At 35.3% G+C, this 72089-nt stretch overlaps 2 protein-coding genes and 2 long non-coding RNA genes across 4 annotated transcripts; 2 read left to right on the top strand and 2 right to left on the bottom strand.

Annotated features, from left to right (window-relative positions):
* Positions 1-4543: 4543 nt before the first annotated feature.
* LOC18587309 (cysteine-rich receptor-like protein kinase 29) lies at positions 4544-7559 on the top strand. The gene is made up of 7 exons (XM_018128670.2): positions 4544-5421; positions 5507-5632; positions 5829-5953; positions 6060-6270; positions 6435-6672; positions 6829-6979; positions 7077-7559. The coding sequence occupies exons 1-7, from the start codon at positions 4650-4652 to the stop codon at positions 7419-7421; spliced, it is 1968 nt and encodes a 655-aa protein (XP_017984159.2). The 5' UTR covers positions 4544-4649; the 3' UTR covers positions 7422-7559.
* Positions 7560-29832: 22273 nt separating this feature from the next.
* Positions 29833-30610, bottom strand: LOC148760546 (uncharacterized). Its single transcript, XR_016023249.1, has 3 exons — positions 30510-30610; positions 29988-30092; positions 29833-29881 (listed from the first exon to the last, which is right to left on the bottom strand). It is a non-coding gene; the product is annotated as an uncharacterized LOC148760546 (long non-coding RNA).
* Positions 30611-33061: 2451 nt separating this feature from the next.
* LOC148760545 (uncharacterized) lies at positions 33062-34281 on the bottom strand. The gene is made up of 2 exons (XR_016023206.1): positions 34211-34281; positions 33062-33674 (listed from the first exon to the last, which is right to left on the bottom strand). It is a non-coding gene; the product is annotated as an uncharacterized LOC148760545 (long non-coding RNA).
* A 4493-nt stretch (positions 34282-38774) lies between these two features.
* Positions 38775-39893, top strand: LOC18587307 (acidic endochitinase-like). Its single transcript, XM_018129622.2, has one exon. It carries the CDS (start codon positions 38850-38852, stop codon positions 39765-39767), a length of 918 nt encoding a protein of 305 aa, XP_017985111.2. The 5' UTR covers positions 38775-38849; the 3' UTR covers positions 39768-39893.
* Positions 39894-72089: the final 32196 nt, after the last annotated feature.

The raw sequence follows: 72089 nt of genomic DNA, 5'->3' as shown, positions 1-72089 counted from the left end.
TTTATTATCTCTTGGTAAAATTTAAAATAGAGGGAGTGGAAAAAATTCCTTCAAGTGTACCTATTTATAAGGTATACTCTCACGGGTAAGGCCCTACCTAGGAATAAGCTGTTCTCGGTATTCTATATGCTAAGCTGGGGTTATAAACTGAGCTAGAGGTTCCCAAATCGTTCCTCACTGTAGTCCACGCGGACTAGTAAGGCACCCCGATCCTCAGCCATTAAAGTTTCAAACGGACTAGGTTCGATTTGAGTAGGAGTCTTCACTAGCCCGTGCAGAGGTTATCACCTCACGAGAACGTAACTACTAAACTCCCTCCTAAAGATGGACATAGCTCGGGTCGAGGGCTTATGCATGAATGCAAAATGTACTGTGTGTGTGAAGGAAAACATCGATTTTGGACCAACAATCTCACATCCTTCTATCCTAAATCCCCACAATTATTGAAAGTAATAAAGTAATAAATATGAGATAAACAAATGCATCAAACAAAATATGCAGAGCAAATCATTAATACTAAGGAAACATTGAATTATTTAAAGCCTTGGATAATCTATTATTATTTAATGGTTTGACTCTCGGTAGTCCCCAGTGGAGTTGCCACCTATAGTAACATGCGCGTCCGGGAACCTGACCATCAGACGCGATGGAAAACTCTATAATTAGGAGTCACCACCTATTGATTCGATTCTAATCGACAAAGTCTTAAATTAATTTAAGCTCGTCGAGAGAATCTTAAACTAGTTTACGTTTTTCTAAATCTAAGTTTTGGAGTACAGTTACGCCCGAGGAAGGATTAGCACCCCCGGGACGCCTGTTCCATGAACGGTACCATTTTTAAATTATCTTATTGGGCTTTAATCTTTAAATTCATTATATTTCCTTAGCTATAATTTGATTATTGTATCTCCAATTTTATTAAATTATTTTATTTGATTCTAAAATGAAATGCAAGTGTGAAGCAAGATGAAATGCATGGCGTGAGATAAAAAATGTTGGACGAATAACCTTTTATCGAGAACATTCTCTCGAATCCGTCCATCATACTGGTGGGATCCGGGGTGTTCTCTCACCTAGGGAATTATCCGAGAAACTCACATCCGTAAATTCAACGAATGAATCCCATCATCGGGGTTATCGTACGTTTTTTTTCAAAAGTAATATTTTCGTGAATATGAACCTATTACGAGCAAAAGCCTTTTATTAAAGATATTTTCGGAGCCTTCCCATCATACTGGTGGGATCCGGGGACATCTTTTCACTTAGGGAACTTTTCGAGAAATACCCGCCTTCGCAAGATCCTCGGAAGATCCAATCATCGGGGCTTAACTCGTAAACAAAAATACCTATATGCAATGATATGCATGATGCAATATATATATGCTATGCTACTGCAATTAACTTTTTTTATCATTATTATTTTTTAATTATTATTTTATTTTATTTTTTATTATCATATCTTTTATTTATTCTTTTCTATTTTATTTTTATTCTAAGTTTCTCCTATATTTTCCTTGATATTTCTTATCTTATTTCTTTTACATAATATTTATTAATCTATACCTTGTACCACTAGATATTTAATGCTTAATTTTAAATTATTTATTGTTTTGGATTTTCCTTATTAATAGTTTTTATTATTTGTCTATTTATTTAATGTCATGGATATTACCTTTTCACAAATTTATTATATACATATTTGAATTATTATTATTTTTATTATTATTATTATTTTCTTCTTTTTTATCTATTATTTATTTATTTATTATTTTTTTGAATGATTTTGTGTTGTTAAATTTTTATTTATAAAAATTTCGAGATCTCAAAATCGAGGCCCTCCCATCGTACTGGTGGAGCCTTAATTCGGATTTCAAACCTAGGAAAAATTAGCTCAGGATTGTGACTTCTCGCGTCCCGACCGATCATCCCATCATCGGTATTGATTACTTATTTTTGGTATTCTTCCCTTAACTAAATATATCCTAACAATAATATTTTAATGATATTTTATTTATAAATTCTTTTTCTATTTATGTGCATACTCTATTTAGCAAAAACTCTTACTTATAAACTAAATAATCACTTAAGCTCATATATATATTTTATGCATCCATACATACTTTTTCTTACTTGAATCTAATTTTACTATAAAACATTTAGTAGATTTATATGACTAATTAAACACATTCCTATTATCTCCTAACCATTTACTACATTTATTATTTATTTCATATACGCATATTTTTTAGCTTCCTAAAGTCTACTATCTATCATGTTAAAGATTTTCACATTTTTTGCTTCCATATATTTCATTTTTCCAATGTATATAGGTAAAAAAATAATAACACTATCATGACTAATAAATAAAAAAAAATTATCATATCCCAACATCAACAGTCCAAACCCAAATCACTATTTAGTGAGCAGATTCATTACTTACTGGGTTGAAGCTGACCCACTGCTCCAGGTGGATTTAAGCTCTGTTGGGCTTTGGCCACCTCCGATCCGGCCTAGGTCCGAATGGCCTGCTCCAACCGCACCACTTGGGGACAAGGGGAAGGTCTTTCCTTCTTTATCCCCAACAGCACCGTTTAGAGACCTTCTTTCCAAATGCACCAACCGGCTTCTTTACCTCCTTCCCCTCCTTCTTTCTTTAATTTCTCTCTCTAGTGGCATCGATTATTTCCCATCTCTCTAGAAACATCTGCTTTTAGACACCTCCCAAATCGGACCTTTACTGTTGCCAGATCTGGTGCAGCGGCACCACCTTTCCCTTTCTTTTCTCCTTCTTATCACCGGCGCCACTCAAGTCTCCTTTTCTTCCTCTAACGCCGACAACTACAACCTTTCCTTTCCTAACTCAAAACCTCCATATCTCTCCCAAAAACCCGTCGATCAGCTCTAGATCTTTCCCAAAACAGCCTCCAATCGGCTCTTCTTTCACCGCCTCCTTCCTTGCGCCGACGCCGCGCCCTAACTGAACCCTTCTCTCTCTATTCAACGGCGGTACAAAACCTAAAGACTCTCTTTTCACCCAAAAACAAAAATCCCTCCACTCACTCACTTAACCGGAGGCATTTTTAGATTTTTTTTGTTTGTTTTTCTCTTTTTTTTTATTGTGGCTGTTTCTGGTTGTTAGAAAGTTAGGATTTTTTATTTTGTTGCGGCTAGGTATTCTTTGGTTGCTGGTATTCTAGTGGTGCCTGGTACTGGCTTTGGCAGGGTGCGTCTGCGCCCTGCCAGTACACTCTTTTTTTTTCATTTTTTTATTTATTTTTCATTTTTTGTTATTAGTTATTTAATTAATTTTTTTTTATTAAGCCTTTTTGTTTACCTAAAATTGAAGTGTCTACATTCCTTAATATGAGCTTAAGAGACAAAAGAAAGCTCTCTACCCTTTCACTAAAGACCTGTGCTGGACAGAGAAAAACAGAGACTCAAGATTTCATCAAGCAAATCTTTTTCTAACCCAAAATCCCTTCCCTAATTTTGCATGGCTATCTTTAAAAACAAAAGAAACAGCCCCTTAATCAACCAAACAAGCCCTCGACACAACCAACCCTAAAACACAGCCAATGTAAAAACCAAATAAAAAACCACGTACAAATCAAAAGGATTTCTTCGAGAGAAAAACACTACGACTTTTCTTCTGTTGTTTTGACGGTATGGGATCGATGGCTTTTTCTAATTAACAAATCAAATTTGGGGGCTGGACATTGTAGGTTGGGACTCTCCGTATGCCTTATCATGGCTGACTTTTCCTTAAGTAACAAAATTTGGTGGCTGCTATATTAAAGTTCAAAATCCAAATGATTGCTCTTTCCATCTCACTTTTTCCGTCTACGTGTGACTTTTGAAGATAAAATTTACCTCGGTATTATAAACTAATATTAAATTTTATTAATTGTACTTCAATATCATTGAATTTTGTTACGGAAACTTTTAATTTTGTTAGTTTTTGTACATATATGAACGTATTTGATGAAAATTTACTATTTGTATGTATTTTGTGAAATATTTCAAATTTATTATTTTTTATCGAAAAATCAATAAAAATAAAAGTACAGTGATAAAATATATTACATTAACAAAATATTTCGTATGATATTTCAACTCTGTTAGATTTTGTCTGAAAATCAATGAAATTGAAATTATAGTGGTAAAATTAAACAAACTTTAAGTACCCATAGTACGGTGACAAATTTAACCTTTATCTCTTGATTTTTTTTTATCAAACTTAATTTTGATCATTATATTTTAAATAATTATGTGTAAAATTAAGGTTTTAAACATTTACGAATTTTATAATTTTATGTATTTTGTTAACAATGATCAAAGTTGAGATCATTTGATTGAAAAAAGTCAATAAAAGCAGATATAATAAGATCGAAGGAGTATTAATCTTTCTTTTTCTCTTTTTTTTTTTTTAAATTACAAAAAGTTTGGTCGATGAATGATGTGTTTAACGCGTAAAGAAGAATATTTCAACATATATCATGGAGAGTCACCGTCAACAAAAGATATGGACCGACTCCAATAACCCGAACGGTGAAACCATTTTCCAATAACAACCGAATCGCACATCACGTTATATAATCCTTGACGCCAAGGTTTTATTGATTTCAAGATTTCGTGAGTAGGTGGAGACGATGACAATAGTTACCTCAACCTTCTTTTCTGCCATTTTTGTTCACCTTCTTACCCTTTCAATCGCTCAGAAAGAGCTGCGCTATGTCAACTGTGAAAACGGAAGGGGTAACTTTTCCACCGGCAGTCCTTACCAGGACAATCTCAACAGTGTTCTTTCTTCCCTCTCTTCCGACACAGGAAACGACCATGGATTCTACAACGCATCCTTTGGTGAAAACCCTGACCAAGTTTTTGCACGGGCGCTTTGTCGAGGAGACGTTGAGCCAGATATTTGCCGTTCTTGCATATCAGACGCTCGCAACGCGCGAGCTAGTGTTTGTCCCAACCAGAAGGAGGCACTTTTGGGGTATGATGAGTGTATGGTATTTTACACAAATCACTCTATCTTTGGCGTTTTACAAACTTCGCCTGGTATGGTGCTGTGGAATAGAGCCAACGCCTCAGATCCTGAAGGCTTCAGTGCCACACTGAGAACATTGTTGGAGACGTCGCGGAAGCAAGCTGCAGCTGGAGACACTCTTCAAAAGTTTGCAGTAAACGATACAATGACTACAGATTTCTCAAGAGTGTATGTACTCACGGAGTGCACTCCTGATTTATCTGAGCAACAATGCTTGGATTGTCTGGACCTAGTTATCCGAAACCAGCCAGATTGTTGCACTGGAACGATGATCGGAGGCAGGCTTATAGTCCCAAGTTGTAATTTCAGGTTTGAGAACTATCGCTTCTACAACATAACGCATGTGTCATCATCTCCACCACCGCCTGGAGGTATATGTAAGCCATATTTCTTGAATTACAAAATTCAAAACTCAAGAGTTTTGATATGTGAGGTCACGATATCTGTTTCTCGCAGGAAAGAAGAATAACACATCTCGAACTGTCATCATCATCGTTATTCCAATTGCTAGTGTGGTGATACTAATCATCTGTGTCTACATCTTCTTGAAAATGAGGAAGACAAGGGAGCAGGATGTTGAGTGTGAGATAAACTTTATGCTGTTTCAACAATTTCTGAGATACAATGCTTTTATAGTTTTAGGATTCTAACTCGATTGAATTTTAATCACCGGAAAAGGGTCCTGATTTCATCATAATACAATGCTTTTATATTCTTTAGTATTTGACTAGTGCTTAGCTCAGCCTCTGCTAATCACTAGCTTGCTCCTCTTCTGCAGCCGATGACGAGAATATTATCACTGCAGAGTCTTTGCAATATGATTTCGACACCATTAAAGCTGCAACAAATAACTTTGCTGATGAAAATAGGCTTGGACAAGGTGGCTTTGGGGCTGTTTACAAGGTAGAGAACCGTGTCAAAATTGTGTTAGGCATAAACATTTCTACTTCTTGGAATATTATGATGCGTTTGACATATGTGGACTTTTCTCCAACGCCTATGCTTCCAGGGTAGGCTTTCCACCGGGCAAGATATAGCTGTAAAAAGGCTATCGAAGGATTCTGGACAAGGAGACCTAGAATTCAAGAATGAAGTCCTCTTGTTGGCCAAGCTTCAACACCGGAATTTAGTTAGACTTCTTGGTTTCAGCCTGGAAAGAACTGAAAGACTTCTTATCTATGAGTTCGTGCCTAATTCAAGCCTTGATCGCTTCATATTTGGTATGGCTGCATTCTGTCTATGATTTCAGATTTCTATTTAATTGCAATTGAATTAGCTTCTTCAGTTTTGACAGATCAAAATGTTTTTTATTGGTTATTAGAAATTAAGCACTCTTGATTGAGATCTTACTTGCATTGAAACCCATTATTGTATGAACGTATAGATCCAAAAAGGAGGGAACAATTGGATTGGGAACAACGCTACAAAATCATAGGAGGCATTGCTCGTGGACTCCTTTACCTCCATGAAGATTCTCGACTTCGAATAATTCATCGTGATCTTAAAGCAAGTAATATTTTATTAGACACCGATATGAATCCCAAAATTGCAGATTTTGGCATGGCCAGATTATTTGCAGTGGACCAAACACAAGGCAATACAAGTAGAATCGTGGGAACCTAGTAAGTTTTGAACATGATAAACTTCTAAATCGTACTCTTTAACTTGTACAAATTAATAATGCTAAGGAAAGTAACTTTCCCTAACCCCATGCATGTCTAAGAAGAAAGCAACTAGCTATATATGATTATAATTATTTTTTTCTTCTTGATTTGTAGTGGTTATATGGCTCCAGAGTATGCAATGCATGGACAATTTTCAGTAAAATCTGATATATTTAGCTTTGGTGTACTGATTCTGGAGATCGTAAATGGTCAAAGAAATATTTGTTTCCACGACAGAGATAACGTGGAAGATCTTTTAAGCTATGTAAGTATAACATCTACAAAGTATGAACTTTAAACTTACAAAATGTGAATACTGAGTATAGTACTGATTTCATGTTTCTATTGGTAAATTCTTACAGGCATGGAAGAATTGGAGGGAAGGGACGACGCTGAATCTCATAGATCCTTCCTTGAAGGTATCTTCAAAAGCTGAAATAACACGATGCATCCACATTGCCTTGCTATGCGTTCAAGAAAATGTAGTCGATAGACCAACCATGGCTTCTGTTGCTATCATGCTTAATAGCTACTCCGTCACTCTGCCGGTGCCCTCTCATCCAGCATTTTTCATGCATAGCACCATTGAATCAAACCTCTCTTCCTCATCAGTATATACTTCAAGGGTCACGGATCATTCCCTTAATGATGAAATTCTCCCCTTGTCGAAAAACGAGACATCTATTACAGAGTTATATCCTCGCTAGTGCGAAGGAATTGATATTGCTTTCAATTATAACCAATTTTGTTTGTAATAGTTTTAATTTGCGACATGTGTATTGCACGTAGATGATATATAACACATTCATATCACAACTTTTACATAAAAATTTTTGCAAGGAAAATGAGCATTTTGATCTTTGCTCAATTTAATTAATTAAGTCATGTATAGTTTTCTGAAGAATGAGAAAGTTCAAGCTCACCTAAGAACTCAGCCAATAAAACCCAGAAAAAAAATAGAGGAAAGCTAAAAGCATCTAAAGAAAATATTTGGGAAAAAACCATCAAATTATATCTCTATATTCATATATATAAGCAACGAGGTAACCGTGCCTTAAGATTCGGCATTGGAGAAAGAACCTCGCTGTACCACATAGCTGTGCACAGAATTCCGGACATAAGATCCGTTGCACTGCAACATCTAAGCCCAACAGCTATAAGAAAGAGAAACAAAAAATAACGTGACTGAAAGCCTTAACAGACTAGACAAAAATGACACAAGGACTGGCGTTTAAGCCATTACAAAAAATGAAGAACCAAAACGACATAACAACAAAACATTTCATTCAGTTATTAAATAAAGGACCAAAACGACATAGTATCCCTCCTGCCTTCTTTCCTTCAGCCAGTAGCTGCTTCACGCCCAAATTCATTCTTCTTCAATCTTTACTAGCTAGAATCACTAAGTCTTCAACACACCTTCTTGATTCCAACTGAGTAAACTCCCAATTTCTTCCTCAGAAACTCAAAACGATCTACACTTAATCCCTTGGTGGAGACATCAGCCAGTTGCTCCTTGGTAGGACAGTATTCAAGTTCTATTCCAACTTCCTTCACTACATCTCTGAGCCAATGATACTTCACCCTGATATGCTTAGTACGACTATGTTGTACTGGATTCTTAGTTATAGCCATAGCCGATTGATTGTCAACATAAAGTAATGTTCCTCTGTTTTGAGAAAAACCTAATTCATTCAAAATCTTCCTTAACCACAATGCTTGATTTGCTGCTGAAGCAGTTGCAATGCACTCAGCTTCTGCAGATGATTGAGCTACCACCTCCTGCTTCTTTGAGCTCCAAGAGAATACCCCACTTTCAAAAGAAAAACAATAGCCACTTGTACTCTTTGAGTCATCACAAGAACCTGCCCAATCACTATCTGAGAAACCCTGAAGTTCACTGCTTTCAGTCTTCAAATACTTCACACCAAAATCTGCAGTCCCTCTTACATATCTAAGGATTTGTTTAGCAGCAATAAGATGAGTTGTTTTTGGATCTTGCATATACCTGGACAAGAAACTCGTTGCATACATCAAATCTGGTCTAGTTGCGACAAGATACAATAAAGATCCAATGATACTCCTGTACAGCTTTTCATCAGCCTCTGATGACTCATCTTGATTATAAAACTTGCTTCCTGCATCCAATGGAGTTCTAACAGCCTTACACTGATCCATCTGAAATTTCTTTAGCAAATCATGAGCATACTTTGTTTGATGAATCATGATGCAGCTTGAAAACTGAATAAATTCCATCCCAAGAAAATAGGACATTAGTCCTAAGTCAATCATTTCAAAGATTCTCAACATTTGAGACTTGAATTCAACCAAACATTCATACTCAAGACCAGTTACAAGCAAGTCATCAACATAGAAGGCAACTATAAGCTCAGCAGACTCATTTACCCTTTTTATATAAAGAGTTGCTTCAGTACTGCTCCTGTTAAACCCTTGATCTAGTAAATGAGCATCCATCCTTTCATACCAAGCCTTTGGTGGTTGCTTAAGACCATACAGGGCTTTCAACAGTTTGCAGACTTTGTTTTCAAACCCTTTTTCCACATAACCTTCAGGTTGTTCTACATAAATGTCTTCCTTCAAGTAGCCATTTAAGAAAACAGACTTTATGTCTAGTTGATAAATTTTCCATCCTTCTCTTGCAGACAAGGCTACTAGTAATCTGATTGTATCATGTCTGGCCACTAGAGCAAATGTCTCCAGATAGTCTATCCCATAAATCTATGCAAAGCCCTTCACTACTAGTCTGGCTTTGTATTTGTTAACAGATCCATCTGTGTTTCATTTTGTTCTAAAGATCCATTTTAGACCAATAACATTATGATCTTTAGGTCTATCTACTAGCATCCAAGTGTTTGCTCTATTAGTTTTTGATGATAATAAAACATTCTCATTTATTTGTGTCTAATGCCTTTACTTAAGTGTGCCGAAAATTAATATATGAAATTAATTAATTTAACTCTTCAAAGAGTATATCAAAAGAAAAAGAGGGATAAAAATAATAAGATGCAACTGTCCAACAAGGGGGAAGCTTATTGGTGAAATAAGGAAGAATGTTGGTTGATTAAATTTCAAATTGAAGAAATGGCGGACTGAAGAGTTTGAGAAACAGAATCAACTTAGTTGACCAAGACAATCGATTAAGTGCTCTCTGCTAGAATCTGCAACCAGAAACAGAACTAACTTAGTCAACCAAGCCAGTCGACTAAGAGCTCTCTGTCTGCAATTTGAACCAGAGCACTACAAGACAGATTAACGACTAGAACTCATCCTCAACTATTTCCAATAGACATAAACTGTCAAACTAGCATCAAAGTTGCATCTCTAAGTATAAAAAGGGTCTTCCAAAAATTAGAAACAAATTTTTAGAAGCCTTGAATGAGATTTGAGCTATAGAAAGTTGCTAAACTAGAAAAGTTTCACTGCACTTATTTGCACTTAAACGCTTACTCTTTGCATTTGTATTTAGCACTCAATCTTGTATCACTCAAATCAACCAGTGATCATAGGTACTTTCTTTTACTACTTTTCCTGTATTCTTAGAGTAGGGGAGTCACTCTAAGGGGTTATTCAAGCTTGGGATAGCTTGATTGTTGTAGGTTGTGGTTGAACATTGGAAAACCACTTTGGGTTTTGGTTGAGCCCGTGAAAAACCATTGTGAAAGGTTGTGGTTAAGCCTTTGGAAAACCACCTTGGGTTTTAGTTGAGCCCGTGAAAAACTAGTGTAAAAGGTTTTGGCTGAGTCTTGAAAAGCCATTGTAAAGCTTGGTGAAAGCTTGTGAATTTCACCGGATTCTTAGTGGATTGTTCAGAAAATCCTTGGTTGGATAATCAAGGTAGTGGATGTAGGTATTGGACCGAACCACTCTAAATTGTTGTGCATCTTATACTCTGTTTTTATTTTCTTAAGTTTTGGAAATTAGTTTCCAATATTATTAAGAGCCAAATTGTGCTATTCACCCCCCATCTAGCATATATTATCGAGACCAATAATTAGTATCACAGCTAGTTCCCTATTTTTAAGGCTTAATATCCTTAGGGAGGATCCAAATGGCTCTAAAAAATTTTGTTGACGTTGAGGGTCAATGCATAAATATGCCTCCTCTATTTGATGGCTTTAACTATCCTTACTGAAGCACTAGGATGTCAATATTTATTAGAGCTATAGATTATGAGATGCGGGATGTCATTACCGATGGTCATTTCATTCCAATGGTTACAAATTCGGTAAATGGTCAGAAAACTCCCAAACATATGAAGTAAGTGGACAGAATCTAAAATAAGGAGAGTACAAATCAACTCTAAGGCCATGCATACTCTCATTTGTACACTTAATTATAGAGAATATGATAAAGTTTTCATGTGTAAAAATGCCAAAGAAATTTGTCAAAAATTAGAAAAGTTATATGGAGAAACAAATATGGAAAAGGAATTGGAAGACAACTCTTATAGGAATCAATGCTCAACAAGCAACATGACAAATGGAGACAAAGAATCAAATGAATATGTACCCTCAAATTGAATTGAATTATGCATCATGGCTCTTGAAGAGTTAAAGGTAACTTCTTCATCATGTGAACTTAATTCATGTGCTTTCAATGAATTACATGATGCTTTTGAGGATTTAGCTTTTGAGTTTGAGAAAATGAATATAAAGAACAAGAAAATCATTTTCACACTCAATGTTGAAAATGAATTTTTGATGAAAACAAAAATGATTTAGAAAAAGAAAATGAAAATTTGGAAAAGGATTTTAAAGCTTACCAAGAGCAAATTGATTTTTTGGAAAAAGGAAATTTTGATGTGAAATTAAAATTTGAAGATTTATTAAATGAGAAAGTGGAAGAAAGAGCAAAATTGTGCTTGATGGCCAGAGATGATGATTCTAAGGTGTCTTCTACTTCTTGTGATATTTCAATTGATAAGCTACAAGATGAATATGAATGTCTCTATGATGAGTTTGAAAAGCTTGCTTTAAAATATAAAACTTTGAAAAGAAAAGCTACATCTCTTAAAAATGATTTGGAAAAGATAAGACATGATTTCAACTTTGTTTTTGAGCAAAGAAATTTTTTGCAAATTGAATTAGAACATTCAAAGACAGATTTTGAAAATCTATAATTGGAGTTGAAAAATAGAATAGACGCTTTACAAGTTGCAGTTGCTGAAAATACTGATCTTAAGAATCATCAAGAAAGAGCACAAATTTCAAAAGAGATGCTAATGATTTCTCCCCTAAATGATTTGAATGTGATAGAATTGGTCATTTATCCTATGATTGCTATAGAAAAAGAAGTATGCAGAAAATAAGAAAAATTTGGGTTTTAAAAGGATCCTATGTTGCAACTAACCTTCAAGCACCCATCAAGGTATTGGTATCTATCAAGAAAATCTGAAAATTTGTTTTGAAGGTTGAGTGGACTTAAAGGAGATATGTTCAAGAGTTCAACTCAAGAAGAAACAGCCTTGGTACTTGGACAGTGGCTGTTCACGGCACATGACAAGACATGAAATGTTGTTTGCTCAGTTGGATAAAAGAAAGGGAGGAACCGTATCCTTTAGAGATGATTCAAAAGGCAAGATCCATGGTATAAGTACGGTTGGTAAGAATTCCTAAACTTAAATCAGTCATGTGTTGCTAGTTAAAGGATTAAAGCATAATTTATTAAGTATTAGTCAATTATGTGATAAAGGATTTAAAGTATGTTTTGATTCAACTAAGTGTGAAGTGATAGATATGAGCACAAATAAAATCTCATTCATAGAAAGAAGATTGAAGAACATGTGTGTAGTTTTTCTTGAAGATCTTGAAGTAAACAGTGAAGTTTGTCTTGTTGCAAATGCTTAAAATGATAGTTGGTTATGGCATAGGAGATTAGGATATGTGAGCATGCATACTATGTCAAAATTAATAAAAAAAATCTTATTGCTGGACTACCGGAGTTAAAATTTGAAAATGATAGGATATGTGATGTTTGCCAACTAGGAAAACAAGTTAGAACATCCTTTAAGACTAAGAAGATAGTGTCAACATCTAGACCTCTTGAATTGTTGCACATTGATCTATTTAGTCCAATAAGCACAACTAGCTTATGAGGTAAATCTTATGGCTTTGTAATAGTTGATGACTATTCTAGATATACTTGGGTGTATTTTCTTGCTCATAAGAATGATGCTCTACAATTATTTTTAAGTCATTGTAAGAAAGTAGAAAATGAAAAAGGACTAGCCATAGTTAGCATAAGGAGTGATCATGGAGGAGAATTTGAAAATGATGAGTTTGAAAAGTTTTACAATGAAAAGGGGTTGAATCACAATTTTTCTGCACCTAGAACACCCCAGCAAAATGGAGTCTTAGAGAGGACTATGCTATGTGAATACAACTTACCTAAATATCTTTAAGCTAAGGCAATAAATACAGTAGCTTATATTCTTAGTAGAGTCTTAATAAGACCCTTGATTTCAAAGACTCCTTATGAACTTTATAAAGGTAGGAAGCCAAATATTTCTCACCTTAGGAGTTTTGGCTATAAATGCTTTGTATTGAACAATGGAAAACAGTACCTAGGGAAGTTTGATGCTAAGAGTGATGAAGCAATATTTTTAGGATATGCATTAAACTCAAAGGCCTATAGAGTTTTTAACAAAAGAACCTTAACTGTTGAAGAATCAGTCCATGTAGTTTTTGATGAGTCAAATGTTTTACAAAAAGAAGTTCATGATGATGATGATGATGATGTAGAAATCATAGAAAAACAAATGGAGGAAATGAGCTTAGAGAACAATAAAAATAATGAAGAAAGCTCACCTGGAAGAGAAAATAAAACTCCACATCTAGAAAATCTGCAAAGAGCAGAAAACCAGCATGATGATCTACCAAGGAGTTGGAGATTTGTAAAAGATCACCCACAAAACCAAATAATAGGTGACATTTCTTAAGGAGTTAGAACTAGGAAAGCAACTAGAGAAACTTGTGAGTTTTTAGCTTTTATATCTCAAATTGAACCTAAAAACTTTGAAGAAGCTGAAAAAGAGGAAAGTTGGATAATGGCCCTGCAAGAAGAACTTGATCAATTCACAAGGAATTGTGTATGGTCATTGTTACCAAGACCTTCAAATCATCCTATTGTTGGTACAAAATGGGTATTTAGAAATATGGTAGATGAGCAAGGAAATGTAGTTAGAAATAAAGCTAGGCTGGTAGCAAAAGGATATAACCAAGAGGAAGGAATAGATTATGATGAAACCTTTGCTCCCGTTGCTAGGATTGAAGCCATAAGGTTGTTGCTAGCTTTTGCATGTTTCGTGAATTTTAAACTGTTCAAATGGATGTAAAAAGTGCATTCTTAAATGGATTAATTCAAGAGGAAGTATATGTAGAACAACCACATAGTTTTGAAGACTTTGAAAAATTTGATCATGTTTTCAAACTTCATAAAGCCTTGTATGGATTGAAACAAGCTCCTAGAGCTTGGTATGAGAGGCTTTCAAAATTTCTAGTTGAAAAAGGGTATGATAGAGGCAGCATCGATACTACATTGTTCATAAAAAGATATCAAAATGATTTAATTGTTGTGCAAATATATGTGGATAATATTGTATTTAGTGCAACTAATGAGGCTTTATGCAAGAACTTTACTAAGGAAATGCAGGGTGAATTTGAGATGAGTATGATGGGAGAGTTGAAGTACTTCCTTAGTCTTCAAATTAAACAAAGTGATGAAGGAATTTTCATTAACCAAGAAAGATACACTCATGATATGCTCAAGAAATTCGATATGCTCAAGCTGAAATTAATTTCCACACTAATGAGTCCATCCACCAAACTCGACTTAGATGAAAAAGGTAAGGATGTAGATCAAAAACACTATAAAGGTATGATCGACTCTCTTCTTTACTTAACAGCAAGTAGACCAGATATTTAGTTTAGTGTGTGCTTGTGTGCTAGATTTCAGTCACAGCCTAAAAAATCACACCGAACAACTGTTAAGAGAATTTTTAAATACCTCATAGACACTCAAGAACTAGGAATATGGTATCCTAGAGACTCAACTCTTAACTTAGTTGGATATTCAGATGCTGACTTTGCTGCAGTAGAATTGATAGGAAAAGCACTAATGGAACATGCCAATTTTTAAGAAAGATGCTTGTGTCTTGGTTCAGCAAAAAGCAAAACTCAGTGGCACTATCTACAGTAGAGGCTGAATATGTATCATTAGGTAGTTGCTGTGCACAAATCTTTTGGATCAAGCAACAATTAAAAGACTATGGAATAATTATGCATAATGTACCAATATACTGTGATAACACAAGTGCAATCAATATATCAAAAAAACCCTGTGTAACACTTTAGGACAAAGCATATTGAAATTTGACACCATTTTATTAGAGACCATGTAGTGAAAAATGATATTAAGATAGAATCTGTGAATACTTTACATCAATTAGCAGATATTTTTACCAAACCACTGAGTGAAGATAGATTATGTGATATTATAAGAAATTTAGGGATGATTAATGTGAAGGAATTATGAGAAAACCTTTAGCTCTCACATAAAAAACAGAATGCATTCAGTCGACTAAGGAATTCTTAGTCAACTAAGAGTGGTCTGACAGCATTAAATAATAAGACTCAGTCAGTTTAGAGAAAGAAGAGTTAAATGAGGTAAAAATTGAGTTTACCGGGTGCAAAAAGAATGAAGAAAAACTGCCAAAGGTAAATAACCAAAATTTTAGAGGGAAACTTAAAATTATAAAAGTAGGGCAGTACTTAAGGGAAAGTGAGTAGTTTTTTTGAGTAATAGCTGCTGACTACCTCTTATTTCCTCTCCCCTGAAACTTGTTGCTCTAAAAACAAAAACCTAAATCTTTCTGTTTGCCTATGAAATTGACTCAAACCCTTAGAAATTTCTGGAACCAAAATGGCTAGAACATCTCAGAGTAAAGAGATATCACAGAAGAAGAAAGGGAAAAGGCTAATGGAGGAAGGAATAGGAACAGAAAGTCTGAAGAAGAAATAGAAAATCATGCCTGCTTCAATGAAAGAAATATCCAAGAAACTAAGAGAAAAGAAGCAGAAAACTAAGAAGAAGAAAGATTCAGAACCCTCACTCCACAAAGATACTAGTTTTTCTTCTCCAAAGTTCAGGAATAAGTTGCATGAAAATAGGTTCAAAAATATTGAGAATGCACCAATCTCCTATGACAAGCTTATTGATTGGAAGAGTTTTGAGGAAAATGTAGAAATCCATACTAGTTTATCTAAATACTTTGATGAACTGAAACTAAAAGGTTACAGCACCTTCAAGAATAGGTCTTATAGTCCAAGTCTGGTTAAAGAATTCTATTCTGGTATTGCTTTGAAAGGAAAGGAATTAATAGATTCTGATGATTATGATGAAGATGGTTTGAATATTCATCTGAATGTAAAAGAATTTGTTATGAGTGTTGAAGATTTAGGGAACCTGCAGAAAATAGAATGTAAAGAAAGTGAATTTGAGCTTCTTGAAAAATATGATCCGTCCTCAATGTGGGAGATCATCATTGGAAGGAAAGAAACCTTCATAAGCTCCTAGAGTAAAAGCAAAAGCAGGGAAAGCCAAAGCCACTGCAGCACCACCAACCAAAGGTAGGAAGACTATGGCCACCAAGACAGCTTTTCTTAGGAGAAGAAAGTCTTCCAGATTGGCAACGAGATCCAAACCAATTTCAACCTCTTCTCTTCAAAGTCCAGTCCATGTTTCAGATAAATCCTCACTAGAACCTTCCCCTAGAAAATCATCACATCTCCGATAACCCTCTTCTTTTCCTCTCAACACTCGCTTTGACACTGAATCCTCATCCTTTAACACCTCAGATTACTAGAACGCCCCTTCCTTTGATGGTGACAAAAAGGGGAGTAGAATGGCAGAATCATGGGTGCATGAACCAGGGATGCAGAAACCAGAGAATAAATCAAAAAAAATGTTTGGGTAGAGGAACCAGGAAGGAACCTAGGAAAGGAAAGAAAACAGAACTAGGGGTGCATGAACTTAGAAAAATAGGAGATAGGAAGCAAAAATAGTCTAAGGGCAATTTCAGAATGCTTTTTGATTAACTGTTATTTGTGCCATGGTGGCACTTAAACACTCAGTTTTAATTTTGTTGTTTACATGGTTGTATGTGAAACATGAATGCTGATATGCCTATGTTGCTTAACTATTACAAATTGAAGTCTACTGATATTTTACTATTTTGGTATTTTTATTGTCATGAACAAAATCTGCTGATGCTATGCTGATATTTATTTACATGCTAATAAATTATTTTTGTTATGGCATTATGAATAATTTCTGTTTGTAAATAGATATAGATGGTGTGTATAGTATATCAATTGAAACATGAATGATGCAGACATAATCTGAAATCAATAAACTGTTGACAGCTGCTGGAACATTGATGAAAATCTGTCAACACTTACAGCTGAAAGTTTCTTGCTGCAAATCACTCTATATTGCTGCACATGTGTATACACATGTAATCTAAGTATACACTATCATTCTCTCTATATAATAAGAATAAAATTTGCTAGAATAAAGTAAGCAAAATATACACACACTAAGGGGGAGCTTATACTTAGGGGGAGCAATCCTCATTTTCTGCAGAAAACTAAAAAGAGTTAAAAATACATTATGCTGTTAATCAAGGAATGTTTTGTCATCATCAAAAAAGGGGAGATTGTTGGCTCCATTAGTTTTTTATGATAATAAAACATTCCCATTTATTTGTGTCTAATGTCTTTACTTGAGTGTGCAGGAAATTAATATATGAAATTAATTAATTTAACTTTTCAAAGAGTATATCAAAAGAAAAAGAGGGATAAAAATAACAAGATGCAACTATCCAACAAGGGGGAAGCTTATTGGTGAAATAAGGAAGAATTTGGGTTGAACAATTTTCAAATTGAAGAAATAGATCAAATTTCAAATTGAAGAAATAGCGGACTGAAGAGTTTGAGAAACAAAATCAACTTAGTTGACTAAGACAGTTGACTAAGTGATCTCTGTCAGAATCTGCAACCAAAAACAGAATCAACTTAGTCAACCAAGCTAGTCGACTAAGAGCTCTTTGTCTGCAATTTGAACCAAAGTATTACAAGACAGATTAACGGCTAGAACTCATCCTCAACTGTTTCCAATGGACATAAACTGCCAAACTATGATCAGAGTTGCATATCCAAGTATAAAAGGGTCTTCCAACAATTAGAAACAAATTTTTAGAAGCCTTGAATGAGATTTGAGCTATAGAAAGTTGAAAAACCAAAAAAGCTTCACTGCACTTAAACGCCTACTCTTTGCATTTGTATTTAGTACTCAATCTTGTACCACTCAAATCAACCAGTGATCATAGATACTTTCTTTTACTACTTTTCTTGTATTCTTAAAGTGAGGGAGTCACTCTAAGGGGTTATTCAAGCTTGGGATAACTTGATTGTTGTAGGTTGTGGTTGAACCTTAGAAAACTACTTTGGGTTTTGGTTGAGCCCATGAAAAACCATTGTGAAAGGTTGTGATTGAGCCTTTGGAAAACCACCTTGGGTTTTAGTTGAGCTCGTGAAAACTAGTGTAAAAGGTTTTGGCTGAGCCTTGAAAAGCCATTGTAAAGCTTGGTGAAAGCTTGTGAATTTCACCGAATTCTTAGTGGATTGTTGAGAAAATCTTTGGTTGGATAATCAAGGTAGTGGATATAGGTATTGGACCGAACCACTCTAAATTGCTGTGCATCTTATACTCTGTTTTTATTTTCTTAAGTTCTGGAAATTAGTTTCTAATATTGTTAAGAGCCAAATTGTGCTATTCATCCCTCCTCTAGCACATATTATCGGGACCAACACCAGGTCTTATTCTTCTTAATCATGTTGAATTCAGCATCCATAGCACATTTTCAGTTACTATCAACACTAGCTTCCATGTAGTTGATTGGTTCTATCATGGCTAAATTACACTTGCTGTAAATTTCCTCTAGAGTCCTAGTTCCCCTGACAGTTTTGGACTCATTTTCAATATCTGAATCATCATCAACTTGTTTCTGAAGCTGTTGTTCATCAATTCCTCCTTCATTGCTCAAACTTTGAACAGTAGTATTTTTTTAATTCCAAAAATACCCTTCTTTAAAATTAACATATCTGCTAATAAATATTTTCCTGGACTCAAGATTATAGAGTTTGTAGCCTTTTGTCACTTCACTGTACCCAATCATCACAGCCACAACTGCGTTGGCATCAAACTTTGCTCTTTTTACATCTGGAACTTTGGCATACACACATAGTCAAATATCTTAAAGTGTGACACTAATGGTTTATATCCAAACCACATTTCATATGGAGTTTTATCACCTAATACCCTGGTATATGATCTGTTCAACAAGTAATTAGCAATGTCAATTGCCTCAGCCTAGAATTCTTTAGGAAATCTCCCTTGATACAGCAAACATCTGCCCATCTCTGTAAGTGTTCTATTCTTTCTTTCAGCTTTCCCATTCTGTTGTGGATTGTAAGTGACAATAAGTTGATGTTGCACTCCACACTCGAACAACAAATCCTCAAATTCTTCTGATGTATACTCCCTGTCGTTATCACTTCTTGAAGACTTAATTTTCATGCTAGAATAATTCTCTGCAGATGCCTTGAATATCTTGAAATACTTCAAAGCTTCATATTTTAACTTCATAAAGTATATCCAGCAATACCTTGTGAGGTCATCAATGAATACAATATAGTATTTACTTCCACTCAATGATGGAGTCTTCATAGGTCCACATAAGTCAGTGTGGACTATTTTTAGCTTCTGAGTAGTCTTTCTTTGACTTACTTTAGAGAATGGTTTCCTAACCTACTTACCCAGCTGACAGGTTTCACACAATTTTTCTAGTTTCACAATCTGAGGTAAGCCTTCCACAACTTTACTTGAATACATGAGTGACAGTGAACCATAGTTCACATGTCCAAAACATTTGTGCCAGAGGTCTAAAATATCAAACTCATTATATAAAGCTATTTGATCAGTATTGGCCAAATTTAGGGGATAACAGTTATTGTGCATCTCTACAGTGAACATTTCAGAACCTCATGGATCCAATACAATACATTGTCTACCTCTAAATAACAAAGCATACTTTTTTTCAGCTAATTTTCCCACACTAAGTAAATTTTGACTTGCCTTAGGAACATCATGCACATTGGCTATGTGTTTAACTCTTGATGCAGTATTCACCGGCACAGTTCCAATTCCAGTAATTTTCAAGAATTCACCATTTCCAATTTTGACCCTAAAATTGAAGCTAGTATCCAGATCAAAAAATAGGGATTTGTTACTTGTAAGATGGTGTGAACAAGCATTATCTAGTAGCCAGATATTTGACTTCTCAAAATGTCCTCCCATCTGAGTCACAAACAACACTTCTTCTACTTCATCAGCCTGCTCTACCACATATGCTTGATCAGAAGCCTCAGATTTCTTTGACTTACACACCTTCTCAACATGACCCATTTGATGATAGGCTCTGCACTTAACATTGGGTCGGTACCAATAAAACTTGACAATATGATTCCTCTTCTTGCAATTATGACAAGGAAGATATTTATCCACAATTTTACCCTTCTTCCCTTCATCAATCTTACTTTTTTTTCCATCATTCTTCTTAGAACTACTTCATTTGTTCTTCAATCCTTTTGTTTTAGCCACTAAAGCATTTTCAACCAGATTTTCTCCCCTCAGAGCTCTCCTCTGCTCTTGAGCTAACAAGGCACTAATGAGCTCAGTAATGGAGATCCTGGTCAGGTCTTTTGAGTCCTTCAAAGAGGAGATCTTAGCTTTAAACCTCTCAGGGATGCTGAGTAGTATTTTATTGACTATCCGTTTATCACTCACTTCTTCCCCAAGTTGTCTGAGCTGATTCACAAGCCTAAGCAGCTTGTCAGTATAATCTTGAATACCTTCATCATCCTTCATCTCTAGTAATTCAAACTTTCTGAATAGATTCAGCATCTGCATAGACCTCGTCCGATCACTACCTTGATATTCCTCCCTTAAGCTCTCTCAAACTTGCTTTGGATTCTCATAATTCATGATCTTAGCAAAAATGGATTTTGACACTGCTGTTTGAAGACAATTGAGAGATTTATACCACTTGGCAACCTCCTCACTTTGCTGCTTGCTCTGAGCAATAGTGGGGTTGGCATGCCTTTGCACAAAGATTTCACCAATCTCAACAGCATCCCATAAATCAAATGCCTTCAAATAAGTACGCATTTTAACTGCCTAGAACGGGTAGTTCTCTCCTGAAAAGATTGGAGGAGTAATAGCATTTAAACCGGCTGTGGCCATCTTAATCACCCACTAAATCACCAAAAACTAAGAAACAATTCATAGGCACCTTAAAAAAACCAGCTCTGATACCATGTAAAGTTTTCTGAAGAATGAGAAAGTTCAAGCTCACCTAAGAACTCAGCCAATAAAACCCAGAAAAAAAACACAGAGGAAAGGTAAAAGCATCTAAAGAAAATATTTGGGAAAAAACCACCAAATTATATCTCTGTATTCATATATATATAAGCATCAAGGTAACCGTGCCTTAAAATTCGGCATTAGAGAAAGAACCTCGTTGTACCACATAGCTGTGCATAGAATTCCAAACATAGGATCCTGTGCACTACAACAACTAAGCCCAACGGCTATAAGAAAGAGAAACAAAAAAAAAGTGACTGAAAGCCTTAACAGACTAGACAAAAATGACACAAGGACTGACGTTTAAGCCATTACAAAAAATGAAGAACCAAAATGACATAACAACAAAACGTTTCATTCAGTTATTAAATAAAGGACCAAAACGACATAGTATCCCTTCTACCTTCTTTCCTTCAACCAGTAGCTGCTTCACACCCAAATTCATTCTTCTTCAATCTTTACTAGCTGGAATCACTGAGTTTTCAACAAGTCAAGTATATAGCCAATCTTATGTTATATTAGGGTGGCATACCCAAAGCATGATAATACACGGATGAAAAAGATTTCTGCAAGTTCTAATTGGATCTTACTTTCTGTTTCTCTTGTTCTTTGTTTTAGATCAACCAAGCCTTAGGCTACAGAACCTTTAACAGAGATAGGCTGATAGCAATTTCCTCATCTTATTTGAAAAAGAAATAAGAGACTATTGATAAAAATTACCTCATGAACGGCGGTGCAAGAGAAAGCGTGTGTAGCTGTAGTAGATTGAGATAATGAGAGAGATCTGTCAGCAATTCGGATGAGAGCTTTCTAAAAGCTCTATATGGGGTTTGGATGGAAGGTGGTTAATGGACTTCAAAGTTTGGGAAAATCTGGCTATATATGGATCCAGAAATATGTATTGGAGAAGAAATTAGAACAATAGCAACAAGACCGTGATGCAAAAACAAAGTCAAGTTCCAATAACCAAAAATGGGTTGGAAAAAGAAATCATAGAAGTTAATTCTAGTAAAGCATATAACCAGAAAAGGTAAAGAAACAATTGTTGGAATAGAAGAGCCCACCATGAATTCAAATTCATCCTTATATATGTAATAGATATCTTTCTTTGCATGTATTTTGCTTTTGGATGTTGGGGGAGACAATAAGAGAGGAAAGAAAATTCTTATTGTTGAATCTGATCTTAAAGTGCTATTAATTGAGTGTGCCAATTTAGTTTGAGACTGTAGGACTTGTGGAAAGAACTAAATGATATTGACAAATTCAAATATGATATCGGTATGGTTCATTCTGTTCATGTCTTCAAATTGAAAAAGCAAATTCATTTATTGACTCACTGGCTAAATTAATGATCAATATAGATCAAATTTTTTCTATGCTTAGTGGTGACAATTTATGCTATTAGCTTTATTGTTGTTTAGGATGTTGTTTTTATAAAGAATTCTTAAAAGGAGTATTGCAGGTGCTCCAATCCTATTGTGTCCTAAATGTTGAGGTCTGAAATGTAATAGCTAGGAGGCAACATTTTGGTTTAATAAAGTGGAAACTCATCATTATGAGGAAGGAGGACTTAAACTGAGAAAAGGAGGAAGATGAGGTTTAGAGAGGAGGGACTTAGGTGATTTTATAGTATTGCTAGTGTACGTAGTATAGAGGGGAGTTTTTGAGTACCCTTGCTTCACTTTTGTGGGAAGGGTAAGGAGATTAGGGCAGGTTTTTGGATGGCTTTATTCACTTGTAGAAGTTGGATGGTAGCTCCAGACGTGTGGTGAAAGGAAAGCACGAAGGTGAGAGAAGTGAACTAATAGTGAGAGTAAGATAGGATTATTGAACAAATGATGTGAGTTAAATAGAGAAGAGAGTTTGAAATAATTAGATGGTAGTTCTTAAACAATTGATATTAACAGATGGTATAAATGTCGTTACATGCAGGTTTGAGAACTCATCCACCTCGACGTGAAAATGTGAGAGTCATTACCAAACTTTTTTATTATGTGTGATTGGCCACCTGATTAAATCTATTAATTTTTATGAGGTCTCAAATTAATTTTAGATAGAGACTAGTCTACGTAATTGAATTTGGGTCAAGGAGCATGGTTACACATGGGGAAGGCTTAACATCCCATGAGTACCGTTCAATGAACGATACCAGATAATAATTTGTTGTCCTATTTTGATCTTAATTTTTAATTTTATTCCCATGGATATTTCGTTAATCCTTATTCTTTCCATTTTTTATTCCTATTCTTGATTTTATTTGACAATGAATGATAATCTTTTTATTGAATATATTTCCCGAATCCTCTCAATTTTCTGGTAAGATTTGAGAATATCTTTTTATCTAGAAATTTTTCCAAGAAACTTATCTTTTCAAATTTCTTGAAAAATCTCATCGTTGAGATTATCGTTCCAACTTTATTTCAAAAATTTGAATAAGCATGATGAGTATGGAATTCAAAGATGATGAATGTTACGAAATTCAAATTATTAAATATGAATTATGATAGTTTATTAAGACAATTTGCTATGTCCTTCCATCCTTCTGGTAAAACCCAAGAATGCACTTTCACCTAGAAAATTTCTCGGGAAGCTTATCTTTACAAGCTTCTACAAGCTTCATGAGGAAATCTCATCATCAATACCATTATTCGCATATTAGTGCATGTGTCAATGAAATGCAAGTTTCCAATTATTTATTACAATCAACAGCTTTTTATCGAACACATTTCTTGGATCCTTCCATTTTTCTCGTAAAATTCGAGACTGTCATCTCAGTTAAAGAATTCCTTGAGAAAACTTATCGTTACAAGCTCCACGGAAAGATCTCATTGTCAGAGTCATCAATCATATACAAAATATATATCAGCAAGATGTACATTCCTAATTATTTATTACAATCAACAATATTTTATTGAAAGCGTTTCCCAGCTCCTCCCATCTTTCTAGTAAAATCCAAGTACACTTTCTCATCTATAGAGTTTCTTAAGAAACTTGCCCTTCCATCTCTTCGGTAAAACACAAGAACAAATTCTCATCTAGAGAATTTCTTGGGCAAGTTTATCTTTACAAACTTCCTGAACAGGTCTCATCATCAGAGACATTGTTCATTTCAAAACATATCATGATGTAGATTTCAATTTATTTAATACAAATGATGACTTTTTGTTGAAAGCATAGCCAAATCTAAAATCACTTTCTCATCTAGAGAGTTTCTTGGGAGACTTATCCTTACAAGCCTCCTGAAAGAGTCTCGTTATCGAAGTCCTTATTTGTTTGCACAACAATATTTACCCAAAAATACATGACATGAATATTTATGCATGAAATAATAATGATATGAAATGGTTAGAAGTTTATCATTTTTTTATATTATCTTTATGCTTATATTTTTTTACTATTATTATCATCCTTAAAATCCTTTCATATCACTTTATTCATATTAACATAAGTTTAGGAAAAAAATAAAATAAAATATTTCTATACATATATGTTTCTTGAACTTTACTAAATTATACTTTTATATATTTTTTATTCTCATTTGCATATATTTTCTATGATGGACATAGATATTTTCCCATATATTGACCTATTCTTTTTATTGTATTACTTTTTTACAAATAATATAGACTAAATAAAAAAACAAATAAAATAAACAATTAAACAAACTAAATGACAAAAAAAAAACAGACCAACCCAATACAAAGCCCAACAAATAAAGAGATCAAGACATTTACCTAAGCTTGGGCTAAGAAATGTCTGAAGAAGTTTAGGTTGTAAAAATAGGTTTACACCTTTCTTTCTTTGCCCAACTCACTGTCCAAACCCGTCTTGCCAAGGACCAGCTTCGAGCCTGCTGAATTACAACCCAAACAACAGCCCAAGCCATCTTCAGATCTTTCCTCAACTAAACCCTAACTATAAAAGGATTTTTTTTCTTTGGGTTGCTCTATTTTTCTTCTTCCAGCCGTCAAAGCTTTCTTTCTTCTTTTTTCTCCAAAGAAGAGAGGACCCTCCTTAAATAGCGTAGATTGGCCTAGATCCAAGCTCCATCTGACCGCAGAACCCCTAGACCTAATAACTTTCTAGACTAAAGAACAAAGCATGAAACTAGTTGATGGTTTCCTCAAGGCCAAACAGGGACTGGGAGCTTTAAAGACCCAATGGAAACTCAATTGAATTTGGACAAATAATAAATGTAAGTAAAGAATAAAATAAGATAAAAAATAAAAATAAAATCTAAATCTAAATTAAAAAAAGGACAGAAATACAAAAATGAAAATAATTGATTTACATTACAACAAGAAAGAGTAACTCTCCTCTAGATAAGAAGAGCATTTGTTCATTACACTATTATTTAATAAAGCAAGCCATTAGCTACATAGTTTACAATTCTCACACTCTACTAGTTCGTGGAGGAAATTTTAATTGGTCATTGCCATTCGAACATCTAGTCGAATTTCTCTTGGGACAGTCTCGAAGGACGAAAGGTGGATTTGCCCTTTCAAAGCATAAGCGGATCTCATTCAATAGGAGTTTGCCAGTGTTATTAACTTTGCCACATGAGATTTCAGGATATTTTCCGAATGTTTTGTAGATAGCATCGCGTATCTCTTTTGCTTTATAAAGGGGAGTTTGTCGGGGCTTAAGTCCTGTACTTGTTTTGAAGACGAAACCAAAAATATATATAATCAATGTTTTTCTTTAATGGAAAAAGTTCAAAAATATTGAATAACTTGCAAATTAACTTCAAGAGAGTTTGGCATATGATGAGCTTAAATATAGTTATAAAGTATGATATTATTGAAGTTATAGTATTTAGTATTAAATTTGTGCATATGATTTACCTTTGCATGGATTGTTTGCAGTAGCAAGATTTATGGTTGAGGCGAAATAATCCTTAGGGTTTTTAGGATAGTCGGAACACATTCCATGTGTTTCCCATTCATATTTTCAAAATTCCAAATTTGGATCCTTAACCTTATCTATCTTCAAAAGGTTTGGCCAAGATTTATTTAGTTGGGGACAGATGCGTTTGAATCAACCCAATGATTTTACATAAACAAATCAATACACAATACAATTGAAATAACTTAATTAGAAAAGTTGATGTCGACTAATTTAACTGACATATCAAATATATCAATAGTACATAAATTTGAAAATGAATTGCTTACCCTAATTTGATCTGCAGCCATAGGTATGACATCGGTGCATTTTTTTTTCATTATACGGACGAATCGGCTCGTCATCTTCAACAGATTGTAGCCATAAACCATGGATTGTAAAAGTGCGGGGGATGGGTGACCGGCACTTGGCATTGGCACAAACCGAAGGTGGCCATTGGAGACTGAGTTTGTAGAAGAAATCAGGGTAATCAGTCTGACCAGAAATTAGCAAGCTCAATGTGGCTAAGACAGCAGCAACAAGCAATTGCCTCTGCATTTTCACACTTAAGATCAAGATGCTAATAAGTGGTTTACATCAATGCAATGTTTGCGAGGATTTTTATAGGCACTTTGAGTCGTGGTATGGTCAGCCAAAACAAAAAAGAAAAAAAGAAGGAAATGACTGCTTTGCCCGTTATGAATTAAGGTTCATTAGAGAAAAATGATGAAAATTTGCCACATCAAAACTATATTTAGTTAAGTTTAGAAAGATAGTTAGAGGTTTTCTCGAGAGATCTTCTTCTAAGGTAGTGAACGTTTCTTGTAATTGATTGATTGATTGTATTAACTCAAGTACGTAAAAGATGCTTTGATGTAAACGTTGTGTACTCAAGTTATACTACAGATTAAGCATAATAGTTTTTTTCATTAATTAATTATAACATGTTGAAATTATGGATGGTCGTCAAATTAATTCCATAGAATGTAATGATATAAAGAAAATACGAGTACTATAATTTTGTGACAAATGTTAAAACTGAGAAGCAAAGGGAAGGCAGATTTTTCTTAAAGATGATTTGTTTATTTAACCAAGTCTCTAATCTTTTGTTTAAGACTGGAGGAGAATATGTACGTACAATCACAAAAAGAAACCAGACTCAAAGAGCGTCTAAACCGGTTTCCAAGACTTGTTTCCTGAGTTGAGCTAAACAATAGGGAAAGGGAAGGCACATAATTAGCTGTGTTGAGAGAATCATGTCAGTCGCACGTACCAATCCAGCTTGCATGTAAATGCTTTAGCCATCTCTAAAGCTTTCAGGGTTGTGGTTTGCTGTGATAAGTCTTGTCTTTGATTTACAGGAGCAGAGTTGTAACCCATCTTTATGAAATATATACGGATTATGCCTTTTCCGAAAAAAAAAGAAATCAGGTCAGTCGTATTGAAATTCAACTACTCTACTAGACACTCAACTTCCCCATTTCCTCTTTTACACGTCTCTCAACTACAACAAAACAACCAAGAAAACATGAACCATAAAAAAATTTCAATACCCTAAACCCTAAACGTCTTTTGCTCATACAAGAAGACATGAACCATAAAAGCAAAACAAGGTGAAACAAGACCGAAAAGCTTGGAATAAAAAGAGATGCATAAAAACTTCGAAAGCAACAACCAAGCTGATACAACGAGTCCTTATTAACCTCCTGCACAGTAGCTTCCTTCCCCCAAAGTGTGGAAATTTGTGACAACACCTTTTGTTTTATTTTATTCTTATTTGTATTTTTTTTTTTGTTTATGGGTTGATATTTGTTAGGATAGTCTTGAATTGTGATTTAATTAGGATTGTTTAATTCTAATTAAATTAGTATACCTTACAAAATAGTCTTTAAATCTAGTTAGATTAGAATAACAATTCCTAATTCTATTAGGATAAGATTCCTAATTATATTAGGATAAGGTTATTGTATTTGATACTATAAAAGGACCCTATGGGTTAAAGAATAAAAATCACCTAGATTTAGAGAGAGTGACTTAGGTGTACGTGGGATAAGGGTTATGAGTTTGAGACTGTTCTTGTAATCTCCTGATTTTTCTCTTAGTGAATTTTTCTCTGTTGCTGTGCCCGTGGACGTAGGTCATCAAAAGACCGAACCACGTAAATTCTTGTGTTCTTGTGGGTGTGCTTGATTTCTTTCTTTCTTTATTCTATTGATTGGGTTAGATCTTGGGCAATTCTTTAGAGACAATTCCGCAATTTCCCAACAAACTGGTATCAAAGCTTCAAGGTCTTGGGTCAATCTGAATCTCGCTATGGCAACTTCGTCGACCAAGTATGAGATTGAAAAGTTTAATGGAAGAAACGATTTCAGCCTGTGGCGTGTTAAGATGCGCGCATTGCTAGTGCAACAAGGACTGTTGAAGGCACTGAAGGGAAAAGAACATCTTCCCTCGAATTTATCTGATGGTGAGAAAGATGACCTTATGGAAAAAGCACATAGTGCTATTCTCCTTGCTTTGTCTGATGAGGTGCTAAGAGAAGTCACGGATGAAGAATCTGCTGCTGCAGTGTGGTTTAAACTCGAAAGTATTTATATGACCAAGTCCTTGACGAATCGGCTTTATATGAAGCAACGATTGTATACTCTCAAGATGAGTGAAGGTACGTCCGTTAATACCCACATTGATGAATTTAATAGAGTTATTCTTGATTTAAAGAATATCGATGTTAAAATTGAGGATGAAGACTTAGCCCTAATTCTTTTATGTTCTTTGCCTCCATCGTATGAAAACTTCGTGGATACTATGCTATACGGCCGAGACACTCTCACTTTCGAGGATGTAAGGGCATTTTTAAATTCCAAGGAATTAAAGAAGAAAGTTGGTGGTATTCGGAATGAAAATCAAGCAGAAGGTTTGGTTGTAAATAGAGGTAGAGGTAAAGAGAAAGGCATAGACAGAAAAGGTAAATCTAGATCCAAATCTAGATCAAGAGGAAAGACTTGTTGGAACTGTGGTAAAAAAGGTCACTTTCGTCAAGACTGTACTAAATTCAAGGGTGATGAAAAGATCAATAAGTCTGAAAATACTGCAAACGTAGTTGAAGATGATTTTGATACTTTTGAGGAAGCTGATAGTGTTCTTGCAGTTACTAATGGTAACCTGAAGGATACATGGATCTTAGATTCGGCCTGTTGCTTCCACATATGTCCTAGGCGTGATTGGTTTACAACTTATCAATCTGTTGATATGGGCACTGTACAATTAGGAGATGATTTCTCTCTCTCAGTTGTTGGGATTGGCACAATTCGAATCAAGATGTTTGATGGTATAGTAAGGGCACTTGAGGTGAAACATGTACCTAACATGAAAAAGAATTTGATATCCTTGAGTTTGTTAGATAAGAAGGGTTGCAAATATAGTGGCCAAGATGGTGTCTTGAAGGTATCTAAAGGAGCCTTAACTATCATGAAAGGTAAGTTATCCGGTGGCCTTTATCGTCTAGTGGGAAGTACGATTATTGGAACTGCTTCTGTAGTCTCATCCCATGATCTTGATGATGATGTTACACGTTTATGGCATATGAGATTAGGTCATATGAGTGAGAAAGGAATGACAGAATTGAGTAAGCGTGGTTTACTATGTGGTCAAAAGACTGGCAAGATAGATTTCTGTGAACATTGCATCTATGGCAAACAACACCGAGTGAAATTTAGCATTGCTACACATCGAACCAAGAGTACAGTAGACTATATCCACTCAGATTTATGGGGTCCTTCTCCTGTGGCATCAAAAAGTGGATCATTATACATGTTAACATTTATTGATGATTTTTCAAGAAAAGTATGGACGTATTTTCTGAAGGCTAAAAGTGAAGTGTTTACCACCTTTTTGCAATGGAAGGCATTGATCGAGAAGCAGACAGGGAAAAGGATCAAGCGCTTTCGAACAGATAACGGTTTGGAATTTTGCAAAGGTGAGTTTGATCTATTCTGCAAGAATGAGGGAATCATTAGACATCGCACTGTCATCAAAACACCACAACAAAACGGTATTGCAAAACGGATGAATAGAACACTTGTTGAAAGAGCAAGATGCATGCTTTCTAATGCTGGTTTATCTAAAGTATTCTGGACAGAAGCTATCAACATGGCTTGCTACTTGGTAAATCGGTCTCCATCAACTGCAATTGAATTAAAGACTCCCGAGGAAGTTTGGTCAGGTAAACCCGCTGATTACTCTATATTGAGAGTATTTGGTTGTCCTGCTTATGCTCATGTAAATGATGGTAAGCTTGAGCCGAGGGCAAAGAAGTGCATATTCCTAGGCTATGCATCTGGGGTAAAAGGTTATCGACTGTGGTGTACTGATCCGAAATCCCCAAAGTTTATGTTAAGTCGGGATGTTACCTTTGACGAGTCTGCATTACTTCATGGGATAAAGTCTAGAATTGCAATCTCATCAGACCAAGAAGTGGACAAGCAGGTGGAGCTTGAAATCAATGCTCCTAGGACAGTGCAAGATGATAGTGAAATCCAAAATGAATCACAAGAGGAACAAGAATCAGTATCTCATATACAACAACGAAGCATTGCTACAGATAGATCTAGAAGGATTTCAAAAGCTCCTCAGAAGTTTGATGATTTTGTTACTTGTGTGGAGCGTGATTTTGATTCTTATGTTTTATTTGTGGCGGAAGAAGTAAAGACTAATGAGCCTTACTCTTATCGTGAGGCAATTACCTGTATCGAGTCTTCTCAATGGCTAACTGCTATGAATGAGGAGATTGAGTCTTTACATCGAAATCAAACATGGGAGCTTGTGAAACCACCTAAAGGCCAAAAAGTTGTGGGATGCAAATGGGTCTTCAAGAAAAAGGAAGGGATCCTAGGGGTTGAAAATGCTAGATTTAAAGCACGACTTGTGGCAAAAGGGTATGCACAAAGAGAGGGAATTGACTATAATGAAGTATTCTCTCCTGTCGTGAGGCATAGTTCAATCCGCGTGTTGCTTGCTATAGTGGCATATTTTAACTTTGAGTTGGAGCAACTTGATGTCAAAACAACGTTTTTACATGGTGAGCTTGAAGAGCGGATCTACATGCAACAACCTGAGGGATTCGTTGTTCCAGGTATGGAAGATTGTGTATGTTTACTTAAAAATTCATTATATGGCTTAAAACAATCTCCTAGGCAATGGTATAAAAGGTTTGATATGTTCATGGAGGCACAAGGGTACACTAAAAGTGTACATGATGGTTGTGTCTACTATAAAAGGCTTCAAGATGATTCGTTTATCTATTTGTTGTTGTATGTGGATGACATGCTTATTGCCGCCAAAAGTATGTCAGACATTGATGTTTTAAAGGAGCAGCTTAGTGGTGAGTTTGAGATGAAAGACTTAGGTGATGCAAAGAAAATATTGGGTATGGAAATTGTCAGAGATAGACGAGCGTCGAGATTATGTTTGTCACAAAAGAAATACATTCAAAAGGTACTAGAACGTTTTGGAATGCAAGATGCTAAGTCTGTGACTACTCCATTGGGACTACACCTAAAACTTTCAACTGGTTTATCACCACAAACGGAGGATGAGAAGGAGTACATGACTCGTGTTCCTTATGCTAATGCAGTGGGTAGCATTATGTATGCTATGGTATGTACTAGGCCTGATATTTCACATGCTGTTAGTATGGTTAGTAGATTCATGGATAAACCAGGAAAAGGACATTGGCAAGCTGTGAAGTGGATCTTTCGATATTTAAAAGGCACTATAGATATTGGCTTAGTATATGAAGGAGGTGCAAACACTAGTTGTAATGTGGTTGGCTTCTCCGATTCAGATTTTGCTGGTGATCTAGATAGTAGAAGATCTCAAACGGGGTATGTGTTCACTCTCTCAGGATCTGCAATCAGTTGGAAAGCAGTTCTTCAATCAACCGTTGCTTTGTCTACAACTGAAGCTGAATATATGGCTGTGACCGAGGCAGTGAAGGAGGCTTTGTGGCTTAAAGGCTTGGTTAGTGATCTTGGTTTTGAACAAACACAAACAGTTGTGTTTTGTGATAGTCAAAGTGCTATACATTTGACTAAAAATCAGATGTTTCATGAGAGAACCAAACACATCCAAGTCAAGTGTAACTTCGTTCGAGAGATTATTTCTAAAGGTGAGATTGTAGTAAAGAAAATAGCTACAGATGAAAATCCGGCAGATATGTTAACTAAGTCAGTTTTTGGGATAAAGTTCAAGCATTGCTTGGACTTGATCGGTGTTCATAGTGCTTGAGGCCAATTGGGGCAGTGGCGGTGTCGACAGAGATTGGTTCGTAAGGTGGAGCTTGGTGAATTCAAGCCTAAGGTGGAGATTTGTTAGGATAGTCTTGAATTGTGATTTAATTAGGATTGTTTAATTCTAATTAAATTAGTATACCTTACAAAATAGTCTTTAAATCTAGTTAGATTAGAATAACAATTCCTAATTCTATTAGGATAAGATTCCTAATTATATTAGGATAAGGTTATTGTATTTGATACTATAAAAGGACCCTATGGGTTAAAGAATAAAAATCACCTAGATTTAGAGAGAGTGACTTAGGTGTACGTGGGATAAGGGTTATGAGTTTGAGACTGTTCTTGTAATCTCCTGATTTTTCTCTTAGTGAATTTTTCTCTGTTGCTGTGCCCGTGGACGTAGGTCATCAAAAGACCGAACCACGTAAATTCTTGTGTTCTTGTGGGTGTGCTTGATTTCTTTCTTTCTTTATTCTATTGATTGGGTTAGATCTTGGGCAATTCTTTAGAGACAATTCCGCAATTTCCCAACAATATTAAACCCAAACAAATTAGGTATTAGGCTTTACCTCAGACCCATTATTTAAGCCTTATGTTTAGACAAGTTTATTAAAATTGATTGAGGTAAAAGCAAATCAAAACACAAAAACTAATAACAAAATAAGACAGGATTAAGTCAAGATTAAAACAAGTTTAACAGCAGAACATTCTAGAATAAAAAACATACAAGAAGGGTCAGACGGCCATCTGGCAAAGGAAACCGACAAAAAAAGGAAGAGTAACTCTCCTCCAGCATTTATTCATTACACTATAATTTAATAAAGCAAGTACATATCTTAAATCCAAAGTTGGCAGGTGGAGCATAAGACATCTTCCTAGATCTGGGAATGACTTTGCAGACAAACTTGCTAAAGAGGGGGTGGGAAGGCTTAATGACATGCTGATTATTAATGCTTAATGCTGCGTTGAGTTTTGCTGTGTGTTCTCCTGGTGTGGATGATACGAATCTCTCCTGGATCTTTGATGCGCAGCTGATTTCTTCTTTCCTCTCTCTTCATGCTTTGCTGCTGTTGGGTTTTGTCTGGGAATGATCTGTTCCTTGGGAGCTTGGCCCTTTGATGTTGCTTCTGGTGTGATCTAGGCATTTGTTCTTCTTTTACCTTGGTTGATTTGTTTGTTTTTGCTTCGTGGTCCGCTGTTGTGAGCTTCTTTTCTTTTTGCTTTGATTTGTCTGGATTGCTTGCTTATGCAAGTGTTTGGTTGTTTTCACAGGACTTCCTTTTCCTGTTTGAATGAATAATACTTCTATTTTTCAAAAAAAATAAAGCAAGTACAAACATTTAGATAAATCAATGTTTTTTTTAATGGAAAAAGTCCAAAAAGGTTAAATAGCTTGCAGATTAACTTCAAGAGATTGGCATATGATGAGTTTAAGTAAAATTAAAAAATATGATATTTTGAAATTACAGTATTTAGTATTAAATTTGTGTATATGATTTATCTTTGAGTGGATTGTATTTAATAGTAAAATTTAAAGTTGCAATTAAATAATTGTGAAGTTTATCAGAACAATCAGAAGACATTTTATGTTTTTCTCATTCATGTTGTAAAAATCCCTCATTCGTTTTTTGTTACAAAACGCTTGGTCAAAGTTTATTTAGTTTGTCCCGAATGAGTCCCCATAGAATTTATGATTTTACAAAAATAAATCAATTAACAATAAAAATTGAAGTAACTCAGTTAGAAAAGTATATGTCTACTAATTTAGCTGACATATCAAATATGTCAATAGTACATAAAGTTGAAAATAATTTACTTACCAAAATTTGACTTATATTCGTTAGGTGTGACGTCGGTGCCTTTTTCTCTTTTATCATAAGGAGGAATCGCCTTGTCATCTTCAATAGATTGTGGCCATAAACCATGGACTGTAAAAGTCAGGGTCGGCCCTTGGGTGAAGCCACCCAAGTAAGGGCTTTAGGCCCCTAATTTAAAGATTTATAATTTTATAATAATTATAATATAATTAATTATATTAAAAATATATAAAAATAAAAAAAATAATTAATAAAATTATTTATTTTTTCAATTTTTTAATTATGTATTTAATAAATTTTAATTTTTTATTACTTCTTTATTTCTATTATACTATTAATTCTCAATTATATTATTTTATTTTCAATAAACTAACAGTCATATGTATTTAATTATCTCCAACAACTATTTTTTTCTCACTTATTTTTTTTATTTCTAATTAACGCATTTAATGATTTTCAATAACTATTTTTTTCCTATATATAAAACCAATTATTTTTTTTCAGTGTGTAATATCTACTTTTGAAATCTTCCTTTCTCATTTGCTCTTTCTTCCTTTAACTTCAATTTTTTTTCAAAAAATACATAAGAAATCTGTTCTTTTATTATTTTTACAAAGCTGTGAACCTTATTTGTAATTTACAATAAGCATTCAACAATTAGGTACTATTATTATAATCTTTACATATTTTTTTACTTAAATTTAGAATTTATATTATATTGTTATATTATATTTATTTTATGTGATAGTTGATTTATTTGAATTAAAAATTTTGATTATTAATTTTATATTAACCTTTTAAAAAATATATGATAATTATAATAATTAAATATTTTTATACCTCATGTCAAATCGAAAATATGTTTCTGATTATTCAAAGCTTAAAAAAAATTTAAAAGTTTAATACAATCTCAAAAAAATACTCTTGATAAATTTTTTACAAGTAATGAAAGTAATAAATCAGAAATTATTAATAAATGTCCCTTAAACGACATTATTAATAAAAATAAACCTCATTGCTTTAGGTCTTCGAATTTATTGGACCGCCCTGGTAAAAGTTTCGGGGATGATTGACCCGTAATTGGAACTGGCACAAACCGAAGGTGGCCATTGGAGACTGAGTTCTGTAGAAGAAGTCAGGTTTATTAGTCTAACCTGAACTAGCTGTTGTGGAGATATTGGGGAGGTAACTAGCCTAGTTGACAAGACATGGCATGAATGGCGGGATGGCAAATGTGAAAACTGAGAAGCATAGAGAAGGCAGATGCCTGCAATATTAATGACGAAATCAGAATTTTATGTTTAAAAAGTAAAATATTAAAAATAATATTTATAAATTAAATAATTATATTAAAAATTTAATATTTGATAATAATATAAAATAATTTGGATAAAAAAATTTATATAAAAATTATATAAATAAATCTTGAGAATTATTTAAAAAAATCAATCTTTATAATTTACTTAAAAGAATTAATTAATATAATTATAAATAATTTAATAATGATAATAAATTAATTTCTTCATAAACTTAACAATAAATAATAATTAACAAATACAATAACAAAAATCTCAATGAAAACCACTCCCTTAAAAAATATTAAGAACTATCAATAAACAATTTAGTGGTGAAGCAAATCTCTAAAATTATTTATAAAAATTAAATACAATAGTAATAAACAATTCAACGAGAAAGCGATCTCTAAATAAAAAAACTTAATTGTTTACAAGAATTTAAGCAAAGAAAAAAACATAATTAATTTATAGCAAAACAATCAAGTAATCTCTAAATAAATAAGTAATAACTAACTTTAAGTGCTTAATCAAATTGCTTTTAATAAGAAATTACTAAGATGGTAAATCTTAAATCAAAACCATCAAGTAAAAATTATTAAATAAAAAAATTTGAAGTTGAAAATGTTAAAAATAAATTAAGTAAATAAACCAATCTTATCAATTATCATGATATAAAAATTGAGTTACTGATTAAAAGTTTTCGACAGAGAGAATGCTTACAAGTAAAACATGTAAAAAATCTATAGCATTTAATAAAAAATGGAAAAGAGCAAGTGATGATTGTAAGATTTTGAAAATAATTCTATTGTAATTAGTTTTTTTTAAATATAATTGATTTTGTTTTAGTCTTATTAAAATTAATTATTGATTAATTGTTGTGAGATATTTTACTAAATAAAAAAATTATTATAAGAGTAAAATTATAAAATTTTTAAAAAATAAAAATAAATTATAAAAATTTAAAAATTCTTTGAAAGGCATGGTACCACTAGCCTTCTCCCTCCGCCTTTGAGCGCCGAGACAGTCATGTCGGTCGTACCGAAATTCCACTACTCTAATGGAACGTCCATCGTCCACACATTTGCTCTGTTACACGTCTCTCAAGTACAACTAAATTTTGTATGTGTTTTGTTCTTTTCTAGTACAAAAGCAGATCTTATATATAAATTTGCTCCGGTAAAGTGTGTGGAAATTTGTGTCACGTGAATATTTTGTGGATTTCAATACTACGGACATGGTTCTGACTCATCATGGCAAATATCTGCCTTCCGTAATTTCAATTTTATCAGCTTCTCAGTTTTCACATGTCTTCAAAAGTTATAGTACACTTATTGTCTTCTTTATATCATTACAAAAATTATAATATACAATCAGAAAAAAAAAAACAGCCCTAAGAGAAAAACTTGGAAAACCTAATCACAATTTTTATATATTTTTTATATAATTAATTATATTATAATTATTATAAAATTATAAATTCTCCTTAAATTTGAACCTCTCCAAATTGAGGCCTAAAGCTCTTGCTTGAATGGCTTCACCTAAGGGCTAGCTCTGGTTATCGATAGTGTGTTTTGTTTTTTTTTTTATATAATTAGAAGAACGAGAATTTAAATTATTTTTTAAGAATAAAAAATTATATACTAATCAATGAATCAAATATTTGAGTGTCGATAATATGTTTTATTGGTAATTTTGTCTACATATTTTATCAATGGGAACTATTACTGATGGAGTCTTTTGATCATTATAAAAAAAAGTTAGATTTTTTGTTGTCAGTGGCATCTATGTCATTACAAAAAAATTGAATTTTACTGATGGATTCCATTCTATTAATAATTATGATCGATTTTCGATCAAACAATGATATGCACACCACCAACAAAAAAATATGTTCAAAATTTTTTGGTACACATTGAATAGGGAAGATGCAAAGAATGATGACCAAAAGACTCCAAACTAACTCTATGATATGTACTGATATAAAGAAGACAATACGATTGTCATATCTAATTAAGATACGTTTGTCTTTGAATAAAATGGATAAAAACAAGGAAACAGGCGTACCAAAAGGATAGAATATTTTGAAAATAAGCAAGCTCAACTTTTTCAAACAATACACTTGAATTCATTGAACTTTCCATACATAAACACACATACACATGTAAAACCTTTTATTTTTCACTACATTTCTTTTATTCAATTAGCAACAATTTTAATAATTAAGTATCTTCAACTGATAGTCTGATCAAACAAAGTAAGATCAGATTGAAGTTCACGACCAAACACCCTAGAGGTAAAACGTAGATAACATACTAATAACACTCAATCTTCAGCACAGAAGAACTAATTACTAGCAGTTCAAATTTAGTTAAGGAATCCACAAAAGCATTAGCTCCATGGGATGTGTACATGAGTATTATATTCAATCAAGTTCGTATATTTTTATTTTTAATTAAATAAGTCTTTTTATTTTTATTTTTCGTCAAATAAGTTATTATAATTAATTATTGACTTAGACAAAATACCATTTATCATTTTATATTATGTAACGTTGACATGACATGTTAATATAATATAATTGATAATGATATGACATGTTAACATATCATAATAATGATGACGTAATATACTAATTTAATATGATAATTTGATCATGTGATATTTTTCACCTTACACATCAACGTCGTGTCATTATCATGTAAATATAAAATGACAAGTGATATTTTGACTAATAATAATTAATTAATAATTAATTATAAAAGCTTATTTATATCAAAACAAAAATACAAAAATTTGAAAAAACTTAGTAAAAAAATAAAAAATTGTTTAAATTTTCTTCAATAATTTTAAAGACTTATTTGAGCATTATACTCATTGTATTTTAAGCATTATGCCAATTGTCTTTTAGGTAATTAATAAACCTCTGAGGCCATCTCTGCAAACGTCAAAACCCTTATGTTAAACTTTGTTGTGGAATCCACGTAAGAAAGTAATGGCTCACTGCAACATGCAATTAAACCTATCTCTTCCACTGTCCAACATAGGGTACTATGTATTTCAGTACTGCTTGTTTTTTATGGGGAAAGCGAAATTTCAACAAAACTTTTTAGGTAAGGACTAATGGCCACAAATATTTACTATTAGTTCATGAATTAAACACGTGCCTACAATATCATCTTTTTTAACAAAAAAAAAAAGAAAAGAAAAGAAAATCCAAAGCTTGAATGAAATAATTTTCATTTGTCATCATCAGCCTCCGGAAACTCTATAAAATGCAGCAAGAGCTAGCATGGTCAGATCACACCACTACCTGAAATTTCAGACCCTCCCTTCCTACATTTGCAAACATGGCTAGGAAATCACAAACCATAGCCTTGCTCATCTTCTTCGTAGCAGTAGCACTAAGCAAAACCTCTTATGCCGCTTTCATTTCCACCTACTGGGGTCAAAATCTTTATGAGGGAACCCTGAAGGAAGCATGTGACACCGGAATATATGAGATCATAAACATAGCTTTCCTTAACGTTTTTGGTGGCGGCCAAACCCCGTCTATGAACCTTGCCGGTCACTGCGACCCACCAAGCGGCACATGCGTCATATTCGGAGAACAAATAAGATATTGCCAGGGACTAGGAATCAAGGTATTGCTCTCACTTGGTGGTGCAATTGGTAATTACTATCTAACTTCTAAAGATGATGCCCAAAGTGTAGCAGATTATTTATGGGAAACATTTTTGCAAGGAAGAACATCTCCTGGTCCATTAGGAGATGCCACGTTGGATGGTATTGATTTTGATATAGAAGGGGCTTCGAATTTGTACTACGATGATCTTGCCCGCTTCCTTAAAGAGAAAAGCGAAAGTGTCTACTTAGCTGCAGCTCCTCAATGTATATTCCCTGATTATCATTTGGGGGCTGCCATTGATACCGGCCTTTTTGACACTGTTTGGGTTCAATTTTATAATAATCCCCCATGCCAGTACCATGATGGTAACGCCGACGACCTTCTAAGATCATGGAATCAGTGGGATACCTCGATAAACGTGACGCATTTATTTATGGGGTTACCGGCGTCTGACGATGCGGCTCCTTCTGGAGGGCATATTCCAGCGGACAAGCTAAAATCTGATGTTCTTCCGGTGATAAAAAAGTCAGCCAAATATGGAGGCATCATGCTTTGGAATCGATATTATGATAAGCTATCTGGGTATGGTGCTTCTATCAAACCTTTTATCCTCGGGGATGGCTTAGTGTACTCTTCTTAATTAATAAGAGTTTAGATGATGGAGCTGGAACTAATCCAGTTTAAATAAATGTACTCTTTAAGACGCCTGCTGGATTCCAATCCTGTTTAGGCTTTCAGAAATAATTAAATAAATATTATGTGGTAATCTTTCTTTTCTTTCTTGTTTTTTCTTCTTTCCTTTTTTGCTTTGTCCTTGAACAATAAATATTGAGAACGTTCGATGGTACAATTATCCACGATTTGGATTATGTATTTAAGTCTCTCGGTAAATTTGATTATAAATGTAATGTTAAATAAAATATAAATTACTTTTAATCACTAATGTAAATAGAGACATGTAATTAACGATTGTCATTGTTTTTAATCTTAATTACCAAACTTTAATTGATTGGTCCAAGTTGATTGTAAAAGAAATCAGTCCCACTATTCCCTACTCATAATTTCTGGAAAGAACAGAGTCAAATATTACAATACTCCCGCTGCATTCTCTATTCAAATAACAATAGTGGCCCAAGTCAGTGTTGATATATCATAAATTAAAGTATTTCGATTAAAATTTGAAATTTTAGTTTACAAATTTTTTTACTTCAAATGGATGCAGGTGATTTCAATGACATATTTGTATCTACATGAAAAGGAAGGAAGGAAACATAAGGAACTGAAAAAGATAAAAGGCTTACAGACACAGCTGATAAAATTACTAAAGTTTTTCTTTCGCCAGAAGGATTATAGGACCACAACACTGCATTAGTAGAGTCAGACTCAATAATCAATTCATGTGAATTAATCCAAGGAGAAGGAGCAAAACGAGAGAAGGCTTCCTTAACAGCAGAAAATTCAGTAGAATTAGAATATCAGCAATACCAATAGATTTAGAAAACAGAATTTTAACGAGACCATTGTCATCCCTCAAGGCACCACCAAGACCGGAAGCTCCCGGACAGCCCTTTACTGCACCATCAACATTAAATTTCAGGTATCCACGGAGAAGTTTTGACCCAGTCCACAATAAGCTTTTCTTTTGGTATACTCAGCGTAACCTTAGCAAAGGAAGGTTCTCTCATAACATCCAACACAGGAGAATTATCCATAAGCCTATGGGCCTTTAACCACCACCCAACACGCAATTTAACAGTATTGAAAGCCTGAGAAGCATCGCATACCTTGCCATTGAAAATGATGTCAAACCTGAAAAGCCAAAGCGTCCACAATATAACATAGAAAGCCATACGCCAGATTGAGTGCCTATCAAAAAACATCCATTCCAAGCAAGAAACAAAGATTTCATGTCACCGGGAATGATCCATTTAAGGTCCCAAGAGTCCAACCAGAGCGACCCACAAAGTCTATAAGAAGATACATAAAAATCCCGTCATAGTTTAACCTTTGTATAAAAAAACAAAAAACAAAATCAAACCAATCCGGTTGCAATGACATCAAACAAACGTTGAAGGCAATCCCACAAAGTCTCCCCATCACAGGATAAAATGATCCTGTGAAATGATATCCAATGATCCAAAATGTGAATCCAAATTACTTTTATATACTAAATTAACAATTTTTGTTTCTGTTATTATTCACATTTACATAGGTCAATGAGTGATTAAATTAAAACCTTCTAATGAAAATATACCACCTACTAATTTAAATCCTTTAAGAAGAGTAGTTAATTTTACATTAATTCTTGATATTATCTAATTATTTTTTAAAATATAAAAAGATATTTCTCCCCAATGCAACGGGGCAAACTAAAATTTACACTAAAATTATTAATATTTTAAACCATATGATTTTAGGATTTAAGTGGGAGCGATTTCCCAATTGCCCTCTCCCCAAATCCATCCCCAATTGGAACCAAGCAAGATTAAGTTCCATAATTTTCTCCATCACGTTTTCCTTGAACCTTATCAGGGTTGGATTCATTAACTCATCATATCGTAATTGAGGTCCGTTTTTGTGTATTCTGAACTAATTTAATAATAAATTCAGGATTTTGCATAAAAAATGGTTAAATAATAATTATAAAGATAATCATATATATATATATATATAATAAAAATTCGAAATTGAGGGGTGGTAGCTGCCGCCACCAGCCTCCCTCTTGTTTCTGCCACTGCATACCGTTAAGAATAGTTGCTTTTTGATATTTTGTATTTTTTAGCAAATTTGGTTGTTAATATTTTAATAGAATTGTTTCTACATCAAAGACAAGAAAAGAAATTCATTATAACGGTAATGTGGCAAAATATAATTGATGGGTATGAAAATGATGAGGTTTTCCATATTACAACTTCGCCTTTCTCAGCAAGCTCATAAAATTGGAATTATAACATGTGAAAATTATGGATGCTCATCAAATTAATTTCATATATATATATATATATATATATATATGAAATGATATAAAGAAGACAACATGATCGTGATCTTGTGGTATGTAATTAAATATTTTGAAATATATGTTTGTCTCTAGACAAAGAAAAGGACAAAAACTAGAAAATTGAGGCACCCAACCCATTATTTTCTAAATAAGCACTCAATATTTTTGTCTTGGAGCCAATTAGGAAAAGTAAATTAAACACAAAACTACAAATTCCTCATTCATAATTCTTCATAAACCTTATCCCTATTAATTTAGTTGTTTTTCACGTTGTAGTCGATGTACAAACTAATTTTAGATTTTACTTCAATTTATCATTATAGAATTTACACACACACAAGTACTACACTGTTGATAGAATTTTTAAATTTTACGTATGAAATTAAGTAACATGTTCCATAATCTTTGATATTATTGAACGACGAGTCATTCCAAAACTCAAAATTGCTTATCTGTTTATTTCCACTTTGACTCTTTTTCTATGTAAATTTGCTGGATAAGACATTGATATCTTTGTTACTTTTTCCCACAACAATAAAAACGTGCCTCTTTTCCTCAATTCAAACTGGGCAAAGTAGTCATTTCCTTTTCTTTTTTCTCTTTTTGCGTTTTGGCTAATTAGATGATGATTCAAAGTACTTATAAAAACCCTTTCAGACATTGAATTGCTGTAAAAAGAGAATCACAAGTCTTGGCAAGCATAAGCATCTCCTTGACTGTTAAAAATGGACAGGCAATTTTTTATTGATGCATTCTTAGCCACAATGAGCTTGCTAGTGTCAGGTCAGACTAACTTTGCCTCCTACAGACTCAGTCTCCAATGGCCACCTTCTGTGTGTAATATTAGAACCCTGAGCCAACAGTCCTTTGTGGTTTTACAATCCAAAGTTTATCGCCACAGCTTACAGATGGCAGCGCGGTACTATGATCCAAAAACTAATAGATGCTCCGTCAACCCATCAGATCCAGAAAAGATTTTGGTAAGTAAATCACTTTAAATTAGATGTTTGTTAATTTATTTGGCAGCTAAATTAGTTGATATTTCGTAAGTTTGCTTAAATTTTCCGGATTTTAACTATCTCATGAATTTTTGCATTTTTTTGTTATTTTTTCCTAATTTTTATCACTTATTTGTTTGAGTATGTGAACTTGTAGGATCCACTGAAGCCTATTCAAGACAAATTGAAGCAACTTTGGCCAAACCTTGCCAACTATGAGAGCATGAATGAAGATTTATATAAAGAACAACGGAAAGGACATTGAATGTATTCTGATTATCCTACTGATTCATATGGTTATTGCATTGCAGCTTTATGTCTCGCTAGCGATTACAATAACCCATTACTAGGTAAATATATAATATTTACTGTTACCCAAGTCTAACTTGCTTATTCACATATGATAGACATTACTTTGCCTGAAAATAACAAACCATGCATGAAAATAGTTGTTCAGCTTCACCCTTTGTTTTAACAGTGCATGGCAACGGGTGAGGAACCTCAAAATCCTATAAACAAAAAAAAAAAACTTTGATTTGTTTGTTTTCCTTGGACCAGGTGCAGGAATTGAACCACGAGAGTCTCTGTATACAGCAAAAGACACATCATATCAGATGCTATCAAGGAAAAATTGGGAAAGTATCCTGAAATTGCATGTACCAAGGTGGAAGTTACTAAAACCATCCAATTGATGGCCATCGGCTTATGTTTTAATAAGGCAATGCCACCTTTCGTCCTTATAGACTGCTCACGAAGTATTCGATGACCGTGTGAAGTTCACTCCAAATTAGACAGAACTAGTCTTTGGAAACAAAGATAAATAAGAGAAGTTGACAATAAATTTGGAAGGCTAAAAATAATTTCGTAAAAAGTTTGCCTCATCCTCTACTTGGCTTTACTGGCTGGTGCTTGGCAATGTGAGTCAGTTTTCTTGAGTGCAATTTAATCAAATTTCATGGTGCTAATTAATGTTTCTTATTCAACTATATTGAATTTCTTTTGATATATATGTTGAAAAATAGTGTATTTCATAAGGTTCAAACATCCCACATTGCCAAGATACATAAAAGGTGAATGCCTTATATATGAAAACCAATTATTGGCTTGTTGCAAGTAAGGAAAACGGAGTGGGCTCGCATGCACACAAGATTGTACCAAATCTTTAGAAATTTCAAATTTCCCCCTTGCGCGTGAATATACAAGTGGGTTGTGCCCAAGTGACTTTTTGTACCCTGGCTTTAAGTTTTTTTAAGCTTTTCCAGCATTTGATTAAATCAAACTCAAACTCAATCATGCTTATCTAATTCTTCTAGTTTTGCTCCAACGTTTATCTGACTTAGTTAAATGCTAACCAGGTTTCTCTTAACTCCTTAATCTGGTACAACGTTCACCTTATTTGGTGCAACATTCACTTCACTCCATGCCTATAAATACAACCTTACACTCTCACTCACAACACACACCAAAAGCTTTTCTTCTCTTAAGCTTGCTCGACTAATTTCCTCTGACTCCTTTCTTCTTTTAAGCTTTCTCTGCCTCCTTTCTTTTCTAGCTAGGTTTTCTCCTTTCTGCTGTTCCTGTCATCTCTTAATACTTTGTGCAAACTATAAGGAAGGGTCTATTAAATCATGGAGGATAACCACTACAGTCCTTTTTACACCAAGTTTTATACTCTGAAGGGGCGAAAATTATCCTTAGGGACAATGATACCATGCCTCAGACCAATTATTGTTTTTACTTGTTTTATATTCCTTTATTGCTAATTTTTTTTCTAACATTCTTAAGGATAATGGATTCCCACATTGATAATGCTGCTGCCACTGTTCCTAATGCTGCCTTTGTCCCTACTACCACCACCAATGTCAACAGTTCCCCCATAACTTCCACTCTGATGACCATTCCTCCTATGCCCTCGGCTTCATATGTCAAACCATTTTCAGATATTTCCAAAATAGAAGTCTTTGATGGAAGAAACTTCAAAAGGTGGCAAGAAAGGATTTTTTTCAATCCTTGATGTTCATGGGGTCGCTTTTGCCCTAATTGATTCCAAGCCAGATGATGTCAAGATGTTGGAACCATGGATGCATGCAAATAAGGTATGCAGGCATACAATCATTAGCACACTTTCTAATGAGTTGTTTGATGTATATAACCCTTATAAAGAAGCAAAGCAAATATGGGAGTCAATGATAACAAATACATTGTTGAAGATGTTGGGAAACAGAAGTTCGTGATTGACAACTTTTATTGTTGGAAGATGACAGATGACAAGGACATCAAGAGTTAGAGTAATGAATACCACAGGCTGGTGGATGATTTGAAGGTTGAAAAAATCATTATATGGCTTGAAACAAGCACCAAAACAATGGCATGAGAAATTTGATCAAGTTATTGTTAGTAATGGATTTTCTACTGTTGGAGTTGATAAATGTGTGTACACAAAACTATTTATAGTGGATGTGTGATTATTAGCTTATATGTTGATGATATGCTTATTTTTGGTACATGCATTGATGTGGTCGATAAAATAAAATGCTTTTTAGCTTTTGAAATTTGACATGAAAGATTTGGGAGAAGCCAAAGTTATTTTGGGTATTAAAATCATAAGATGTGATAGTAGCTTAATGCTAACACAAGAGCATTATGTTGAGAGGCTACTTAAAATGTTTGGACATTTTGATGTCACGCTTACGAGTACTCCTTATGATAGTAATATCCAATTAAAGAAAAATAAAGGTGATAGTGTAACTCAGTCTGAGTATGCACAGATTATTGGGAGTTTGATGCATTTGATGAACTATACTCGACCAGAAATAGCTTATGTTGTATGTAGATTGAGCAGATATACACAAAGTCCTAATAGAGATCATTGGATTGCCTTGAGTAGGGTGATGAAATATTTGAAAGGTACCATAAACTATGGTATTTTATATAATGGATTTCTCGTTGTATTAGAAGGATACCATGATACTAACTGGATCTCAGATTCAGATGAGACGAAATCTACAAGTGGTTATGTATTCACCCTTGGTGGGGGTGCTATAACTTGGAAATTGGCCAAACAAACAATAATTGCTAAATCTACAATGGAGTCAGAATTTGTAGCTTTAGAGTTGGCTGGCAATGAGGCTGAGTGGTTAAGAAACCTCTTAGCAGATATTCCATTGGGAATGAAACTAACACCTTCTGTGTCTATGCATTGTGATTGCCAAGCGGCAATAGCCATTGCAAATAATAAAACTTGCAATGGTAAAAGTAGACACATTCGTTTAAGACATGATGTAGTAAAACAACTGCTTAGAGATGGAATTATATCCATTAATTATGTGAAGTCAGAGCTGAATTTGGCCGATCCTTTGACTAAACCCTTGGGAAGAAAATTAATTAATGCTACATTGAGGGGAATGAGACTTAAGCCAAATGAGGAAATCAACAAATAATAGTAACCCAACCTATGTGATTGGAAATCCCATGAATTAGGTTCATATGAGTAATAACAAGTTATTTGTTGATAAATTAATGCACTATTAAAATTATTGTCCCTCCTATGGTGTGTAAGTAGTGCAAAACTACAATGCAAGAGAGGTTGAGTTAAACTCTTAATGCATTCCATATCCCTTTTAGGTAGTGTATTATACTGCAGTATACACTTGATGGAATCAACCTATATAAGTGTGGAATGGGGCTGCTCCTATGAGAATTATGACAAATTCTCTAGAGCACTTATGAATAACCAAGCAAGCGTATGGCCTATTTGCGCAAAACCGCGTTGAACAATAGAAATTGTGGGGGTGTAATGTGATTGATGAAAACGATATTTCACATAAAGAATTTTTGTTCATATAAGTTACAAATTTCAGCAAAATTCTGTGACTTATATTTCATTCTTTCTACATGTGGTTCATAGCTTAAAAAACACCAGTCACGATGCATTACACTCAAATGAAATTTGACCGAGCGAAACTTCTTATAAAACCTTGTGAAATATATGAGGGATTGTTGAAAAATAGTGTATTTCATTAGGTTCAAACATCCCACATTGCCAAGATACATAAAAGGTGAATGCCTTATATATGAAAACCAACTATGGGCTTGTTGCAAGTAAGGAAAACGGAGTGGGCTCACGTGCACACAAGATTGGGCCAAACCTTTAGAAATTTCAGATTCCCCCCCTTGAGTCCGAATATACACATGGGTTGTGCCCAAGTGACTTTTTGTACCTTGGCTTTAATTTTTTTTAAGCTTTTCTAGCCTTTGATTAAATCAAACTCAAACCCTATCATGCTTACCTGGTTCTCCTAGTTTTGCTCCAACGTTTATCCTGATTTTGCCCCAAGGTTTATCTAACTTAGTTAAATATTGACCAGGTTTTTCTCAACTCCTTAATCTGGTGCAACGTTCACTTCACTCTATGCCTATAAATACAGCCTCACACCCTCACTCACAACACACACCAAAAGCTTTTCTTCTCTTAAGCTTTCTTGACTAATTTCCTTTGCTTCCTTTCTTCTCTTAAGCTTTCTTTGCCTCCTTTCTTTTCTAGCTGGGTTTTTTCCTTTTTGCTGTTCCTATCATCCCTTAATAGTTTGTGCAAACTATAAGGAAAGGTCTGTTGAATCCTAGAGGATAATCGCTACAGTCCTTTTTGCACCAAGTTTTATACTCTGAAGGAGTGAAAATTATCCTTAAGGACAGTGATATCACGCCTCAGACCAATTACTGTTTTTACTTGTTTTATATTCCTTTGTTGCTAATTTTTTTTCTAACAATATATATATATATATACATATGATGACAAAGTGATGAAATTAACCCTTCCATTTTGCCACATCATTAACTAGTATTGAATTTCTTTGGTCTTGTGGGCATGGAAGCAATGTCGTATCAAAATATTATCAAACAAATTTACTAAAATTCAAAATATCAAAAATCAAACTCTACTCAGACAAAATTTTTTATTTGTTTTCTTCTTTTCTCCCTTGGCTGGATAGAGTACAAAAACATATTTTATATAAGACAATGAATTTCATACCTTGTTCCAATATTATCTTCTTCAACATCTTTATTTACTTTTCAATTTCTAAGGCAATGAAGATAGAGTGCATTTATTCAAAATATTATCAAACAAATTTACAGTTGAAGATTACGATCTAAGAGAATTCTGGATTTGAATTTTGAGTTGGAATGGATAAGGTTTATAGTCTATTTTTGTATGTTTTTCGCTTTTGGACGTCAGACGAGACAATGAAAGAGTGCTATTAATTGTTGAATCTTATTCTAAAGTGCAATTAATTGAGTATGTCAATCTAGTTTGATTTAATGAGATTGACAAATTCAGAAATGATATCAGTACGGTAGATTTTGTTCATGTCTTCAGAGAAGCAAATTCATTTGTTGACTCAATTGCTAAATTAGGGATAATTATAGATCAAATTTTTTCTATGCTTGGTGGTGACAGTTCATGCTATCAGCTATATTGTTGTTTTAGGATGTATTATTTCAGAGTTTTTTTTTATAAAACATTTTTTTTGAATGGCATCATATATTAATGAAATGACAGAGCCTGATCAGCAGATGGGAATTCTTCAATATAAGGCACCACTAACAGACAACAAATGGAAAAAATTCTCAAGACCAACGTAAGACAAAAATAAAACAAAGACAGACAAAAAAACAAATGGAAAGTCATTGAGAGCAAAACAAGGACAGCACCAGGGGAACCCAGAAGGAAGAAAAAAACTAAGCGAATACCGAAAGACGATCAGTTGAGCGATCCACAGCCAGTTTGGCAAGTTTGTCAGCTAGGTGATTAGCTTCTTTAGACGTATGAATAACATACCAATTCTTGATTTTGTTCTTCAAACAATTGCTATGGTTCATGATCCCTTTAAATCTCCAAGGAACAGAAGCCGGTTGGTTGACTCAGAAAACAAAATTAGATGAATCAGATTCAACAATGAGGGAATGAGTAGAGCACCATAAGGAAGTTGCAAAAAGATAAAAAGCATCCTTAATAGCAAGGATTTCCGTCACATTGGAATCACCATGGCCAGGTGGTTTGGAAAAGAGGATTTTAACACGTATTTCATGATCACGCATTGCACCACCCATACTAGAAGGACTGGGGCAACCACGAGCAGCGCCATCAACATTGGACTTTTTCCTAGAGTTTTGCTTGGAACATGAAGCATAAATACAAGCCGGCACAGAAAACATCTCGATAACAAAAGAATTAACTTGTGGTCATTTGGCTTTTACCCAGCAACTTACTCTAAGCTTAACAATATAAAAAATGTACCCATGATCCCAAAGATTACCATTGAAAACAAGATTGCTTCTGTGAATCCAAATAGTCCAAAGGATCACAAAAAAAGCTAGTCACCAAACAGAGTTGCGTTAATAATAAAAGAAGAGGAGATTGTGGGAAATGACCTTCGTAGTAAGGTGACTTAAAAAATGACCGTCTTTATAATTTTAACTGTTTTTAGTCAATTTTTGGCACGACTTGACAAGAATAGCCTTTAATCCAATTAATCCGAATGAAGGCGCGTCTCAGTTTCTTTCTTTCTACTCTTCTGCCATTCAGCTTAAAATTCCAAAATTAAATCTCGATTTAGATTTAGCTATCCCTCCGTCTAGCTCTCCAATGCCATCGAGGTCTATATCGGTAGCCAACTTTCTCACGATCCCAAAGTGCAGAGATGACATCAAGGTATTTGTTATGGGTTCTTGTGTTTATTTAGGGTTATTCATAGAACGAAAAAGTTGATGTGTAAATTATATGAGTTTGGAAACTTAAATTTGGCTGGGGGTAGCGAAATCAATCAGTTCATAGGCGATGCGTGAATATTTGTTAGGCATTGAGTCACTAGATATTAGGGTGTGTGACTGCATATTAGGAATCGTTACCTGTTTATTTGGCATTAGGTGCCTGAATATTTGTTGAGCATTGCGTGAGTTCTTTATAGGCATTACGTGACTGAATATATGTTGAGTGTTGCGTGACAGGTATTACGTGACTGAAAATTACCTGACTGAATATTTGTTGAACATTGCATGAGTTCTTTATAGGCATTACGTGACTTAATATTTGTTGAGCGTTGCATTACAGGCGTTACATGACTGAATTATGTGACTGAATATTTATTGAGCATTGCGTGACCTGTTTGTAGGCATTGCGTGACTTTAGCTACCTAATGCTGAAGGTGATTATCTACTGATTTAGCCCGCTTAATAACAAATTGTGTAAAATTAGAAGAGAAATAGGCTAAAGATGTTTGGTAAACTGTTTAATAAAATAAATTATATAAGCTGTAATTTTGGTTAAAATTACCATAAAAAGATATTGAGTGTCATCTCCAATAACCTAATAAGCTCTAATGTAATTCTTGAAGTTTATTTCAAACTTGTATAGTTGCAACAGCATTAGATTTTGGTTGGTCTACGATGATGCTTAAATTAAAAAAAAAAAAAAAGAGAAAAGAGGAAACGATAATGAATTTCTTGGAAAAGAGAAAAAAGGTAACATTAAAATCCTTTTTGATTAGTGAAAAAGAGACAAAACCTTTAAGTTGTTTTTTTATTAAGAATTACTTGGAAAATGATGTTTGGCATGACTTTTGCTTTTAAGAGGTAGATAAGATAAAAGGGCAAGCTGAATAGGTACTTAATAACCAATTCAGCCCCCCTTTATTGCACTGATATGGGTGTAGAAAATGAAGAGTAAGCTTTCATGCCTATAAATAAAGGGAACCATTAACCATTTGAATCAATGATACTTGCCATTGATATTTGCATTCAATGATACTATTTCAACTTGAGTTTGACAGAGTTTGACAAAGTCTGCAGATGATATTTGCAACACATGATGTTGCAGCAGCTGTGACCAAACAACGAAGCAAAATGACTGCTGTGATTGAGGGATAAGCAAATCTAAAACACAAGATGTTGTAGCAACTGTGACCAGTACAACGAAGCAAACTGAGTGCGGTGACTGGGGGACAAGCAAATCTAAAACATAAGATATCTCTTTCAAAGTGTATGGAACTTGTATGAAAGAGCAAACTGAACTATCTGGTTGCGGAATGAAAAGTTAGATACACAAGATGTCCATATGGATGATAAAACCTTCAAGTCCAATGGTGGGGATGGTGGAACTAGTTGGGGAACAATGGAGGAAGAATGTGAAAAACCTTATGCTAGTGATGCACTACCACGGACTGGTTGGGGAATAGAAGATGTCATTCCTTCGAAAACCTTGGACGATTCTTCCAAATCTAGTGGCTGGGAACAACAAAAGTCACCAGAATGTTATGAAGGTTGGGGCTTTCTTGATGAGTCAAATCAACCAGCAAGTTCAAATGGCCGGGATACACTAAATGGTTTGGGTAGCATTCAAAGTGAAAAACAGCATCAGTCACGTGACAGTGTAAGGGCTCACGTCGCTGGGCTTCAAATGGTAGTAAGAAGAATCGTCCTCTGAAGTCAGCTGGACTCATGAATGATGATTCCAGTATGGCTGCAATGAACACTGCTACAACACAAAGATTAGACATGTTTACTTCTGAGCAAGAAGATATATTATAAGGCATTTTTGAAGTCACCTTACTACAAAAGTAATTTCCCACAATTTCCACTTATAAATATATCGATAGTTGTTGTTTCATCTTCAAACCGTTCCAAACTTAGTTTAAGGGTGAAGAGAAGTTGAACCACCAAAGTTAAGGAAAGCTTGAGGGAAGAAGAAGAAGAAGCTGTTGGAAGTGAGGAGAAAGTGCTGGAAAAAATTAAATATTTATCCTATAGTTGACTACAGTTCCCCTTATTTACAAAAATGCCATTGCATAGTTAGATCATCAAATTCCAATTACAGTACTTAGCCCATTTGTTGGATCATCAAATTCATTGTACTCCTTAATAATTTGTTTTTCTTTATAAACCATTAAATAAAGCATAAAATATTTAATAATATTTACGTGATTGATTTTGGCATCTTGCATCATATTTTTGGCCACAAAATGATGTATAATAATCGTAATAGTTGTTCTAATGTCGACCGTTGTAATAAAAAAACATAAAGGGCATAAGATAGCTTCCAACTGTTTCTTTCATATTCCAGTCTTCCCAATATCTATCGATAGCTGTCGTTTCATCTTCCAACCATTCCAAACTTAGTTTAAGGGTGAAGAAAAGTTGCAAGGAAACTGTTCCAAACCGTTCCGCATTACAGGGAAGGATCAGTCATTTAAGCCATGTTCTTGGATTCAAAAAGATATCAATAATCTCTATGTCTTTCCTTCAATCCAACACATGAACATAAAAAAAGGTGTAATTTGCACAAACTACTCCAATATGGTTTTATGCTACAAAGAAACCCAAACTTGAAACAAACTCATATTTGCTGAGCACTTATAAAATATCTCAATAGCAACTGTTGAACCCTAAACTTAGAAATACTAGGTTTTGGCTATCACAGTGAAAATTACTTGTTGCTGCTATAACCACAACAAATAGACTACATGGCTGTTTGCAACTTCTATCCTGCTCTTATGTATCCAGGATATCCAACCGAATCTTGCTTCAATTAGGCCTTCCCTACATGTCTCACCAATCCACAACTCCACCAATCAAACACTAGAACCTCTACAAAATATCTTATACTCCAAGAAGTTGATGCAGACCTCCACTAGAACTAGTAGAATAGAAAAGCGAAAACTCCATAGAGGAAGCAATAGTCATTCCAAACTTAGTTCTGGTTTGATATTGTCCATGATAATTGGCTTACTCTTATTCGAAGAACATGACACACAATAGGTGAGTCACGCGATTCAAGCTCAACTAGTCACACCTTCCCATATCATCTAGTCACGCGATTCAATAAGAATTGGTAACGCCACTCCATATATACTACTCACGCAACTCCACATCAACTAGTAATGCAATTCCATAATATCCAGTCACGCGACTCCATTTTTCTACTCACTCGATTTTAGAATAAAAAATCACGCCATTCCATAATAACTAGTAACGCCACTCCACATATATTACTCACGCGAGTCAATATCAACGAGTGACGTGATTCCATAAAAAAGTCATGTCACGTGCTTCCATATTAACTAGTAACGCCACTTCATATTTACTACTAACGGGAGTCAATATCAAATACTCATGCGATTCTAAATCTTAACGGTTCACATGATCCATATTTACTACTCACACGATTCCATGTGAATTAGTGACGCGATTCCATATTAACTACCAACGTGATTCAAAATTTAGTACTTGCATGACTCTATAACAAATACTCCCGCGAATCAATATCAACTGGTGATGCGATTCCATATTAATTACCAACGTGATTCAACATTTAGTACTCGCATGACTCCATAACAAATACTCCCGCGAATCAATATCAACTGGTGACTTGATTCCATTCCCACCATTCATGCAATTCAATAGCAACTGCTTACAACCCTATGTCACGCAATGCAATTCAACATGTCATATAGGCTATAAAGTAAAGAAGTAAAGGGGGGTTGGCATATGCAAACGAATGAACGCTGTCATGTAAATTATGTAAAATACTAACAGACTTTTCGATATGAATAAGAAAAAAATAATGTCATTTTTATTGGATTCGTATGCTTATCACATGAATGAATACAAAGAATAATATGTAAATGATACAACAAAGAATAATATGGAAATGATACAAAATAATGTTAATGTTATTTACAGATTGAAAAAGAATAAACAAATTAAAAAATTTAACAACTTAAGCTATTGGCAAAAATCTCAAGGGCAAACTTTGTTTGAATGCCCTTTATGGTGTTTGCCTTCAGTGTCTAATCCTCTGAGCCGATCAACCACTGCAACGAGGCTATAATCCAATCCCCGCAACTGTGCGAATCTTGCTATATCAGGGTCTTCTCATTTAACCTATATTTTATCCTCGTCAAAGCTCACTTTTGACGATGCGAGCTGACAAAGTACCTCGCCTGGTGGCATATAATGGGAAACAATGATGTTAGTGGACTCATCTGCGTATCACGCAAGTCAGACTTCAGTGCTTCTTTTCCACTGTATGATGAGTCCACTAACATCATAGTCCATTTCAGCAAGTTAACGTGCACTACCACCCAATGGTAGTCGAAAAAGCACGATACGAGAATTGAGTCAACCTCATGCCATGGCAAACCCCACGGAGGTCTCCCACCCCTTGCATAGGCAAGCACATCGTCTGGCAAAATTGCCTCACTCGGCTTGAATGTCTTCTCAATAGGGGAAGGCCGCATTTCTTGGCTCAGATGGAGCAAAATAAGCTGTCAATTACATTATGCACAATAGTTAGATGCAATTAAGTAACCCTAAACCCCATACATTTGAATAATTACAACTCAGTAAAATATAATATACTTACATAGAATGTGGTGTCAATGATGCATATTCTCTACTTGTAGTGTTGTGGATGGTGCTCACGTGCCTGCTTACACAACACACTAATGCATGCATCAATCTATTGGGTGTCCATCAACTCTTTCGGCATCTCCAATAGTCAGAAAAATCTGGGCCCTCATACCTTTCGACGCCCAGAATGTTAACCCTGCATATTTAAAATAGAGTTAAATTAAAATTATAGTGAAGTTACCTTACTACAAAAGTCATTTCTCACAATTTCCACATAATAATACCCATGTCAAAAGGTCTATGTAATAAATACCCTAGAATTGTTAACACTAATATGGTCGATTGTTTTCATTTTACCTGGCTTGGTCGTTTTTTAAGAAGGACTCATATTTATCCTTCAAATCGTCCTTCACTTTGCGTTGGACTAATAGCGGGTTAACGTACGGGCTTCGAAGGTGTTTGCTAGCCACGATCATAAGTGCATCTTCGGGCTCAGGTGGAGGTGGAGCCTCAACAAAAGGTGTGATCTCACAATGCGGGGGGGCCTCTACTGGAGTTGGGATAGGAGTAGGACGCGCGGAGGTTGTCGTTTCACTACTCGTAAGATGAGGTCCTTCTTTGACCTCAGATAGAGGATGTGGAGCCTCGGGAGAAGGTGTGGGCTGAGAATGCTAGGCTGCCTCTATCGAAGCTGGGATAGGTGCAGAATGATGTTTAATCGGGCTATCAGGACGTGAGATTCGACCCTAAACGATCAAAAAAATCAAACACGTTAGAATAGTGTATACATTGTACATGTTATAACTCATGCAATGAATAACATAAAACCTCATACCTCAAAACAGTCGATTAGCTGACCGATAATCTAATCCTCTAGCCCCTTGCAGTGAATGCTGGATATGCTCATGCAGTGACTGCGTTTGTATCTGCATCGCCTAATGAATCTCTAACTGCATTGATTGCTGGATCTCCAACTGCATTGACTGCATCTACATTTGCATATTCGTCTGCAATGACTGGAGGTCTTTCTTCCACTGTGTCCTTATCTTTTGCAGCCTCGCTTAATGCTCGTAGTCATTTGCAAACGCAGTGCCCGGTTGCGCGATTCAACATGAGGGGTAGCACTTGAAGCAGGAGGAGGGGCAACACCAGAAGCAGGAGGAAGAGTAGCAGGAGTAACAGCATGGTGAGCAACAGGAGAAGCACCATGTACAGCTGTAGGAGGAGAATGAGGTGCCTCAGCAGCACCAAAATTGGAATGGATTTCCTTATCCGCGGTGCGTCTCCGCTTAACGACTCCTCGTACTAGACTTTTCCCTTTGTGGTCCATTATTTTCCTCCTTTGCTGGGGATCGAATTCTGGGCGACCCTCCAACTTCCATAATGGAATGTATTGCTGCCCCTCGGAGATATTGACCTCAATGTTTGCCCAGTATTCGGTCAACATCTCTTCTACCGTTGGCTCCAAAGTCTTCACTGCCCACAACTGCACCAAAACATACATTGCCATTAGGTATAATCCTCGCTACCCTAAGATAATAAAAATAAAATTTAATCAAATAAAAAAAATATGGCTTCTTTACTTACCTTGCCTTCTCTTTCCAAACTTGCAATATTGGGTTGAAAGCTTGTAGGCCTCTTGTCACAACGCCATTTAAGCATTCTTGGCCAAACCTGTCCAGACTGCCGTTGCCTTCTAAACAAGCTTCTTATTTCAGGTATTACTTCCAACGCCCAAAACTGCACATCAATTGTATTATTTTTTACTCACCTCATAAATTCTTATGTGAAAACAATAATGATAATGATAAACATTAGGCTATGGCAGACTACTTGAAATGCCCATATGAATCCGTAGAGGTGGTAGCGCTTCTTATCTGCTTCGCTTGCAGTAGGAGGTTCGAAACCCCTCAGCAAGTAATCCACGGTCAGACTCCACATGTATGTGCCCCATGGGAATGCATTCCATTCGTCGATGTTCTCGACTAGCGACAACAACCATGGAACCACAGATCGTCTATAGTCTTGACCGAATAAAACATTGGTCGCGATCAAGACGAGGGCTATCTTGTTAGCGTCTCCCTCCTGCTGAAACTGCCCTCCCTTGAACGTGTCTAAAACCTGTTGGATCGTCACCTTCTTCCCAGGTCCCCAATATCGTAGGTGAATTCCTCTAGGGAGGGCCTCGTAGGGATTGACAATGAAGGCCGATAGGAGACCAAACTTTTGCCCTGTCACCAAAACTCCCTCTTTGAAAAACGGGCCTTCGTTTTCCTTATTGTGAACCATAACTCTACCTCCGTGGCATCAGGTTCGTTGATTCTGCGCAGCATTAGATTGTGCACGAGACTGGCGTAAAATAAACTCTTGTCTGTTTCGACATCCATCATGTGCCCGAAGCATGTTCTCTTAAAGCTTTCTAGCTCGTTCACTTGACACGGCATCTCATGTATCACGTGTAGATGCAACCACTTACAGTGGATGTTAATAATGCCCACATTGAACCCCCACTAGTGCCTCGGCACACAAGCAAGGACTCCACGTTTTCCTACTCTGTTCCTGTGCCGGTCATCTACAATATAAAATAGATAACATTCCCATTTTAGTCATGTCAATACAATCATTGTAAATTAACAAAAAAACTACAGGAATTTCTTAGAAATAGCCCTCCTCATAAGTGTCGTAACGTGCGGGTCCGGGAACCCGTCCACTAGACACCGGCGAAAATTAAATGGTTAGGGAGTCGCCACCAATCTTTTTTTATCTAGGTGTGATTGGTCACCTATTAACCCGATTCTAATCGACGAAGTCCTAAATTAATTTTAAGTCCGTCGAAAGAACGAGAACTGGTCTACATTTTTAGAGATGGGTTCGGGAGTGCGGTTATGCACGGAGAAGGGTTAGCACCTCCGTGGCGCCCGTTCCACGAATGGTACCATTTAATCTTAAGTTATCTTAATATAGCCTTCTCATAATTTAATCCCTACTTTATTAATTAAATTTTTATTAAATTGACAGACTGAGTTTTTTATTTGGCTTTACGTATGCACATGATGCGAGCGTAAAATGATGTCATGACTTGTTTATTTTAAATGATGGAGTCGGTAATCTTTTATTGAAAAATTATTCGAAGACCATCCCAACGCTTTGGTGAAGTCTCGAAATTTTTCTCACCTAGAGATATCCCCGGAGGAACTCGTCTCTACAAGCTCCTCGGGGAAATCCCATCCTTGGGACTCCTGCACCATTTGCAAGGTAAATATGGCATGCTATGACAGAATAAAATGATGATATCTACATGCACGCGTTTATTGATTTAGGTGATTTATAATTCACCCAATTATGTGTTTAAAAATTTTTGGATTATTTATTATTTATTATTATTTTTTTTTGTTTTTTTCTATTTTTTATTTAGATCCGTATCTTTTAACTAACATTGTTGATTAACATTTAACTTGATTATATAACTTGTCGAATAAACAATTAATTAATTTTTTTTAAATGATTAAATTAACTTTATTCAATAATATTTATTTAAGCTAATTAACTAATATTATTAATTTAAATTCCAATGCAACATTATATATTATTTTTTTAACAATAACTATTTGGCTTAACGGGTATTGGAGTTTAGAGTTCGGATTTATCCCGACGCTTCGGTGAAAATTCGTCTCGAACTTTGCACCCCAAAAAAAATTCACTTAAAAAAAAGCAACTCTTTGCCTTTCTTAAGTGAAATTTTTCCAATAATCAATTCATTTTTTTCATTCATTTTATATATATATATATATATATTTATATTCGTATCATGTATTTTTGTATGTATATTATATTTACAACTATCTAAATATATTTATAATATAACTATTTCTTTCTCTTTTTTTTTTATTTTATTCTTCGCATTTGCTTACTCTTGTTATCGTTATTATTATTATTTAATTATTTATTTGATTTCTTAAATATATTTTTTCTTATTTATTATTTTATAAATACATTTATAATTTTTGTAAAAACTATATTGAATGCTAATAAAATTAATACTAATAATATAATAACCCAAATAACAAAAAATGCAAAACTTACCTAATTTTGAGTCCGACAAAACCCAGATGAATTCAAGAGCCCACAACTTTTTTCTTGTCTTGTTTCTTGGTCAACTTGCTTTGTCTTCTTTTTTATTTTCCTTTTCCTTTTCTTTCTTTTTTTTTTCCTTTTTTTCCTTTCTTTCTCTTTTTTCTTTTTCTCTTTCTTTTCTTCTCCCTCCCCGCGGGTCCCCCTTCTCTTTTTTCTTTTTCTTCTTTCTTCCTTTCTTTCTCCTTCTCCTTCTTCTCCCCGTTGGCTTCTTCTTCTTTCTTTCTTTCTCTCCTTTCTCCCTGCGGATCTCCCTTCTCTTTTTTTCTTTTTCTTCTTTCTTCCTTTCCTTCTCCTTCTCCTTCTTCTCCCCGTTGGCTTCTTCTTTCTTTCTTTCTCCTTTGCCGACCTCTCACCTCTCTCTCTCTTCTTTTTTTTTTTCTTTTGCTTGCTTTCTTTTTTTTTTCGGTCTTCCCCTCTTGGGTTTTTTTGCAGGTGCTCCTTTAAAGAGCCGGGTTGTCCAAAAATTTGGACAACCCGACGAGGGGGTTCTGGCACCAGGGAGTTGGTGGCCAGAACCCCATCACGCGTAGTGGGTGGGGGACAAGATGGTTGGGCGTACGCCCAGCCATCCCTCTTTTTTATATATATATATATATATTTTTTTCTTTATTTATTTTATATATTTTATTTTATAATTTAAATTTTTTGTTTTAGGTGTCTACAGTTGCCCCTCTTTGTACATTCTTGAGAATCAAGGATAGTGCAAAGACGTAGACACCACATTTGGTTTATCTCGAAGCCAGTTGGTTTAATCAAATCGATCTAGACTCGACTTATCTCCAAATAAGTTCGATTTAAAATGAAATTTCTAGACTTGATCTGGGCTTGACCCATGTTAGAACAAATTCAATTAAAATTCCTTGGTTTAATCTAGGCTCGACCTATCTCACAACAGGTTCGATCTACAAAATTGAAGTTCCTAGACTTAATCTAGGTTCGACCTATCTCACAACAGGTTCGATTTAAAAGTTGAAATTCCTAAACTTAATTTAGGCTCGACCTATCTCACAACGGGTTCGATCTAGACTTAATCTAGGCTCGACCTATCTCACAACAGGTTCGATTTAAAAATTGAAATTCTTAAACTTAATTTAGGCTCGACCTATCTCACAACAGGTTCGATCTAAAAATTGAAATTCCTAGACTTAATCTAGGCTCGACCTATCTCACAACAGGTTCGATTTAAAAGTTGAAATTCTTAGACTTAATCTAGTCTCGACCTATCTCACAACAGGTTCGATTTGAATAAAATTAAAATTCCTAGACTTAATCTAGTCTCGACCTATCTCACAAAGGTTTAATTTAAAAATTAAAATTCCTAGACTTAATCTAGGCTCGACCTATCTCACAAAGGTTCAATTTAAAAATTAAAATTCCCAGACTTAATCTAGGCTCGACCTATCTCACAACAGGTTCGATTTAAACAAAAATGAGATCCTAGACTTAATCTAGGCTCGACCCATCTCATAACAGGTTCGATTTAAATATTGAAACTCCTAGACTTAATCTAGTCTCGACCTATCTCACAACAGGTTCGATTTGAATAAAATTAAAATTCCTAGACTTAATCTAGTCTCGACCTATCTCACAACAGGTTCGATCTAAAAATTTTCTTAATGCAAACTTAATTGGATTAACATGAAATGAAAAGACTCAAATCTGTGCATTAAAGTTTTACAATTTCAACATTTTAGGTCGAGTGAATTTCGACCTTCAACGCTTGGGACATGAATTAATTTTGATTCTTGTCGAGTGCGTGGCTAGGCATGTATGCATGATTGACATGATAGAATGCTTTTCATGTTTATGATTCATTAAGGCTTCAAGACCTTCCTCTTGCTTCATTCGATTTTTTCACTGCAACTTTCGATCTTCTTTGCCTGTTTTCTTTCCTCCTGTAGAATTCAGGTAACTCCAGATTTTCCCTAAGCACCCTCTCTTTTGACATCTGACTTTGCCTTAGGTTCAGGGCTCTGCCATTCCTTTTTTCATCCTTAAGTCTTTTGCTGAACAATGGGTGTAATTTCTTGCTTAATTAGTTTATGTCTTTTACCAATCATCATTCATTTCTATGACAATTACTATGTGAATCATGGGATGGTAAATAACGAAAGAGTTAAAATAAAGAGGCGAAGAAGAACTTCATATATGAGGAATCAAATAGTTCAAGGCAAACAGAATTTACAGGGCAAACATGAGATCTTTAAGTAATGAACACTTAGACCACTAAGAGAAAACAATCTAATATTCGACTTCAAGAATTGTCCTTGTTTGATGCTTTGAGTAAATCTGTAGGTTGCAGACTCCTTAACTTCCCCTATTTTGTGAAATTGTGGAGCTCCATTCATTGTGTATTTTTTCCTCCATCTTGTGTTCCCTTTAGGCTGACATCCCTAAATTCCATTCTATCCTCCTATTTTTTCGGCCTCAAGTCGCCCTTTTTCGGGTTTTCGACATGAGCCTCCTCCCTTAGGTACGAGCTCCCCTTTTCGGGTTTTCAGCACGAACCCCCTCCTTTAGGTACGAGCTGCCCTTTTCGGGTTTTCAACACGAACCCCTTCCATTTTTTTTTTTAAGCATAGTACTTCTTCACCGCATCCACATTTATTGGATTAGGCAGATCTCCCTCATCCATGTCAGCCAAAATCAAAGCTCCTCCTGAAAAAGCCTTCTTTACCACGTATGGCCCTTCCCAATTCGGCATCCATTTTCCCCGAAAATCAGTTTGATTAGGGAGTATTCTCTTGAGAACCAACTCTCCTTCTCGGAACTGCCTGGGATGAACTTTTTTCTCGTATGCTCGCATCATCCTTCGTTGGTACATCTGACCATGACAAAGAGCCGCCAGCCTTTTCTCCTCAATCAGATTCAACTGTTCGTAGCGGGAGCGGAGCCACTCAGCATCTTCCAATTCTGTCTCCATCAACACCCTCAATGATGGGATTTCTACTTCAACAGGTAGAACTGCTTCTGCACCGTATACTAATGAGTACGGAGTTGCCCCAGTGGAGGTACGCACAGAAGTTCGATATGCATGTAAGGTAAAAGGAAGTTTCTCATGCCAGTCTTTATAAACTTCAGTCATCTTTTCGACAATCTTTTTGATGTTTTTGTTGGCTGCTTCTACCGCTCCGTTCATCTTCGGACGGTAAGTTGTCGAGTTATGATGCTTGATCTTGAATTTAGCGCAAACATCCTTCACCATCGCACCATTCAAATTGCTTGCATTATCCGTAATGATCCTTTCTGGAAGCCCATACCGACATATGATCTCCTTTTGGATGAACTTGCACACCACCTTTTTGTGTCACATTGGCATAGGAAGCTGCTTCTACCCATTTCGTGAAATAATCGATGGCCACCAATATGAATCGATGTCCATTAGAGGCTTTTGGCGTAATAAGTCCAATCACATCCATTCCCCACATTGAAAATGGCCAAGGTGCTGTGAAAACATGCAATGGGGCTGGTGGAGCATGGATCCTATCAGCGTATACTTGACACTTGTGGCATTTTCGAGCAAAGTTTATGCAATCTGATTCCAACGTCAACCAATAATAACCAGCTCTCATAATTTGTCTAGCCAACATATGTCCATTAGCATGAGCTCCACAACTTCCTTCGTGTACTTCTTTCATTATTTTGTTGGCTTCCACAACATCCACACATCTCAAGAGTACTTGATCTCGACTCCTTTTGTAGAGCACTTCTCCGCTAAGGAAGAAACTTATTGCTAATCTTCTAAGAGTTCGCTTGTCATTATCCGTGACATTCTCAGGATATGCCTGGTGCTTGATGTATTGCATGATATCATGATACCACGGCTTACCATCAACCTCTTCTTCAACATTCAAGCAGTGTGCGGAGACTTCGCGGACTTCTAAATCAAAAGGGCGTACATCAGCCGCCTCTTTTATTTTGAACATCGCTGCGAGGGTGACCAAAGCATCAGCAATCTGATTCTCTTCTCGAGGCAAATGGTTGAAGCTGATTTTTTTGAACTGTTTGCTTAATTCTGTAACCAGCTTTTTATATGAAACTAGTTTAGGATCTCTAGTTTCCCATTCACCTTTCATTTGGCATATCACTAAAGCCGAATCTTCGTAAACATCTATCGCGTCAGCCTTCATCTCAATTGCTGCTTGTAATCCCATTACCAACGCCTCATACTCCGCCATATTGTTAGTACAATTGAAATTCAATCTCGCCGTGGCTGGATAGTATTTCCCATTTGGAGAAATCAACACTGCCCCAATTTCGTGCCCTAAAGCATTGGATGCTCCATCAAAATACACCTTCCATGGATTAAGTTCATTGGGACCAACCTCTTCTACATGCAAGACGGCCATCAAATCTTCATCTGGAAAATCGAAACTTACAGATTCATAATCTTCATTAGCTCGATCTGCAAGGAAATCGGCGATGGCGCTCCCTTTGATTGATTTTTGGGACACATACATAATGTCATACTCAGACAATAGGACTTGCCATCGAGCTATTCTTCCGGACAGGTAGGGTTTTTCAAAAATATACTTAATGGGATCTAATTTCGCCACCAACCATGTTGTGTGATACAACATATACTGTCGGAGCCTCTAGGCAGTCCATGCTAGTGCACAACACATCTTTTCAAGCGCAGAATATTTGGACTCATACTCCATGAATTTCTTGCTCAAGTAATATATGACTCGTTCTTTCTTCCTAGTTTCATCATGTTGTCCCAATACACATCCCATAGAATTCTTGTTCACAGTCAAATACAAGATAAGAGGTTTTTCGACCATCGGTGGCGCCAACACCGGTGGATTTGTGAGATATTCTTTGATTTTATCAAAGGCTATTTGACATTCTTCATTCCACTCTCCTGGGTCTCGTTTTCGAAGCAGCTTGAAGATTGGATCGCATTTGCAGGTGAGCTGGGATATAAATCGAGCAATGTAATTCAACCTCCCTAAAAATCCTCTCACTTCTTTTTGCGTTTTGAGAGGTGGTAGCTTTTGAATAGCTCGTATTTTATCCGGGTCCACTTCAATTCCTTTTTCACTGACTATGAACCCCAACAATTTCCCAGAGGTTACACCGAAAGTGCATTTTGCAGGATTCAACTTGAGCTGGAACTTCCGCAATCTCTCGAACAGTTTCTTGAGATTGACAGTATAATCCCTTTCTGTATGAGATTTTGCAATCATGTCATCCACATATACCTCTATCTCTTTATGCATCATATCGTGGAACAAAGCTACCATTGCCCTTTGGTAGGTGGCGCCTGCATTCTTCAATCCAAATGGCATTACTTTGTAACAAAACGTTCCCCACATGGTTACGAACGTTGTTTTTTCCATATCTTCGGGTGCCATCTTAATCTGATTGTAACCAGAAAAGCCATCCATGAATGAGAACAAAGCATGTTTTGCTGTGTTGTCTACAAGAGTATCAATATGTGGTAAAGGGAAGCTATCCTTCGGACTTGCTCTGTTCAAATTCCTATAATCGACGCACATTCGAACTTTTCCATCCTTCTTAGGAACTGGAACTATATTAGCCACCCATTCAAGGTACTTAGCCACCTCTAAAAATCCAGCATCGAATTGCTTTTTTACTTCCTCTTTAATCTTCAGCAACATTTCTGGCTTCATCCTTCTCAACTTCTATTTAATAGGCTTGCAATCTGGTTCCAAAGGTAACTTGTGAACAACCATGTCAGTATTAAGACCTGGCATGTCCTGATATGACCAAGCAAACACGTCCACATATTCACGGAGCAATTCTTCTAGCTTCTGCCGTTCATCGGATGACAGCGAGGTGCCAATCTTAACCTCTTTCTTCTCTTCCCTATTTTCGAGGTTAATCATTTCTGTGAGTTCCTGATGAGGTAAAATCTCCTTTTCTTCCTGTTCCAACATTCTCGACAAATCAGGGGGTAAGCTATAGTCATCCACCTCCTCTTCATTTTTCAATTCATCAACGTTCGGAATCATCTCAAAATCGATATTCAAATCGTTGTCTAGATTGTCTTCGTGTTCATTATTTAAAGACCTGCAAACAGGTAAAGTTGGACGCGTGTATGGGCGAGTATTTATTGGCTAAAAGAATAGATGAAAGGAAACATGCAAAAAGGTTGATGAATTATGAAGCACATTATGCATTGTCATTTATTTAAATGATGAAGGTAACAGAAAACCCTACTTAAACAAGAAATTACTCTTAACACCCTTGGGCATAGGCATTTAGATAAAATTGTTCATTACATTTCGGAAGACTTAAAGATAATGGGCAATTCTGCGGCTGTCCAATTGCTTAGCTCCTCTCCTAGCAGTACTGGATACACCATAGGGATCTCGTTAAGTTCTTCATCTTTGATCATATGGATTGATAGCTCACCAAACATCCGTGGAACCTGATTGACCTCGTCTGATGCCTTGCACCCCACGAATCGAAAGGTTTCATACAAAAAGGGAATTGTCTTTTTCCAAAATTCTTCCTCCTCACTTTCTTCATAAAACTCGATTTCTGACAAATCCATAAGCTCTTGCAACTTAAGACGAAAGCCATCACAATTTTGAATGGAATGTCCAATAACCCCCATATGGAATTTGCAAGAAAGGGTGAGATCATGTCCCACTTCTTTTATCTCTATCGGTTCTGGAGTGATGGCTTTTATTTTGGACAACGCCTCAAACACTCTATCCATCGGTGTTCGAATCTCGTCGACATTCTTTTTCACCATTCGAATCATCCCTTCATGTATTGCATTCACTATCGGACCTCCATGGTTAAGCAAGGGATTCCCATCAACATTTGAATTATCTTTTTTGGCAAAATTTAAAAGTCCTGCCTTAATGAGCGCTTGGACCTTATGTTTTAAAGCAGTACAATTCTCGGTGGAGTGCCCTTGAATTCCAAAATGGTAATCACAATGCGCATTCGGGTCATACCATTTCGGGAAAGGTGGTCGGAGTGGTTCTAAAGGGGTTCGAGCAAGGAGTCGATTTTCTATGAGTTGTGGCAGCAATGTAGTGTAAGGGACTGAAATATGATCAAACTTTGATCTTTCTGGGGTAGTTTTAGGTCCTCTTTGACCATGGCCAGGATTATTGGTTGAAACTACCGGTCTTGATGGTGGAGTTTGTGGAAGAACATTGGTTTGAAATGTTGGTTGCGGGACAGGTTGGTACACATATGGGTTTTGTGTGATGTTGCCTATGTTCGGATAGAAGGGTTGGTATGGGGGGTACGGGTAATATGGGTTAAAGTTGTGGGCTTGTTTGCCATCGTGAGCGACTGCTTGCACATCCCCTTCTTTCTTCTTGGGCGTACTCCCTTTCTTCTAGCTGGCAACTTCATGCCCTTCAATTTTTTCAGTTTTGATAGTTCATTCTATTATTTCTCCCGATAAGACCAAATCTGTAAAGTTTTTCATGGCATTACCGATCAAGCGCTTATAGAATGGAGCTCGGAGTGTATTTATGAACAAAACAGTCATCTCCTTATCAGTGAGAGGTGGCTGAACTTGCGCTGCTGTATCTCTCCACCTTTGGGCATATTTCTTGAAATTCTCGCTTTGCTTCTTTTCCATAATCTGCAATGACAATCGATCAGGGGCTAATTCAGCCACATGCTTGTATTGAGCTATGAAGGCCCTTGCTAAGTCTTTCCAAGTCTTAATATGGTTTCGATCTAGCTGTACGTACCACCGAGCAGCTGACCCAGTCAAGCTGTCTTGGAAAAAATGGATCAGTAACTTATCGTCGTGAGACTGTGCAGCCATCTTCCGACAATACATGGTAATATGTGCCATGGGACACTTTGTTCCGTCATATTTTTCAAATTCTGGAACCTTGAACTTGGCAGGGATCAATACATCCGGCACTAAGCATAGCTCGGTTGCGTCCATGATACCAAACCTATCAACTCCTTCGATATCACGAAGACGTTCTTCCAACAGATCGTACTTCTTCTGATCTTTTTCATTTTCTCCCGTTTGTGACGAGTCCTTTCTCAGTTTCTCTTGCTCTTTTGGATCGTCTAAATCTGGGACGTGTATTGGTTCAGCAGGGTTTATCCCAGGATATGGCCCAAATTGCCCATGAGTCGGTTGATGGCCCGTCGGAGGTGGTGCATTGTAATAAACAGATGGCATCACTTGAGGGTGGACCCTTTGAGAGGTTTGGGCATGTGGTGGAGTGAACCCTGGGGGATAGGGTGGATCATCCCTTTGATTTCCACTGTCTTGAGCTGGTGGGTTTTCTGACGGAGCTGACTCTTCTGCAACCCTTTTTCCTTTACTTAAGCTTGTTATCGACTCCATCATCTTTGCTAACTGTTCTCTCATTTCTTCTTGAGCTCTCTCCATTCTATCCATTCGCTCACTTTGTTCTTCTTCCATGATCCTTGCTCGTCGACGAGTATTTTGAACACATTGGTCACTTGGCTTAGGTGGTCGAGCTATTTTTGGAACCTTATTGTAATCATAAATGTGAATTAGATGCATGTATGAATGAAAAAATGAACCCCTTATCTTTATTTACAGGTGAAAATACTTATTGTCATGAAATGAGGATTTATGCACATATGAATGATCATGTACTAAAAGTATCTATCACATAACACCCCTCAACAAAGTAATTCAGTGCATAAGCTATTGTTTCTTGTTGCAATTCAGGAGTCATCTTTTGCATCTACTTCGTCAATGGTTGTCAAATGACATACTTTTCCTATATGCAAAATTATGATGCAAACATGCATATGCAAAAAAATTCAAGTTAGCACTATAAACAAAAATTCCAAAAGATGAATGAAAGTAATTAGTAACCTGATACCTTTATTATTCGCGGAGAAGAATTTAGAACAAGGGGATTATGAAAATTCCTTCATGTGTACCTAGTCAAAAGGTATATTCTCACCGGTGAAGCTCTACCTAAGCAAAGGCGACTCTCGGTATTCTACATGCTGAGTTTGGGTTGAAAATGGAGCTAAAGGTTCTCAAATCGCTCCTCACTGTCGTCCACACGGACTAGTAAGGCACCCCGGTCCTCACCCATTACAGGCTTCAAACGGACTAGGTTCGATCTGAGTGGGAGTCTTCACTAGCCCGTGCGGAGGTTATCACCTCACGAGAGCGTAGCTACTTAACTCCCCCCTAATTAAGGACAAAGCCCGGGTGGAAGGCTTATGCATGAATGCAAGATGTGTAGTGTGTGAGAAGGAATATACTGATCTCGGACCAACAATTTCACGCTCCCCTTTTCCTAAATTTCTCGCAATTATTAAAAATAGTGAAGTAATAATAGCAAAATAAATGAATGCATTAAACAAAAATATGCAAAATTGATGCTAGGGAAAATAGCCAATTATTCAAGGTTTAAGATAACTTATGATTAATTAATGGCTTGACTCTCGAAATCCCCAGTGGAGTCGCCATCTGTCGTAACGTGCGGGTCCGGGAACCCGTCCTCTAGACGCCGGTGAAAATTAAATGGTTAGGGAGTCGCCACCAATCTTTTTTTATCTAGGTGTGATTGGTCACCTATTAACCCGATTCTAATCGACGAAGTCCTAAATTAATTTTAGGTTCGTCGAAAGAACGAGAACTGGTCTACATTTTTAGAGATGGGTTCGGGAGTGCGGTTACGCACGGAGAAGGGTTAGCACCTCCGTGGCGCCCGTTCCACGAACGGTACCATTTAATCTTAAGTTATCTTAATATAACCTTCTCCTAATTTAATCCCTACTTTATTAATTAAATTTTTATTAAATTGACAGACTGAGTTTTTTATTTGGCTTTACATATGCACATGATGCGAGCGTAAAATGATGTCATGACTTGTTTATTTTAAATGATGGAGTCGGTAATCTTTTATTGGAAAATTATTCGAAGACCATCCCAACGCTTTGGTGAAGTCTCGAAATTTTCCTCACCTAGAGATATCCCCGGAGGAACTCGTCTCTACAAGCTCCTCGGGGAAATCCCATCCTTGGGACTCCCGCACCATTTGCAAGGTAAATATGACATGCTATGACAGAATAAAATGATGATATCTACATGTACGCGTTTATTGATTTAGGTGATTTATAATTCACCCAATTATGTGTTTAAAAATTTTTGGATTATTTATTATTATTTATTATTTATTATTTTTTTATTTTTTTCTATTTTTTATTTAGATCCGTATCTTTTAACTAACATTGTTGATTAACATTTAACTTGATTATATAACTTGTCGAATAAACAATTAATTAATTTTTTTTAAACGATTAAATTAACTTTATTCAGTAATATTTATTTAAGCTAATTAACTAATATTATTAATTTAAATTCCAATGCAACATTATATATTATTTTTTTAACAATAACTATTTGGCTTAACGGGTATTGGAGTTTAGAGTTCAGATTTATCCCGACGCTTCGGTGAAAATTCGTCTCGAACTTTGCACCCCAAAAAAAATTCACTTAAAAAAAAAGCAACTCTTTGCCTTTCTTAAGTGAAATTTTTTCAATAATCATTTCATTTTTTTCATTCATTATATATATATATATATATATATATATATATTTATATTCGTATCATGTATTTTTGTATGTATATTATATTTACAACTATCTAAATATATTTATAATATAACTATTTCTTTCTCTTTTTTTTTTATTTTATTCTTCGCATTTGCTTACTCTTGTTATCGTTATTATTATTATTTAATTGTTTATTTGATTTCTTAAATATATTTTTTCTTATTTATTATTTTATAAATACATTTATAATTTTTGTAAAAACTATATTGAATGCTAATAAAATTAATACTAATAATATAATAACCCAAATAACAAAAAATGCAAAACTTATCTAATTTTGAGTCCGACAAAACCCAGATGAATTCAAGAGCCCACAACTTTTTTCTTGTCTTGTTTCTTGGTCAACTTGCTTTGTCTTCTTTTTTATTTTCCTTTTCTTTCTTTTTTTTTCCTTTTTTCCTTTCTTTCTCTTTTTTTTTCTCTTTCTTTTCTTCTCCCTCCCCGCGGGTCCCCCTTCTCTTTTTTCTTTTTCTTCTTTCTTCCTTTCTTTCTCCTTCTCCTTCTTCTCCCCGTTGGCTTTTTCTTCTTTCTTTCTTTCTTTCTTTCTTTCTTTCTCTCCTTTCTCCCTGCGGATCTCCCTTCTCTTTTTTTCTTTTTCTTCTTTCTTCCTTTCCTTCTCCTTCTCCTTCTTCTCCCCGTTGGCTTCTTCTTTCTTTCTTTCTCCTTTGCCAACCTCTCACCTCTCTCTCTCTTCTTCTTCTTTTTTTTTTCTTTTGCTTGCTTTCTTTTTTTTTTTTTGGGTCTTCCCCTCTTGGGTTTTTTGCAGGTGCTCCTTTAAAGAGCCGGGTTGTCCAAAAATTTGGACAACCCGGCGAGGGGGTTCTGGCACCAGGGAGTTGGTGGCCAGAACCCCATCACGCGTAGTGGGTGGGGGACGGGATGGCTGGGCGCCTCTTTTTATATATATATATATATATATATATTTTTTTTTTTTTTTTTCTTTATTTATTTTATATATTTTATTTTATAATTTAAATTTTTTGTTTTAGGTGTCTACAATAAGCTCACTCAAAAAATTAACCCTAACAATATTTTTAACTGTTTTTAGACAATTCTGAAACAGAATAATTAATCCAAGTGTGGAGCATGGATTATTAAGTAAATCAACATATACACATTAAAGCATTACAGTTGACCCAAAATAATATAGAATGAACCCATATAGATAAATTTCATGCAGTTACGACACTTGTGCAATTTCCTACAAAATAGTCACGCAATGCCTAATCAATTAGTCACGCAATTACTAACATTAAATCACTCAATGATTTATAAATTAGTCACGCAATTCTAAGAACAACTAATTGAATCACTCACACACTAATTGACGCCATGCCTGAACAATATTCACGCAATAACCTAGAAATCAGTCACGCAAGGACCTATCAATCAGTCACACAAAGTAAAACCTTTTGCAATCACGCAAACCCTACGTGACTCCATGCCAAAATCCACTCACGAAAAAGGTGCCAACCACCTAAGCATGCCCTCACTCACGCAATATCTAACAAAGGGTCATAATACATACATATCAACTAGTCACCCATGGCTGGTCACCTTTCCACCCCAATAACACCAACAATACCACCTTCATGTTTATATTCAAAAATTTCAAACAACAACAATGTCAATATGAACAAGCAATATGTATAGGTTTATGCTCAAAAACCTTAACCCTAAACATGAACAATAACCATTCTGTCAAAAACCTCCACATGGTTCAAAATAAAATAAAAAATTCATAAAAAAATATTATACCTTTCTCAGTATAATGTCAACTTTTTCACACTGCTCAATATGTTAACTACCTTTATGAGAATAATAACCACTCCAAAAGGCTCCTACCACTGCCAAAATGCTCGGAAGTTGAACTGTCGAGGAATGCTTTTGACAAACTTGCTTCTACGGATATGTACGGTCTCTTGATGAAAACTGAAGAGTTGTGATCCATATGAAGGACATACTTGCCTCATTAATAGGTTTCAGGTTTAGGCACGGAGCCTAGCGAATGGGTCGTTTCATTAAGGAAAATTTTGTCCAATTTTTGTTTCTCTTGGCTAAAAACAGATAAAATTATAAGGAGGATCATTCTCAAAAATGACTTATACTTGAAGCCCATTTATGAAAAGTACTCATAAGAAAATATATCATTCTAGGCAATGAAAAGGTCACACATCTTACCAGGAAAGACCTATGAGATGCCCTAAGCTTTAAGCCACAAAGTCCATACTTTCCAAACATCCTGACATTCAATAAAAAGGTGGTCAATAGACTCAATTTCAGAACTACAAATTGGACTAAGGGCAGCATTATATTGGTAATTGCTCTTCTTAGTAACTTAGCTTTCACAGCAATACGACCTTTCATGACTTACCAACAAAACATCTCACACTTAGGTGGTGCAAGATTAGCCCATATTAAATTCCAAAATTTTCTCTCCCCATCAGAGGCACCAAAAGCATAACAAGCTGATTTGATAAAAACTGCTAGTAGAGCAAACACCACTTCCAAATTATTTTATCTAGTTCATCTTTGACAAGGGAGAAATTACATAATAATTTCATGAGAAGATCCCATTGTCCCTTTTCCCAGTCAAAGATCACTCTTCTTAAAGGAATATTGCAGCACCAAGAATCATCAAACCACTCACCATAATTATTAAGAAAGCCATCTTTAGATAAAGAGAGCGAAAATTCGAGAAAAAGATGATTAAAGAGGTAAACCATCAGACCAACAATCCTGCAAAAATTTAATTTTATTCCCCATGCCCAGAGAGAATCCAATCCCATTCTTAACAATGCAAGATAAACTATCATTGGAAGTCAAGGGTTTAACAATATTCTGGCGATAAGG

Source organism: Theobroma cacao, chromosome 10 (genome assembly GCF_053813885.1).
Source record: "Theobroma cacao isolate CCN51 chromosome 10, ASM5381388v1, whole genome shotgun sequence".
NCBI lineage: Eukaryota > Viridiplantae > Streptophyta > Magnoliopsida > Malvales > Malvaceae > Theobroma > Theobroma cacao.
Note: the sequence above shows the minus strand (reverse complement) of the source record. Positions and strands in the feature narration are given on the sequence as shown.

What these genes read in the sequence shown, in the direction of transcription:
- LOC18587309 (XM_018128670.2), top strand. Translation starts at nt 4,650, where the DNA reads ATGACAATAGTTACCTCAACCTTCTTTTCTGCCATTTTTGTTCACCTT. An exon ending in ATCTCCACCACCGCCTGGAG is followed by an intron (nt 5,422 to 5,506) that starts GTATATGTAAGC and finishes TGTTTCTCGCAG; the next exon opens with GAAAGAAGAATAACACATCT. An exon ending in CCTTGATCGCTTCATATTTG is followed by an intron (nt 6,271 to 6,434) that starts GTATGGCTGCAT and finishes ATGAACGTATAG; the next exon opens with ATCCAAAAAGGAGGGAACAA.
- LOC18587307 (XM_018129622.2), top strand. Translation starts at nt 38,850, where the DNA reads ATGGCTAGGAAATCACAAACCATAGCCTTGCTCATCTTCTTCGTAGCA.